Raw genomic sequence first — 72,089 nt, forward strand, 5'->3', positions numbered from 1 at the left:
CCTTGGCATGTCAGACAGACTATCTGCCAGTCTGACTGTCAGACTAACTGGCAGACTGACCTGCAGGCTGACCAGGTTGACCAAACCGGTTGAACCGCCCCTGACACCTCTAGCGACCTGTTTGCCAGTCTGGCTGGCAGACTGTTGGTCAGAGGTCAGAGGGGTAAGAGACTAGCTGAACTGCCCCTCAGGACCAGTTCAACTGTTCTTCACCAGAGAGTTTGGGAGAAAAAACCCCAGCTCAACTGCCCGGAGACAAGTTCAGCTGGTGTATGGTCAAAGAGGTTCACAGTTGAAGTTGAGTTCAGCTGGAGTTGAGAAAGATCAACTGTAGTTGAGACAGCTCAGCTCAGCTGAAGTTCAGCTCAGCTGAAAAGCCCAACTGTAGTTGAAAAAGCTCAACTCAGCTGAAGTTCAGTTCAGCTGAAAAGCTCAACTGCAGTTGAAGAAGTTCCTAAGGGGATGCAGAGCTTAAAAGACTCAATAGTCGTTCCTAAGGGGATGCAGAGTCTGGGTGTGGTTTCGTGTGTGTGATTGGGACATTCATTTGCACATTACATTACATCATTCATTGCATTCATACACATTCATGTAGACATTCGTAGGATCATCATCATCATAACATGAAGCACGAACAGAAATACTTCAGCTTTGACAACAATGCTTCGATGAGTACGAAGAAGCAAGGACATGCTTCATTGTGTACGAAAAGAAGGGAAGGTGTTTTTCGCCTTCGGCTCAAAAAATACAAGTTTCGTCCACAACAAAGCAATTTATACATGGATGGAAAGGTAAAAATATATAACAAGGTATGGACAAAGTATACAGAGTAATGTTCAATTCTCGATTACAATATCTTTTACAAAAATAATACAAATGCTTCTAAGCTCTATGCAGGCAGGCCTAAAAATAGCTTCAGCAGCCTTCGCAATGTGCTTCGGACTATCAATCTTCGGCACCACCATCCTGCACACAAACAAGCAGTATAAGGTAAAAAGTAATTACAAGAGATGGCAAGCAACAAGTATAAGTTTCATACCGGCTTAATTAAGCTTCGGGCCTCGTCACTAGCCAAATCCCGCCTAACCTTCGACCAAATCTGTGTTATAAATATATTTCTAATACTATCAACCAAGTCTGTTGGAGACAGACTGAACATTGGTTTGTTTACCGTTTTTCCGTGTGTGCAACCAGCCTTCATGAATGCTACAGCCGTGCCGCGAGAAGCCAACAGGGCACAGATTTTAATATCGCATCTGTTTCATTTGTCGTGAGTTCGACATCATTTTTATTTATCCGGGTTCTTCCTAAATTTTTATGGTGTTCGGAACATATTTGTTCTGAAAATCGGTGCGTCGGTGATTATTTAAAATACCTCGCTCGCGTGAATACAAATTTGGAAGCCTGACCCATTCTGATGATTTTTAACCCGAGTAAATTAATTTGAACTCGGCGACAAAAGTGTTAATACAAAATTAAATCGGACTACACCCGGAATCCAAAGAAAAACCAGGCGTAGAATTATAAACTGAGCTGTTTCCTAGTCAAATCCGATATCGTTTAGCTTGATCCGTTAACATCAGGCTAAAACTCGAACCTTGATAATTTAATTTATTCTTTACCAGATAAATTTTTGTCTGACTTCTACGTAAACCAAAGCTGACTACAATATCAAAGTTGAAATCAGTTCAATTTGAATTTTCGTTTCTCGCCGGATTCAAAACTTCGGATATAAATAATTTGGTTCGCTAAATTCAGAGAATGAAATGTGTATTCGTATAGCGTGTCGGCCAGTGTACCGTGCTAAAAGTCAGGATTCAAAAATATCTGCGAAATTCTTTAAAGAAATAAAAAAATATCCCAGGGGCTTATCCCCACGCCGCTCTTCCCCTGATTTTTTTTATTCAGCCGTCGCTGCTCTCTCTCGTCTCTATCCTTCAGCCACCGCTGGGATTTTTTTTGCCATCTTCCAGCCGTTGTTATCTCGATTCTCTAGTGCTGAGCTCATCCTCTGCTCCTCCCACTTCTCTTCCCCAGACGCTCGGCCACCTCTAGTCTTCAGTAGCCGAGCTCCCTTGACTCACTACAGTAAACGGAACAACGTCCGACGGTCAAAACCGTCGGACATAAGGATTAAACCGTCAGAAATAGGTTATCTCCGACGGTAATGCCTTATCTCCGACGGCTTTAAGCCGTCGGAGATAATTCGTCGAAAATAGTGCAATGTCCGACGGCAGCCGTCGGACATAAGCTATCTCCGACGGCTGTGTGAGCCCGTCGGAAATAGCAAATCCCAACCGTTTTACCGGTCCGCCTGTGGGCCCCACAATCTTAAGTCCGACGGCCCAGCGCTAAGCCGTCGGATATAACACATGGTTATGTCCGACGGTATAGAATGCCGTCGGACATAAGGCATGGTTATGTCCGACGGCTACCACTAGGCCGTCGGACATAACAAATTACAGAATTTACACAAAATTCTGTTTTTTAAAAAATCTGACATTTACAAAACAAAAACAGATTCATGCACATATACACATTCACATTCACAATCACAAATATACACATTCTAATAAGTATTCACAATCACAAATATTCTCACATAAATATTAACATTCACAAATTTAACATCAACATATAGGTTCGACGGTTGTTGCAAACTGAAATTGTGTCTCACAAACAAGTGTTGCAAAGTGTTTCATAAATAAACATCACGACACATCAATCATATCCATCGTCTGGATGGTTCGAGTAGCCACCTCCTCCGGCTAGACTTTGCGTGTTGAAAAGGTTGTTGACCCACGAATGTGTTGTGTCGTCTTGACCAGACCCATCTCCAGGTGTGGCAACTGAAGCGGGTGGTGTCTGAAATCCCTATAACACAAGCACATGAAATAGTAACCACTCAGTTGTTCATTTAAACACATAAGACATCTATGAACATGTCACACACGCATATGTGTACATACCATAGGGAATTGTGACGGATGCGGAGGCGGAGGTGGAGGCGCCAACATTGGCATTGGCAGTGCAAAGTCCGGAGGCGGCATCCCATATGTCGGCATCGGGACGCCCGCTTGTTGGGCTAGTTGCTACAAATTATATACAAGTCATTGTTGGACAAACAAGATACACATCAAGTGTTTTGCAAAATAAGCTACAAAATGTTACTTCAACTTACCGAGAGAAGAGCTTGATTTTGGGCCTGGAGGCTTGCATAATACTCGTCCCTCTTCTTCTGGTACTCGGCTTGTTGTCTCTGGTATTCAGATTGTTGCCTCTGGTACTCCAATTGTTCCCTCAAGACTGATTGATGGTACTCTGCCTGTTGACGCAACACTGCAAGCTCTATCTCATGGGCTGCTGATCGTGAACGGGACGACTGTGAAGACGACGATGTGGATTGTCGTCCACGGCGTCTCAGCTCTCTGGAATCAATCGTAGAATCAAAAATACCCAACCTACAAGAGTGAACCATGCACTTAGTATAGTAACTCATGGCTCAGTTGAATCGCAAGCATATGATGACAATTTTGAAAACCAAATCAAATAATCTCACCGTCCATGGGCTTGTCCTCCTGCGCTAGCATATGCTGCCTGAGGGTCGATTGGCTGGCTCCTCCAATCGTACTCCTCCCCATGGCGTTGAACCATCTCCTGCCCATACGAAGCCTGGAGGCAAACAATATCAAATATAAGTGCATAACCCCTATGCCCTTGCAAACAATATCAACACACATAATAGAGTATCAAAAACTCACTAGACGGTCGGTGGCCGTCTGAGTGCATAACACATCAGGATTCTGAGGATCAGAACCCCTATGCCCTTGCATATACACCTCCACATCCGTGGGCGTACGACCGGATTTGACTTCCTGTACATAAAAGTTATAATGACACATTTCTATGTGATTCAAAGTTACGACAAACTGTGACTTACCATTCGCTTAGCCAAGCGCACATGACCATCACCGCCGTAGTTGTGGAACAACTCAGTCCCACGGTTTCCCCTGTTCCTTTCGGAAATGGCACGAAACTCAGGGGAAGCCCACCATCTGCACAATGCCCGATAACCGTCTGATCGGGTGGCCATCCACGGCACCGACACCTACATGAAATTTTTTAAATAAAGCAAGCAAATACATGGCTTTATGCGATATGAGAGGCAACAACCTGTTTACCTCTAGGTATTGCTCCTCCGTCAAGTAAATTGATGACCACTCGGCCTTTGTATTTGGCATCGGTCGATCATCAGCATTTGCTCTGTACCATGCCTTTATAGCCTGAATTCGTGCATAATACATTGCATCTGCAACGACATCGTTCTCGTTAAACTCAAACACGTAACGAGCGTTCATATCATATGATCCATCGTCCGACAACTTGTACCGTTTCTGCAAAAACCATAGTGTTATCATAAAAGCAAACATATATGGAATAACTAAAATAGTATAAACAAGTCATACCCAGAATGCATCCCAAACTAGTGCCTGTGTGTTGCCAAACGTTCTACAGACACCATAGCGATAATGCTCCCAAGTGGTGGCGGGGACAGACTCGCCAGTAGGCAAAGTCACAAGACCAGGCCAGTGCAGACGAACAAGATTACCAAGAACCATGTTCACCTGCCTGTAGTGTCCTGTGCCTGTGAACGAGTCGTCGATCCAAGTCCTGCAAACAGAAATCAATGTAGAAATTAAAACATAACTTTCAATAACATTTAAGCAAAGATATGTCACTCACTTTCCACTAGGCTTTATCACAACCCGAGATTCGGGTGGAAGCTCTGGAGGTGGTCCAACAAAATGCAGCTTCCTCGTTCTCTTAACTCGAGAAGTTCCAGACCCAGCTGCAGAATCTCCACCAGCCCCAGAATCCCCAGCCCCAGAATCCCCACCAGCGTCGTCTCCAGCATCATCTCCCACATTATCTCCACCATCATCTTCAACATCATCTCTTGCATGATCCTCTACCACTGGTTCCTCAATTTCAGCATCCTATGAAACAAATAACTTACATCATACAATATTAAGTAACTCAAATAATGTAATTTAACAACTAACTTACATCTTGTGGAGGCAAATGTTCTGCCAGCGCTCTCCGTCTGCTCATGGTAGAACCTGTGCCCTGAAAAACTGAATCCTCACCCCTCGAGCTGCTCCTCGAGCTACTCCTCGACCCAAGCAAACTACGAGCTAAAGACTTCATTTTCTTTGACATCCTATTTTAACAAAAACAAGTTAGTACATAAATCGACAATAAAATAATAAAATATGCAATAAAATCATAAAATATGCAATAAAATCATGATCCATACTCGTCAATCGTAATCGTAATCAAAATCAGGATCTAGTTGCTTTCGTCGATTTAATGGACGCCAAGTAGCTTTCTTCTTTCTCGTCACTCATTTTCTTTTTGGAGGAACCTCTACATCATTTTGATCGCCTAATAAAGATTCTTCCAACATTTTAGTTTGTACATTAAACGTGCTTGTAAGTTCTTCGTCTTGGAAAATCTCAGCAGCCCCCACTTCCTGCTCGATTTGACTTTCAACATAACCAGCATCACCAGGAGCATATAGTCGTTCACACGGATTAACTTTGTACACTACCCTCCAATCAACCAAACCGTTTTTCTTAGATGGATATGTCATATAATACACCTGCTCGCATTGGTGGGCAAGGATTATAGTGTCGTGGCCTTTTAATCTATCGTTGTGTTTGACTTCCACCATGCCATATTGATTTTCTCGCGTTGTATTTGGAGAAAACCAATCACAATCGAAGAACACCACTTTGAGTTGTTTATCTCCAAAAAACTTGTACTCGATTATATCATTAATGACTCCATAATAATTAGTCACCTTCCCTTCATCATCGACAGCTCTAGTTACAACTCCGGAGTTTGTCGTGGCTGCTAGAGGATGATCATCTTCGAACCTTGTGGAACGGAATCTAAAACCATTGACATCATACCGACCATAACGTCTGCCAGTTACTGCTCCTAGGGATAATTGTCGAAGGTCCGGGTGTATATTGTCATTTTTATCTACATAATCTCGAAACCAACACAAGAAATTAAGTCCCCCATATTTTCCCTCTCGACGAATCTGGTCACGTTCACAGCCAGAGATGCAATTTTGAGAATCAAATTCCCTGTTAGTACAAGGAAACAAACCTTTTAGTATCACAACAAAAATTCTAGCGGCAATGACTAAAATAAAGTTTACACTTACAGGAGAAACTGACTCATCTCTTCCATGTTGTTATACATGTAGAGTAAAGCAGTCTTCCATTCGTCGTTGGTGAAACAGTATGTTGTGCTGGGTCCTACAGTTTTGCCCCTCCATTGAAAAATTTCAATATCACTAATAGGGGGCTCGTCGACATGATACCGCAACGTATGGGCATTGACATTGTGTTCCTCTGCAAAGTACAGGCCCGTGAACGATGCTATCTCTTTGTATTTGAATTCTTCAGCGATGCACCCTTCAACTCGTCTCTTATTACCAACCATTGCACGTAGCTTCTTTAGTGTCCTTTCGATGTGATACATCCATCTATATTGCACAGGACCTCCTACCTTAGCTTCGTATGGTAGGTGAACAAGTAGATGTTGCATCGGATTGAAGAAACCTGGTGGAAATATTTTTTCAAGTTTGCATACCAAAATCGGTATTTCTTGCTCAAGCTTCTCCATCATCTCTTTCTTTATTTCTTTGGCACAAAGATGTCTATAAAAGTAGCTTAGCTCCGCTAATGCTTTCCAGACATCATTTTTTACAAAACCACGAAACATAACATGAAGAAGTCTTTCCATTATTATGTGGTAGTCATGACTCTTCAACCCAGAAAACTTGCCCGTCTTCAAATTCACAGACCTTCTAAAGCCCGCGGCGTAACCATCTGGGAACTTTAAGTTTTTCAACCATTTCATCAATTGTTTCTTCCTTTTAGGTTTAATACTGAAAGGAGCACGTGGCTTCTTCTGATTCTCTCCTATCTCCATAGTTGGTCTTCTACAGATTAAGGCCAAGTCTTTCCTTGCCTTAGGGTTGTCTTTTGTTTTATCGGTGATATTCATGCAAGTGCAGATAATGCTTTCACCCATATTTCGTTCCTGGTGCATGACATCAATGTTATGCATTAGAATCAAGGCTTTCATATAAGGGAGTTCCCATAGACCACATTTGTGAGTCCAATTATGCTCGGTTCCATAACCTTCAAAACGATTTCCATGTTCGTTTAGTTTCAAATCATTAAGTCTCGCGAGAATCTCTGGACCACTTAGACGCTTGGGTGGTCCCCTCGTCACAATCGTGTCCTTTTTAAAAGCGTTCCTATCGAACCTGAACGGGTGATCCTCTGGCAAAAAACATCTATGGCAATCGAAGTAACATATCTTTCCACCAAACTTTAGTCGAAAGCATAAAGTGTCTTCAACGCATATAGGACATGTCAAAATCCCATGACAACTCCATCCAGCAAAGATACCATAAGCCATAAAATCATGAATAGACCATAAAAACGCGGCTCTCAGGTTGAACTTCTGTTTCTTGTAACAATCGTACGCCTCGACTCCTTCCCACAAAATTTTCAATTCTTCAATCAGGGGTCTCATCATCACATCGATCTTTGTTCCAGGATGATCCGGACCAGGTATTATAAGACACAAGAAAATAAATTCATATTTCATGCAAAGAGCTGGTGGAAGGTTGTATGGAACAGCAAAGACGGGCCAACATGAGTACGATGTTGCAGTTAGATTGAATGGTGAGAAACCATCTGTTGCCAAACCGAAGCGGACATTCCGCACTTCATCAGCAAAGCTGGAATCAAAAGCATCTAGTGCCTTCCATGCATCTGTATCAGCTGGGTGCACCATGACATTTGGATTCTCACGTACCCCTTCTTTGTGCCACCTCATGTGTCTGGCTGTATTCTTGGAGATGAACAAACGTTTCAACCGAGGTATGAGAGGCATGTAACGAAGCTGCTTACGTGCAATCTTCGTAGTCACGGTCAAACCATCGTCGTTTTCAACCTCAACGAATCTACGCTCACCACATACAGTACACTTCTTCTCACCTGCGGTCTCCTTCCAGAAAAGCATACAATTATTTTCACAGACATCAATTTTTTCGTAGTCCATACCGAGGCCAGATAACAGCTTTTTAGACTGATACATGTCCTTTGGCATCTTGTGATTCTCCGGAAGTACATCACTGATCAAGTTCAAAAGTTCCTTGTAACAGTTGTTTGAGAATGCAAACTTAGACTTAATAGCCATAAGTCGAGTCACAAATACAAGGACGGTCACTTTTGTGTGCTCATGCAACGGCTCTTCGGCAGCTTTAAGGAGCTCGAAGAACTTCTGAACCTCAGGTGTAGCTGGATCCTCAAACTCGATGGGTTGACCGGGGTTCTCCGAATCGACGGTTAGAAACTCATGGCGTACATCGTCAAGCATCTCTTCCATCCTATCGTAGTCCTCCTCTTCATGTGACTGAACTTCCGATACAATACGAGGAGGTGGGTCCTCACCGTGGTGCACCCACACCTCATAGCCTGGCATATAACCGTTCTTGCAAATATGTATCGACATAGTCCTCCTATCAAGGAAATTAATGTTCCGACACTTGCTACAAGGGCACCTAACATCGGTTCCAGTCTCTGACCGAGCAAAAGCATGGTCGAGAAAAGCATCAGTCTTGGCCACCCACTCACTTGATAGAGCACCTCTTTTCTTCCAACCTTCATACATCCATCGACGATTCTCCTCCATACTAGATACAAGACGTTAACTTAATTAGATAAGTAATGCACGGGCCATCCGTTTTTACGAAGAAATCACGCCCCTACATCTGTAGGAAAGGATAGGTCCTAAACCCACCCAGGAGTGACCGACGAGGCCGTGTTTATGACAAGACATGTGGTCGTGCGAAATTTCGGCAGCATAACCCCGTTGTTCTCCAATCGCACGCCTAAAAATGGTGCAATTGGAGAACAGAGAGGTTATGCTGCCGAAACTAAGCAGGAGCACATGCCTTTGTCATAAACACGGACTCTGTCGGTCATCCCGAGGCTGTCCAATAAAGGGACAATTCTGGCCCAACATACCTCACATGCGTCGCTTGTAAGGTGTGTTGGGCCGAAACGGGTGACGCCTAGGTTTAGTTAACTTAATTAGTTATGATTACTAATTAACCACACTAATACAATAGTCACTAATTAACCAAACTAATACAATAGCACTACAAAAAATCATTTCACGGGACAATAAATCAAATAAAACAACCTTATTTCCGAGGGCTTAATAATTACCCTCGGAAATTAAAAGTTTAAATTATATAGCCACTAATAAATAAATTAAAACAAGCTAATTTAATTGCATAATTAAATTAAGCCGTCGGACATAACAAAACTAAACATTGCTAGCAAACAATATATGCATATACAAAATTATACTAAACATTATAAAATTCCTTACTTTGCCGGACGATTAGCGGACGCCGGCGGGGTCGGGGCGGGCGCCGGTGGCGTCGGGGACGGGGGCAGAGGCTCCGGCGGCCGTGGGCAGCGTCGGGGCGGCTCCGGTGTCGCTTGGGCGGCGGTGGAGTTGCCGGTCGACGTGGACAGAGGATTGGGTGCGGGCTGGGCGTCGGAACGGGGCTGGAGGTCCCCGGGAGAGGCTTGGGCGGTGCTGGTCGACGGTGGCGGCTCCTCGGCGATGGTGGCGGCGGCGTGGGCTAGGCGGCGACGGCGGCGGCTACGCATGCGAGCGGGAGAGACAGAGGGAAATGAAACCGACGCGGGCGCGGGGGTCGGTTAAAATCCATTAGTTCCGATGGCCACCTAGGAAACCGTCGGACATAAGCTTATGTCCGACGGCTGTCCGACAAGCCGTCGGACATAAGCTTATGTCCGACGGTCCGCCTCCCAGCCCTCGGATATTCCCCCTTATATCCGACGGCTGCTAGCGGCCGTCGAACATAAGCTTATGTCCGACGGTCTCCTAGGCAGCCGTCGGACATAAGGGAGCCGTCGGACTTGTATCGTTTTACTGTAGTGACTCCTATGGCGCGCGCCCCTGGTTCCTGCCTCAGCTCGCCGCGTTCCTGCTCGGCGTCCATTTCCCTGTGCTTTGTGCGCGCCGTCCCTGCTCGCCATGGCCATCACGCCATGTTTCTCTCTCCCCTGCGCTCAGCTCGCCGAGCTCTCCCTCTCCCTGGTTCCGCGCGAGTGCGTCCCTGGCTCGGACCCAACTCGGCGCCCTCCCATCTCCCTTCGTCTCTCTCTTCTTGAACTCCCTGTGCGCACACTCGGTCTCCAGCTCCGGCACCGAGCTCCGCCCCGCGCGTGCAGCCGTCGTTCTCCCTCAGCTCGCCGACGAAGCTCCGTTTTCCTGCTCGGTTCCCTGCTCTCATCTCCCTGGCTGCATCGCTGGCCCCTCGTACCCAGCCATCGTTTGCCGCTGAACCACTGTAGGATTAATTTTCAGCTTCCCTCGCGCGGCTCTCTAGAGATAAGCTCCTCACCGGCTATCGCTCCCAATCTTCAGTTCGCCGACTGACCATCGTGTTCCTTGTTTTCTCTCGTCAGTCGATCTTGCCGCGACTTAGTTCGTCCGTCGTGCTGGTCGCTGTCCCACCGTTGCGTCGTTCGTCGTCAACCTCGCTTGGCCCTATATCGTTAGGCTAGTCGACCATAGTCGCTGCCGCACGCGCTTGTCCCTTATGCCCATCGTGCGGTATTTGGGTCTCGCCGATTGGCCGCTCTTGCCCGCCGTTAATTCCGCTTCGCAGCTCACCTGCTGTTGTGGTGCTGCTATCCCACGACACTCGTGTCGGTGCATTGTCACCTTGCCGGGAGTTGTCGCCCCTAGTTCGCTTTGGTCCAAATCGCCACCGCGGATGCTTGGGTCTCTGGTCGCGCGTCTTTCTATCTCGCGCTCATCTCGTCTGATGCCTGAGCAACACCATGGTCGTCCTTCCTCGCGGTGTTGTTATTTACCCTGCTATTGTAATCGTGCCTCATGCGCTGCTCGTCTGAAATACCCAAGCCAAGTGAACATCCTGCGCGACTCAAGTTCAGTTCGTCCAAATTATTCAGTCGAGGAGAGATTCCTAGAGTTATGGATTGAAGAGAAAAGTGGAGCTCCGTTCTATACTCGCCAGCTGTTTGATCGAAGACCTCAATCGAAGACTTTCGTCGTTCTCGCAAATATTGAATCGAGTTGATAATGGTGAGCCAAATCACTATTTTTACTATTGATTTTATGATCGTGAAATAAGACGCTTAGCTTGCATATGAAGTTTAAGTTAGAAATACCAGTGATGCGAGGTGTGCTTCGAGGAGTTTAGTTGTCGAGTATATTCAAACTAGTTCTATTTTACACAATATAGTATTTCGGTGACGCGTAGGTTAAATTTAGTATTTTATGCAATTATCTATAAATATGTCGATGCTAGTTGTGTTCAGTGCGCGTAAGATAAAGTCGATGTCCTGCGCTAGTAGTTAGTATCATCTATGTTTGTGATCGATAATGTTGGGGTAAGATATGATCGACGATTTTCTTATCTAGTGATTGGTGTGATATTGTATTGTATAAAATATGCTTGTAAAATATATGTAGTGATATGATTCTATTAATAAATCATAAAAGAAAGAAGAGCGTGAATATATATATATATATATATATATATATATATATATATATATATATATATATATATATATATATATATATATTATTGTTTTGTGATATATGAGATACCTTTGAATAGGCTAGAAAAACATAATTATTATAATCAGTTGTACATCGCTAGCTAGTATTTGCTTAATGTTCTGTTATAAGTGTTTCATTCTCTTCGGTGTAGATATCTATCTTATACTCTTTATACTCGTGCTCATACATGTGCATCGTGCATCTCATGAGGTATGATAAATAATCGCGTGATGCGGAAGACGACCCAAGTCGACCCAAGCGCGGGCTACTCCGCATGGTGGTGCTGATAGATGAACCTGCCTCAACAAATGCCAAGACAAAAGGATGGTCGTCAAGTGATCACGACCTAACAAACACTAACGTAGTGTTTATTGCAGGTAAGCTCCGGTGCATGCAACCCCTTCCTTGTGTTTTTAAATAATTTTTACACACTTTAAGTCTAGCGAAATGTGCATTAGGTTTATAGGAGTTGCTTGGAAACCCTTTGATGCATTGCCTACCTTAAAATCCATCCCTTTATAGATACTTCTGATGAAGTATCAAAATATGATTTACAAAAATGCTTAGCCTAGCCTAGAGGTAAATCTTGCGGATAGAGGTTGTCCTTTGCGTTAATGCCTAGCTCAGGGGTTATCCTGAGGAAGGATGGCTTCTGCCTACAAGAATATTTTCATTAGGAGCAGTGGTGGGATCTTACTGCAAAGTTCCCTATAATGCTCTTTTCATCCTAAGGAACACAAACAATCCTAAGGGTGGAAGTACTTAAATCGAGACTTGGGCTAGGAACAGGTGGGTGGAAGTACATTCTCTGATTAAGGATTATAGAGAATGTAGGCCTGCTGACCGAGGACCTTTTAACTAGTCACATGCCTCATCATGGGTAAGCTTTACCTCGGGTAGACTAATACCAGAATAAGATAACACACAATGGGAGTGGAGAGATGGCGAGAGTAGTGTGTACCCTCCGTGGCAAGAGGCTGGACGGTGGTGTATCTGTGCTCTCGGTTGGCGTGAACCTGATCTGGTCTTAAGAACCCCGGCGGCGAGTTGACATATGCAAGGGTTAAGTGCTACATATGTCGTGTGATTGGAGATCCCTAGCTGGGTATTAATCGATTCAGGATCGCCGTTACTTCTCGGATATAAAGACTTGGTCACTGACTTGCAATCTAAGTCATGGATGGAATCATAATGAGGAAAAATCATGTTGTATGGATTAATGTGATGATGAAATTAGACTATATGCAAACAAGGTCTATTAATACTTAATCTAGCATTAAAATGTTGAAAGTAAGGATCCACTCATAGTAAGCTTTTCTGCAAACAGAGTCCTTGATTCTTGATAAGCCTTTCCTTGAATCCTTTTAAAACCAGCATACCCTTGAGAGTATTTTCTTTAGTCGGGTAAGTCTTGCTGAGTACTTTCGTACTTAGGGTTTTACCCATTGTTGCTGCAGGTTACGAGTCACTTGATTGTGATTGGTGTTAAGCGCCGGTGGGCATGACCTTCTATAAGTCTAAGTACTTCTTCTATACTTCTTATTAAGGATGGTCACTTAAGCTAGCATATATTTCAAACTTATAAACAATTTATAACAATTCAAAGTTATTTCTTTGAATCACTTTTGTAATCACTCCGACCATGTACATTGTAAAACTTGATGTAACATGTAAAATTTGGTAATAAGATTTTCGCTGCAAAATTGCTGGTGTGTGATTTGTGTTTACTTAATCCCGCAGTTCTGGTTGTAAGTGGGTTATCTGAGGTCCTTGGGGCAATCGAACAGATCCTGTTAAGTTATCTGGTGCACATTCATAGTCGTCTGAGGTCTTTGAGACAAGGGCAGGTGCATGTGGGCCCAATAACTTGGGAGGTTCTGCCACACCGTGCCCGGCTATCACTTCATCAAGCGTCTCGACTTCGCCTTCAATGTGTTCGAAGGTGTTTGGAATATCTTCAGCTGAGGGGGTAAACTCTTCGGAGCTGGCTCCAACCAAGTTGAAGACCCTTTTCAATCGTTGTATGCAGCAGTCGCCAAAGTTCAAACATATGTTCTGAAGCTCTTTTAAAGTTTGTTGCAGTTATGTATTTTTGTCAGCTTCAGCTTCGTATTTTGTCTGCAGATCTTTTCTCTCTTGTTTGAAGCTCTCTGATTTTTGGAGAAGTTCCTCGTTTAATCTAGCGTTTTCGGCTTGGGCTTCTGCTAGTGAACCCTCCATTGCCTGAAGCAGGAAATCTTTCTTCTTAAGAGAATCTTCGTAGTCTTTAATTTTGTTTTCTAAACCCTCGATTATAATTTTGTTCTTTTTGTCTTCGAGGTCTTGCTGCACTCTCAGCGCCTTGCTTAGCAACATACTCTGTAGAAATAAACCTTCATCAGAAAACTTTGCTTCATCACAAAAATAAAAAGAAAATTTTGCTTCATCTTAAAAAAGAATTTTACCTTGAAGTTGGAATAAAACAAACTGCCGACGATATGTTGTCGCCTATAGCCGCTAATATCAGCTTCGAGCTTCGGGAAGCCAACACTCTTCGATAGAGTGCCGATTATCTTCGCCCCGGTGCGGTCGCGAATGCATCCTAAGGCCCCTTCATCGATCCCACCAAAGAGCATGGCTTCTAGCTAGTAGCCACAGGATATACCATACTCCTGTAGCTCCTTCTTTTCGGCCTTGGATAATTCTTGCCCGACCAGGTTCCGAAGGTCGAAGTCTTTTTCCTCCGAAGCATCATCGACAATCTTCTTTCCTTTGTCAGGCACTGTGGCCATGACCTCCTCTGCAGCCGCAGCTATCTCTTCCGCAGCCATATCCAAGAGCAGTTTATCAACTTTAGAAAGTGTACTCTCAAGGTTGGCGGCTTTGGCAGCAACTGCAGTTTCGGCAGAGACATTTGCTTTGGCAGTGGCCTCGGCGCTTGCAATAGGTGTTAGTTTAGATGCCGAGGCTGATGGTGGTGTCTGTTCAATGGCTTGCATTATGGTAACGATTCTTCGCTTTTTCTGCCCATCTGCCTTCTTTGTAGCCGAAGGCTCGTCCTTCTTCTGTAAAAGCTTTGTCAGTTTCGGTCCCAGAGGACTTAGCAGCTTGATAGGTAGAGATTCAGTCATTACCTTTAAAATTTCTGCCACTTTGGTAGTAGGAGGTGTTGAAGGAGTCTCCTCTTCTACCTCAGTCACCTTCGGCTCTAGAATTTCAGCCTTTCTTTTCTTCGAAGCTGCCACCTTCGGCTCAGGAGTGGATTTTCTCTTTTTTGAAACCTTCTCATCCTCCTTCATCATTCTGGCAGCTTGTTTGTTCAGAATGCTGACAATTCTTTTCCCTTTTACCCCTTCAACACCCTTGCTAAGCCGCTCATAATTAGGGTATTCAAATTTCAGAGCATCCATCACCCGGTTTAACCTTCGTTTTGGCCGGGTGCCGAAGGCTGCTGTCATCAATTGGTCTTCTTTCTTGGTATAGTATCCCAATATTTCATTAGACATAGTTTCAATCATTTCTAGCCATTCTTGGCAAGGGTTCTTGAACTGTTTTTCAAATTTGAAACAATAAGATAATCGAACAAGTTCATGTTTCTTCTTTGTTTCCTTCATCTTCGGCATCCCCCAGCCGCGTGACGTTGGATACGTCCGGTTGGCCAGGTATTCCTGCACCAAGTCCCTAGTGCTGATTTGCTCAGCCACCACCCTGAATTCTACTTCGGCCAGCTGGCATGGCGACCCTAGTTGCATGTTACATAGGGGCCTGGTCATTCCAAAGTTTAAGGACAGCGGGCACATGACCATCGTTATCAGTTTCCCCATCTTCTTCTCATCAGCCTTAATATAAAACCATTCACCTTTCCAGCCGGTTGGCCATTTTGTGCGATAACTGAGAACTGGAGCCTTCATATCCTTGCGATACGCAAAATTGTAGCAACCAAAATTTTCATGAAGACCGTCTGCCCTGGCCTTTGTCTGGTAGTGCAACTAGTGCACTCGACAGAATGCTTCGGCATCTAGGCTCATCCCTTAGCTTCGGAGGGCCCAGATGAAGACGCTAAGCCTAACAATGGCGTTAGGGGTCAGCTGATGAAGATATATTTTGAAATTTTTCAAGACCTCCCCTATCATCTCGTTCAGAGGAAATCGCAATCCTGCTATGAAGAAGCTCTATATAACAAAGAGGGACAGAAGCCACTAAACTAGGGTCGTGCACGAGATTTTTGTGGTTCTGGACGAATGTTTATATATATATATATATATATGTATGTATATACATAGGGAGGAGGTAATGGAAGCCCTGGGCTTCCATTAGTATGGGAAGCCCCAGTCAGGTATATCCACGCACGCCCGAACGTGTGCTAGTTCTGGCTCGGACGGATTCTAGCGTAAAACGTGAACTAAAACAGCGTAAATGAGTACGAAATTTAGCGTAAATCCTATATCTGTTTTGTAACAGCAAATGGGGCCCAATATTACGGCGTGAAAATCGCGTGCCGCCGATCGTGCACGGGTTCTGGCTCGAATGATTGCAGAGTAAAACGTGAGCTAAAACAGCGTAAATGAGTACGAAATTTAGCGTAAATCCTAAATCTGTTTTGTAACAGCAAACGGGGCCCAAAATTACGGCGTGAAAATCGTGTGCAGCCGATCGTGCGCGGGTTCTGGCTCGAATGTTTTCAGCGTAAAACGTGAGCTAAAACAATGTAAATGAGTACGAAATTTAGCGAAAACACACACACAATCTCACTTCGCAAGAAATTGCTATAAAACACATTGAAAAGTGTCATAAATTTGGTGTAAAATGCAGTAAGACTGTTTTTAATGGAAGCATAAAACACAAGATGTGTCGTAAAATTTAGTTTGAAAATGCATAAATCGCGATGGTCTCAGAGGGCACTTGTTTTGTTCACAGTATATCAAAATATAAATTACAACGATATTTGCCAATATTGTTGCAATCATACACGATTTTTTTGACATGACAAAAAATGAGGAGCTAGCCCTGTCTTCGGTACTTTAGACACTTGGAACCATTAGCCTTTAGCTAGGTCGTGGTCCGAAATGGAAGCATCGCTACTCGGCTCTTGTCAAAACAGGTCTGTGTAAGCCTGTATAAAGCATAAAGACACGTCAGAACAAGCATAAGTATATCAAACAGAAACCTAAATGATTCACCAGTTAAAAGACATGGATTGAGAGGAATGATATAATATAAGAGTAGAGTTATGCATTCACTTAGATCATGCTGCTCTCCTACAACGTGTCACATCATTTATTCATTTTCAGATTCTAGTACCTCCCATCATTTATTCTTATTCCTTCGTTACTTATGGTGAGAGTGTTTATCAACCAAAGGTTGGAGCCTAGACTGCAATAAAAAACTGTTTATGTGCAAACCTCTTGCAGAAACCAGAGCACAAACTACAATTTTTTATTTAGAATTTGCATAGATGACATACAATATATGTCAGTAAACAGGTAGATTGAGCATCTGTGCAAGAAAGAGAGAATATATTTTGTGGTCTAGCGGATTTTATTGTTTATCCCATGTGTTTTTATAGAAATTGTAATTCCAGGAATTCGTTGACTATTTAAAAGTTGTAAGCCAGCACGACTGTTGATAACTGATACAAGGTGCTAAAATCATCAACATAAGTATATCTTTGGCAGCGAAATTCTTATATAATGCAAACCATTACGCAATATGTTATATAATGCATGATGAGCAACGAAGAAGGCTATTCCATCTAGAACACAAGCTTCAATTGCTTGTAGATAGATGATGCCAACAACATAAATCATATCTAACAAGTGTTTGTTAACCAACAAAGTTGCATATCACCCATTCGCAGGTATCGGTTCTCAATCAAAATCAAATCAAATTTCTTACACAACATAATCTAAAGGACCTCATCCCACAACACCATCCAGCACCCACAAAACCCCCATACCCATTCAACAAAGAATTAGAATTAACAAATTTACCACTTCGGATAGCAAGAAAAATCTCAGCGCACATTCTTAGTTAGTTCTTACTGTTGTTAATAAGGGCCATCAGGCGGAGGTAATGCTCAATTGATCATAAAGCAACACACTATACAAACCGGAAGGATCCAAGACGAGCAGTCTGTGTACGTTGCTTGCCTTAGCAAACCAGCGGACAAACCTTGCCAACAAAAAGTGTAGGAAACATCAAGATATATTTAATCCAAAATACCAATAATTGCAAATGCCATATGAACACTATTATGCAGGCTTAATGTCCTGAAATGTGAAAGATAAGAGTAAAATCACCATATCTAAGAAGAAAAAAAGGCATTCACAAACCTTGTAGAATGAACAGACACCCTAATTTGCATCATGTTCCTGAACTGACCAGCAGAGCCCTCACCCCATCTGGGTCATCACCTGGAACCAACACAATAATAAGAATTGTTCAGTTATGGCATAAGGTGCATCTGGAATGATATCATCTAACCATTTCATAGCACGAACCATTATCATTCTATATTATCAGAACAAAAAAATCATCATATTTTATACTCCCTAGCATAAAGAAGCAGAGACAAAAATCTTTGTACAACCATGTCACACGTGAAGGAATACCACAATATAAAAGTTGATATGAAATTAAGAAAAATGATCATTTAAGAATTATTCGCATAAATATGCAGAAAGTGTAAAAACATATAACAAGCCTCCTTCATGATAGCGACAACATAAACACTAGTGCTATTACCCTTAAAGCCTTAACAACATTAGCAAGCACATAATTTAAATAGATTTGCATAGTAGAATAGAATCATACTGTTGTATTTCGACTCATGGCCAACCACATTGTCGTGCTCATCCACAAAAATGCATTTGTGAAAAAATCAAGCAAGAATTGTCGTGAAGAATTATCAGTGAATGACTTGAATATGATAAAACGATCATGTACAATATCACAAGAAAAATGGAAGGAATTGATCCACAAATACTACAAGTTTCTCTTTAATCCATGTTCAGCCACACGAATTTCCAATCTCCACTCAAAACTGTGTACTATAATAATTTGCTAAAAGTGCACTTTGTAAGCATAATATTGCCCTGACTTTCGAACACCATCCAAGATTTACAAAAATAAAATTTGCATAAATTATACACTAAAATACTTAATTGATTCATAAAGAATTACTCATCTATCATCATCAATTATACAGACAGTACATCCATATCCAAATCATTCTTTTTTCAATTACATACTGAACTTGAATTTCGGATGCAAAAACAACTTAGTTACAGTACATAACTCCTTACTCATGTTCAGATGGTAGTATAACTTTGGCACCTTGTTGAGGCAAAAGATACAATAAAAATAAGAAATAGATTCGAGTAATTCTAGTGGATTCATATTTCTTGGCTTAACTAGTAATCACAATTTCAGAGAACACATATAGCACATATTCTAAAGCAGACAAGAAGTAGCGTAGGCCACATGGCAATCCAAAACTAACGCAACACCGTGCAAGCCAAGCCAAATTCACCGTGGCACTGCGTGGCATGAGAGATGGATGGTTCGTGGTAGTGACTTACGCGAATGGGAGGTCAGGCGCGGATCAGAGGCTGGGGCAAGATCTACCCCAATGGGACCAATGGGAAGGGGTCAGGAGAAGGAAGATAAGATAAAGCATGTTACGTACATTCTGAGGCGTGGATAGAGTGCGTAGAGGTGTTGTTAAGGAGAGCGAAGGAAACATGGAGGACATGCATCGGGCGACGGGCGCAGAACCGACGGGCGAGGCAGAAGTACTTCAGGCGCCGCCGCCACCATCTTCTGCCATGTGTCGTCAGCTCAGCTATGAAGAAGTGAGCAACTAGCGCACGTAGACGATGGTGTGGCAGGGGTGGGGGCGCTTGGAGATGGCAATTGTGGGAGCACGCAGAGGCGAGAGCGACGAGGAAATCAATTAGGGTTGCTAGATGTTCGGGCGAGTGGTTAGGTTTGGGGCATGCGGTGGGGTCTGCCCAGGAAGCAGACACGGTTGATCGACTGGTGGGCCATGGTGTGCGGACGGGGGGGGGGGGGGGGGGGGGGGCGGAAACGTGGGCGTGGAGCCATGGACCATACGTCGCGCTGAGTTGTGTTAGTTTGCGTAAAACGGGAATGTAACCATCATAAACGTAAATGGTCTGACGATTGTTTGGGTGGTCCCGTTTAACTACGCTTGACTCACCTGGTCGTCTGATCGTGTGGGTGGTTGGGGCTTTCTCTACCTACACAAACCCCAAGGCTCTAAATACATAAACTATATATATATATGCTGATGGTAATGGGAGCCCTGGCTTCCGATAGGTGCAGGGGAGCCCCGGCCAGGTTATGTAAACGAGCCGGATCGGAATGGGCCGAGCCGAACACTCGAATGGTTGGATGCTTTTATGCATGTATAAATGTTGGATAAATATTGCGTAACAGAGCGTGGGCCGTCATTCTGAACGTGGCCCGGTGACGTGTCACCCGCATATCATGGAATTGGCTCGAAAAAGTGTTTACGATAGCATACGACCTAAGTCGAACTTGCATAAATTGCTGTTATGCCCACGATCAGCGCACCCACGATCCTATAATGTAGTAGATACACACGCAAACACGCCATGAATAGCGCCCCCACGATGATGGATATGTGCATGGGAAAAGGAAAGAATCCAACGTTTCTAGAAAAGTTAGACAACAAGAATTGTGCGTTAGGGTGCGACTGGCAGAAGGAAGTAACCGGAGCTAGAAAATGGCGGCGCCATGGGGTAAAGAGCCCATCAGAGAGTACACAACGCCGGCAAGTGTTCATCGATCAAATCCATGCTTGGAGATCGTATCAATGGTGCAAGAAGATCAACAAGGAGGAAACCAGTTTGGCTCGTATGTAGATGCACATGGGCAAACAGAAACTACCGGAGGGGCAATTACTCCACCAGCAGCATTGAGGACGCCGGGGGTTGATGATCACAGCACACCAGATGCGTCGAGGATGGCCATAAATCAAGGAGGACAGAAGCTGACTACTATGCAAACTATTGGTGAGCATGAACAGGACACACCAGTGATTCTGCAGAGACATGTAAATACTTTATAACTATTTTGGATTTTCATTAATGTAGATTAGATTGTATACGATAGAAAAATTGAATTGAGGGTAATATCACCACACTCCTAATCCATTTGTTTCATAAATCTTAAAAAAGATGTATATAATACAACAAAAACTTGCCTCGGATTGGCGATCGAGCTGAGGTACAACTGAATAGCATGTCTCGGTCGAGCTTCGAAACTAAAAAAAATGTAAGTGAAAATTGAACTGGACCATGAGTTTGTATTGCAAACAATGGTACTCAAAACTAAGCACATATATTTGACATAAATTTGTCATAAAATACACTTGTTTAAATATGAATAACTTACTTCACAATATCCGAAAGGTTCAACCCCATGGCGTGTCTTCCTCTTGTCAGCTTTAGTCAATGCTTTTATGATATTCTTATCAAAGAATTTTATGCGAGGTGTACTAAATTTATTTTGAGGGGCAGTGGCTGCATGCAGGTGATCCAGGTAATACAACTACAGAACAAATTTCAATGTGCAAGGGCTATGTAAGTAAACATAACAAACATCATAAAATATGATATATCATGCCCCACAAAAAAACAATGAGCTAGCTAAAAAAATTGCAATATATGTACATAAGACAAACTCTATACTTACAAGGACAACAATTGAGCATCCGTATATCGTCATGGAGACGTTTGTGGTGCTTCGGTTATGCCACTTCTTTGCCGCCTCACAAAGGTCATTAAATATAAGCTGGCACCAATCAGTCTCGTGGAAACGGTGCATTTCTTCTGTCAGGAGCACTTCATGGTTTTTATGCCCCAGCTAGCAGTTGGAAACAACAGGCGATTGAATAAGATAAGGAAGAAACATCTGATTATAAGGTCATCATCCTCCCCTTTCCTTAAATGATCATGTAGCAATGTCACATTGAACTCGTCTTTAGCCAAACCAAGCTCTGACCTCAAGTTACTTGCTGCAACTGCTTCATCAATCCCCAATGGTTTTCCACAGCCATGATTTGGTACACCAAGGATAAGATGCACAATGTCCTTTGTGATTTTTAATTCCTTACCTGGACCAGGACGAACTGTCATGTCCTTGTGGTCAAGCTTATCCATCAACCAGCGAAGGTGGGATCTACTACACATCGTATCTACTATCATATCAAGAATGTTAGAGAACCCTTTATGTCTTATGGCCTGACGTTGTCTGTCATTCAATATCTGAATGTTTGCAATTACATCTTGTGGGTTGCACCTGACATTGAGCCTCTCTTATAAAATATAGAACCAAAAACAATTGTGTTATTTTAAAAAAATATCCAGAATCTTAAGAATATGATATTGTTTGTTGAGTATGCATAAAACTAACCTGTCAGGGAAGATCCTCCGCTTTTATCCTCTTTGTCACAACCTTTCTGAGAACTCTTGTATGGCTTCCAGAAACATTACGCTTCTTAACAGCTGGCATAAAGTCATCGTCATCAGAATCCAGTTCTACTGTTTCATTGATCAAAGTTTGACTGTCAACATTTGAACGATTTCCCACAATTTGACTTGGATTGGACTGTTCTGCGCACGAAATGTCAACGCTGGAACACCCCTGGCTTGACTGAATTATTATACGTTTGGGATTATTCGGAGGACGATCCACGTGCTTCATGTTTTTAGTCAAATCTGCATGCATAATACACAAAACTATAAACATAAATCTATTGGATATGCGGATGTATTGATTGTGAGGTATGATTGAATAAATTCAGTTCATGCATTCTTAAATTAACCTAAATGTTTTCAATAGCAAGCATAAAGCAATCTGGAATTTTTGCATAATACTTATAATAGTGGTAATAAACCTCATTAAACATTTCATCTAGTTACACTTGCATACTTAGTCTGTCCTGTTTTATAATCATAAAAATCTGAATATGTTTGAATAAAAAAAACATGCTGTAAACAGTAATGTATTAAATATAAACTAATGGAATAAATATATGTATGCATATCACTAATCATATCAAAATTTTGAATAAATCATATACTCTACCAAAAACAACTAATTGACTGCTCCTTTACCAAAAACACTTGCATACATATTCTGTCCTGTTGTATAATCATAAAAATCTGAATATGTTTTGAATAAAACTAAACTTGCTGTAAACAGTAATGTATTAACTACAAACTAATGGAATAAATAAATGTATGCATATCACTAAACCTATATGAAATTTTGAATAAATCATATACTCTACCAAAAACAACTACTTGACTGCTCCTTTACCACTCGAACATCATCTATGTAAAAAAACTATAACTGAGATGCATAAAAATGTATTATAATTTGCATAACCATATATGTAAATGTGCGTAATTGTATTAATACAACTGCATAAATATTTGTAACCGGCCGTAATCCTTAGAATGCAGTATGAACAAAAAAGCAGCACATGTGTACATCAGGTGGTCGATTTACCTTTTTAGGGTTTGCTACCTTTGTTCACGGTCGACGACGATCCCGGGTAATGCGGCTCGCTAGGGTTTGGAAGAACCTCGCGGAGGTTGGTTGGGGGAGGGCGATGATGAAGCCACCGTAGATGGTTGGGGGAGGGCTACCATCCAACTGGTGCTGGAGCGGCACCCGTTGACAGCGGGTTGGACCAGGCTTCTGCCGCAGAAATGTGGAACGATGTCGGAGAATGGGGAAGTAGTCGCGTCGGCGGAGAAAATGGGGTTTTCTCCGGTCTGGAGTCCCATCTCCTGTTGCAGCAGCGGCGATAGTGGACCGCGGATTGGGGTCAACAAGGGGGCGCCGCTCTACTGCCGATTCCGACTGGATCGATAGCGAGCGACGGATGGTGCGGAGTCGTCAGGGAGGGCGGAGTCGGCGGAAAGGGTTGGGGTTTTGCGGTGGTGAGGCGGTTATGGAAACTGAGACCGGGAGAAGAAAGAGGAGCTAATGACGGCTGCACGTTATTATATATGGTATGTGAAAAGTCTGGTCGGATGTCAGTCCACGTGCGTTCAGATTTGGCTAGGGCTTCCTGTAGCTAAATAGAACCCAGGGCTCGATATACTATATATATATATATATATATATATAAGCTTTCTTCCGGAAATTAGAAAGCACTGGACTTTCATAGAATACAGGAAGCCCCAGTCAACCATGCACCACCGTAGCCTGGCCGCTAGGCCATCTCTCGTATGCGTTCATTTCTTGCATGCGCGCAGTTTGTTTCCAGTTGTACATGCAGGAAATTAGAAAATGTATCCGTTAACTACTTCATGCATGGAAACAAAAAAAATTAGCTTTGAATGCTTTATTCCATTCATAAATATAGAATCTCTATAAAGAGTCATATAGCTAGATTCGTTAGAAACATTTTATGAAATATACTACTACTAACTATGCTACACATTGTAGTTATTTATGCAATACGATACGCTGCGTAAAAAATCAGTTTACTGCTGCATATGTGCATAAATTTAGGATGACAATAATATGCGTTCAGAGGAAAATGGATTGACATGCATGGAAAAAATCTGATTTTAATGTTTTATTTCGTCCATAAAATAGGATCTTCACACCAGCAATGCAGCAAGGCTCATTGGAACCAGTTTATGATATATACTGATACTAGTTATGCTACACTATGTAGATAATTATGCAATATGGTACACCATGTAAAAAATATGTTTCCTGTTGTATGCACACAAATTTAGGATGACAATAATGTGCGTTGAAAGAAAATGGATTGACATGCATGGAAACAAAAGATCTGATTTAAATGCTTTATTTTGTTCATAAAAGTAGGATCTTAACAACAGCCATGCAGGTAGAATCGTTGGAAATAGTTTATGACATATACTGATACTAATTATGCTACACGGTTTAGATATTTATGCACTGTGGTACAAATTTAGGATGACAAGAATGTGAGTTAAAAGGAAATTGATTGACATGCATGGAAACAAAAAATCTAATTTTAATACTTAATTTCTCCACAAATATAGGATCTCTTAAAGAGCCATGCATCTGGGCTAGTTAGAACCAGTTTATGATATACACTGAAACTAATTATGCTACACGTCGAAGGTATTTATGCACTGCGGTATACTGTGTATAAAATATGTTTCTGTCGGGTACCATAATTAGGGGTACCCCCAACACTCCTAAACTCGGCTGGTAATCACCATCAGCGCAAACTGCAGAGGCTGATGGGCGCAATTCAGGTCAAGGCTTCGTCTACTCAAGGGACACAATCTCGCCTTGCCCGAGCCCAGCCTCGGGCGGGAACAGTAGTCCCAGACGGATTCACGCCTCGCCCGAGGGCCTCCTCAAGCAACGGGCGCTCCCTCGACTCGCCCGAGGCCCAGCTCGGGCAGGCTTCACGGTGAAGCAACCTTGGCCAGATCGCCTCGCCAACCGACCGTATCGCAGGAGCATTCAATGCGAGGATTGCCTGACACCTTATCCTGACGTGCGGTCCTCAATCAACAGGGCCGAAGTCACCGCAGTCACTTTGCCCTTCCACTGACCGACCTGACAGGAAAGCAGCGCCACCTGCCCCGCTACGACTGTTGTGCCACCCGCCAGGGCGAGATTGACAGCAGCTGAGTCTAGCCTCAGGCGCCACAGGAAGCTCCGCCTCGCCCGACCTTAGGCCTCGGCCTCAGGAGAAGTCTCCGCCTCGGCCGACCCTAGGGCTCGGCCCCCGCCTCGGCCTCGGAAGATGGACTCCGCCTCGTCCAACCCTAGGGCCCGGCCTCAACCTCGACCTCGGGAGGAATCGCGTCCTCGCCCGACCCCGGCCTCGGCCTCAGGAGGAGTCTCCGCCTCGCCCGACCTTGGGCTCAGACCGACCACGCCGCAGGGAGTACATCATTACCCTACCCCTAGCAAGCTCAGGCTACGGGGGAACAAGACCGGTGTCCCCTCCAGGCTCGCCCCGGTAACAAGTAATGATGGATCCCCGCGTGCGTCTATGACGATGGTGGCTCTCAGCCCCTTACAAAAGCAAGGAGACGTCAGCAAGGTCCCGACAGCCCCGACAGTTGTGCTTCTACAGGGCTCAAACGCTCCTCCGACGGCCACGATACCATGTACACAGGGCCCTAGCACCTCTCCGACAGCCACGTTGGTATGTACATAGGGCTTCGGCTCGTCTCTGCCGGACACGTTAGCATAACTGCTACACCCCCATTGCACACCTGGACCCTCTCCTTGCAACTATAAAAGGAAGGGCCAGGGCCCTCATACGGGAGGGTGGTCGCGCGGGACTCTCTCTCTCTTCCCCGCGAACGCTTGTAACCCCTACTGCAAGCGCACCCACTCTGGCGCAGGATAACACGAAGCCGCGGTTTTCCCCCTTTGTGTTCCGTCTCGCGCCAACCCATCTAGGTTGGGGCACACGGCGATAATTTACTCGTCGGTCCAGGGACCCCCCAGGGTCGAAACGCCGACAGTTGGCACGCCAGGTAGGGGCCTGCTGCGTGTTGACGAACAACTTCCCGTCAAGTTCCATATGGGTAGTCTCCAGCAACCTCTTCAACCCGGACACTGCTCCGTTTCGGGAGTCTCGAGTTCATGTCCCTCGACGGCAGCTATGACATGGTACTCCTTCCCCCGCAGCGCGACAGCAACAACGACGGCCATCAGCCCGCCCGGCAGCGGCGGACTCGGCGACGTCTTCCATCCATCGCGGAAGAGCAACATCCGGGTTTGTCCCGTCGCCTTCCTCGCCGTAGGAGGAGGAGGCGGGGCAACCGTGGCCAAGCAGGAGGCGGCACCCTGTCGGCTGTCAAGCGAGTCGACGACACCTGCACCCCAGTGGGGGACATGTCGGGCGTTGACCTCGCGCCTGAGACGACGACGAGCGTCGTTTTCCCGCAACACGCCAACCCCAAGCGAACAGATGACGCCAGCGCGCTCGCGAAGGGCTTGCTGGCGTTAGCCTCGTACCGGTGATAACGGTGCAGTCCGTCACCGACGCGACTTCGTCACCATCCATCGATCGAGAGGTACCATCCGTTTTCCACCCTGTGCCTTTTAGATTCAGCTTCGATCCACCAAGCGATCCCGCTTCGGTCAGCGCTTTCATAAAGGCATATCCTAACCTTTCGGGGTACCATATGTGGTCGACCTGGGACCGACTGACCGACGTCTCGACCTACGGGCCCCCGGGCTCCGAGGAAGACGACGAGCCCGACTCTGGTTGGGATTTCTCCAGGCTCGGTAATCCTAGCGCCATGCGAGACTTCATGACCGCATGTGACTACTGCCTCTCCAATTGCTCTGATGATGGCCACAGCCTTGACGACGAAGGTTGTGGCCCAAGTCACGAATGTTTCCACGTTGATCTAGGGGGTCACGACGAAGGCAACCACCTTGGTATGCCGGAGGACGATGATCCCCCTAGGCCTGCGCCTCGCGTTGACATCCTACGGGAGCTAGCTGTGGTCCCAGTCCCTGCGGGGGGTCAGGACACACAGCTCGAGCAAATCCGCGAGATGCACGCCAAGCTCGACGAGGAAGCAGGACAACTTGTGCAGCTCCGGCAAAACATCAAGCAGGAGTGGGCAGACCGAGCACTAGCTGGAGAAGCGTGTCGTCAGGCCTAGGACGTCCAGCGCCGTATCAATGACGATGCCAAGGCAAGGCTGCCCCCGGCTTCCATTGGGGTCGGCCAGAACCTGGCTGCAGTGACAATACTACTCCGAGCGATGCCGGAGCCATCCACCACCGAGGGGCGGCGTATCCAGGGAGAGCTCAAGAATCTCCTGGAGGATGCCGCGGTCCGACGGGCCGAGAGCTCTGCCTCCCGAAGGCAAGGGTACCCCCCGGAGCATCGCACCGCGACTTCCCGATTCATGCGGGAAGCCTCGGTCCACACCGGGCGTAACGCCTGCGGCCCCGGGTTGCCTCGGCAACGAGCACCGCCGCCACGACCGTCGAGCCCGCCTCAACGAAAAGGTGCGCCGAGGCTACCACCCCAGGCGTGGGGGACACTACGATAGTGGGGAGGATCGGAGCCCCTCACCCGAACCACCTGGTCTGCAAGCCTTCAGCCGGGCCATACGACGGGCGCCGTTCCCGACCCGGTTCCAAGCCCCAACTACCATCACCAAGTACTCGGGGGAAACAAGGCCGAAACTGTGGCTTGCGGACTACCGACTAGCCTGCCAGCTAGGTGGAACGGATGATGACAACCTCATCATCCGCAACCTCCCCCTGTTCCTCTCCGACGCCGCCCGAGCCTGGCTGGAGCATCTGCCTCCTGCGCAGATCTCCAACTGGGACGATTTGGTCAAAGCCTTCGCTGGAAACTTCCAGGGCACATACGTGTGCCCTGGGAACTCCTGGGATCTCCGAAGCTACCGCCAGCAGCCAGGGGAATCCCTGCGGGACTACATCCGGCGGTTTTCAAAGCAGCGCACCGAGCTGCCCAACATCACCGACTCGGATGTCATTGGCGCGTTCCTCGCCGGCACCACTTGCCACGACCTAGTGAGCAAGCTGGGTCGCAAGACTCCCACCAGGGCGAGCGAGTTGATGGACATCGCCACCAAGTTCGCCTCTGGTCAGGAGGCGGTCGAGGCCATATTCCGGAAGGACAAGCAACCTTAGGGACGCTAGCAGGTAGACGTCCCCGAGGCGTCCGCCTAGCGCGGCGTGAAGAAGAAAGGCAAGAAGAGCTCGCAAGCGAAACACGACGCCGCCGACGCAGATCTTGTCGCTGCCGCCGAGCACAGGAACCTTCGGAAGCCTCTCGGAGGGGCCAACCTGTTCGACAAGATGCTCAAGGAGTCATGCCCCTATCATCAGGGTCCTGTCAAGCACACCCTTGAGGAATGCGTCATGCTTCGGCGCTACTTCCATAAAGCTAGGCCCCCGGCGGAAGGTGGCAGAGGCCATGACAATGACAAGAAGGAGAGCAACAAGGCAGAGGAGTTCCCCGAGGTCCACGACTACTTCATGATCTATGGTGGGCAAGTGGCGAACGCCTCGGCTCGGCACCGCAAGCAGGAGCGCCGAGAGGTCTACTCGGTGAAGGTGGTGGCGCCAGTCTACCTAGACTGGTCCGACAAGCCCATCACCTTCGACCAAGGCGACCACCTCGACCACGTGCCAAGCCCAGGAAAGTACCCGCTCGTTGTCGACCCCATCATCGGCAACGTCAGGCTCACCAAGGTCCTCATGGACGGAGGCAGCAGCCTCAACATCATCTACGCCGAGACCCTCGGTCTCTTGTAGATCGATCTATCCACAATCCGGGCCGGTGCGGCGCCCTTTCACGGGATCATCCCCAGGAAGCGCGTCCGGCCCCTTGGACAACTCGATATGCCCATCTGCTTCGGGACTCCCTCCAACTTCCGAAAGGAAACCCTCACGTTCGAGGTGGTCGGGTTCCGAGGAACCTACCACGCGGTGTTGGGGAGACCGTGCTACGCCAAGTTCATGGCCGTCCCCAACTATACCTACCTCAAGCTCAAGATGTCGGGCCCCAACGGGGTCATCACCGTCGGATCCACATACCGACACGCGTACGAATGCGACGTGGAGTGTGTGGAGTACGCTGAGGCTCTCGCCGAGTCCGAGGCCCTCATCGCCGACCTGGAGTGCCTCTCCAAGGAGGTGCCAGATGCAAAGCGCCACGCCGGCAACTTCGAGCCAGCAGAGGCGGTTAAGTCCGTTCCTCTCGACCCCAGCAATGACGCCTCCAAGCAAGTCCGGATCGGCTCTGAGCTTGACCCCGAATAGGAAGCAGTGCTCGCCGACTTTCTCCACGCGAACGCCGAGGTTTTTGCGTGGAGTCGTTCGGACATGCCTGGCATACCGAGGGATGTCGCCGAGCACTCGCTGGATATCCGAGCTGGAGCCCGACCTGTGAAGCAGCCTCTGCGCCGTTTCGACGAAGAAAAGCGCTGAGCCATAGGCGAGGAGATCCACAAGCTGATGGCTGCGGGGTTCATCAAAGAGGTATTCCATCCCGAGTGGTTAGCCAACCCTATGCTTGTGAAAAAGAAAGGTGGGAAATGGAGGATGTGTGTAGACTACACTGGTCTAAACAAAGCATGTCCGAAGGTTCCCTACCCTCTGCCTCGCATCGATCAAATCGTGGATTCCACTGCTGGGTGCGAAACTCTGTCATTCCTCGACGCCTACTCAGGGTATCACCAAATCAAGATGAAAGAGTCCGACCAGCTCGCGACTTCTTTCATCACACCTTTTGGCATGTACTGCTATATTACTATGCCATTTGGTTTGAGGAATGCAGGTGTGACATACCAAAGGTGCATGAACCACGTGTTCGGAGAGCACATCGACCGAACGGTCGAGGCCTACGTCGATGACATCATGGTCAAGACGAGAAAAGCCTCCGACCTCCTCTCTAACCTGGAAACGACATTCAAGTGTCTGAGGGCGAAGGGCATGAAACTCAACCCCAATAAATGTGTTTTTGGAGTCCCCCGAGGCATGCTCCTGGGGTTCATCGTCTCCGAGCGGGGCATCGAGGCCAACCCGGAGAAAATCACGGCCATCACCAACATGGGGCCTATCAAAGACTTGAAAGGAGTACAAAGGGTCATGGGATGCCTTGCGGCTCTGAGCCGCTTCATCTCGCGCCTCGGCGAAAGAGGCCTACCCTTGTATCGCCTCTTAAGGAAGACCGAGCGCTTCTCTTGGACCCCCGAGGCCGAGGAAGCCCTCAGAAACCTAAAGGCACTCCTTACAAGTACGCCCATCTTGGTGCCCCCCTCTGCAGGAGAAGCCCTCTTGATCTACTTAGCTGCAACCACTCAGGTGGTCAGCGCCGCGATCGTAGTCGAGAGACGAGAAGAAGGGCATGCACTGCTCGTCCAGAGGCCGGTCTACTTCATCAGCGAAGTGCTATCCGAGACCAAGATCCGCTACCCGCAAATTCAGAAGCTACTGTACGCAGTAATTCTGACGCGGCGAAAGTTGCGACACTACTTCGAGTCTCATCCGGTGACTGTGGTGTCATCCTTCCCCTTGGGAGAGATCATCCAGTGCCGAGAGGCCTCGGGTAGGATAGCAAAGTGGGCGGTGGAGATCATGGGTGAGACAATCTCGTTCGCACCTCGGAAGGCCATCAAGTCCCAAGTCTTGGCAGACTTCGTGGCTGAATGGGTCGACACCCAGCTACCAACAGCTCCGATCCAACCGGAACTCTGGACCATGTACTTCGATGGGTCGCTGATGAAAACAGGAGCAGGTGCGGGCCTGCTCTTCTTCCCATCCCTCGGGAAGCACCTCCGCTACGTGCTGCGCCTCCATTTCCTGGCGTCAAACAACGTGGCCGAGTACGAGGCTCTGGTTAACGGGTTGCACATCGCCATCGAGCTAGGGGTTCAGCGCCTCGACGCTCGAGGTGACTCGCAGCTCGTCATCGACCAAGTCATGAAGAACTCTAACTACCGCGATCGAAAGATGGAGGCCTACTGCGACGAGGTTCGGCGCCTGGAAGACAAGTTCTACGGACTCGAGCTCAACCACGTCGCCCGACGGTACAACGAGACTACGGATGAGCTGGCTAAGATAGCCTCGGGGCGGACAACGGTTCCCCCGGATGTCTTCTCCAGAGACATACATCAACCCTCCGTCAAGACCGACGACACGCCCGAGCTCGAGGAAGCCTCGGCCCAGCCCGAGGAGGCCTCGGCCTAGCCCGAGGCACCCTCGGCCGCCGAGGGTGAGGCACTGCGTATCGAGGGAGAGCGGGATGGGGTCACGCCTAATCGAAACTGGCAGACCCCGTACCTGCAATATCTCCACCGAGAAGAGCTCCCCCTCGACAAAGCCAAAGCTCGGCGACTGGCGCGACGTGCCAAGTCGTTCGTCTTACTGGGCGATGAAAAGGAGCTCTACCACCGCAGCCCCTCAGGCATTCTCCAACGATGCATATCCATCACCAAAGGGCAGGAGCTATTTCAAGAGATACACTCGGGGGCTTACGGTCACCACACAGCACCTCGAGCCCTCGTTGGGAACGCCTTCCGACAAGGCTTCTACTGGCCCACCACGGTGGCCGACGCCACTAGGATTGTACGCTCCTGCCAGGGGTGTCAATTCTACGTGAGACAGACGCACCTGCCCGCTCAGGCCCTGCAGACAATACCCATCACTTGGCCATTTGCTGTGTGGGGTCTGGACCTCATCGATCCCTTGCAGAAGGCACCCGGGGGCTTCTCACACCTGCTGGTCGCCATCGACAAATTCTCCAAGTGGATCGAGGTCCGACCCCTAACCAGCATCAGGTCCAAGCAGGCGGTGGCGTTCTTCACCAACATCATCCATCGCTTCGGGGTCTCGAACTCCATCATCACCGACAATGGCACCTAGTTCACTAGCAAGAAGTTCCTGGACTTCTGCGAGGACCACCACATCCGGGTGGACTAGGCCGCCGTGGCTCACCCCATGACAAATGGGCAGGTGGAGCGTGCCAACGACATGATTCCGTAGGGACTTAAGCCGAGGATCTACAACGACCTCAACAAGTTCGGCAGGCGGTGGATGAAGGAACTACCCTCGGTGGTCTGGAGTCTGAGGACGACGCCAAGCCAAGCCACGGGTTTCTCACCGTTTTTTCTAGTCTATGGGGCCGAGACTATCTTGCCCATAGACTTAGAATACGGTTCCCCGAGGACAAGGGCGTACGACGACCAAAGCAACCATACCAGCCAAGAAAGACTCGCTGGACCAGCTGGAAGAAGCTCGGGACGTGGCCTTGCTACACTCGACGCGATATCAGCAGTCTCTACGATGCTACCACGCCCGAGGGGTTCGGCCCCGAGACCTCCAAGTGGGAGACTTGGTGCTTCGGCTGCGGCAAGACGCCCGAGGGCGCCACAAGCTTACTCCTCCCTGGGAGGGGCCCTTCATCATCGCCAAGAGTTTGAAGCCCAGAACATACAAGCTGGCCAACAATCAAGGCGAGGTCTACAGCAACGCTTGGAACATCTGACAGCTACGTTGCATTTACCCTTAAGATGTTTTCAAGTCATTCATATACCTCGTTTTCTATACATACACAAATAAAGTCTAACCGTCAAGGAAGGGTCAGCCTTGCCTCGGCAAAGCCCGACCCTCCCTTGGGGGCTAGAAGGGGGCGACCCCCTCTGCGTCAAAATTTTCCTCGGAAAGAGTCTTTCTGCCAGAACATCTTTCGCGCTTTTCGACTGCTTCGATAGCGGGATCCTAAAAATGACGGAGTACACGTAAGCGGCAAGGCCGACCGAGCCGAGGAACTCCTACGCCTTCGGGATACGGATGCCTCACTCATCGCCTTCCGCGATAAGTAACTCACGCTTGGATAAGCAATTCTGCTGACCGAACAAGTCTTAACGCTCGAAAAATTTTCTGCCAGAACGGTTTTCGTGCTTTCTCGACTATATCGATAACAGAATCCTACGAACGAGTAAGAGTACACGTAAGCGGCGAGGTCGACCGAGCCGAGGGACTCCTACGCCTCCGGGATACGGATACCTCACTCGTCACCTTCCGTGAAAAGTAACTTTCGCTCGAATAAACGATTCTGTTACCGACAAACAAGTCCTGATACTCGAAACAAGAGGAAAGGAAACGCAGCTTTGCAACACGACAATAATATGTTCGGGCCTCGGCGGCCACGAAAAACATACGCACACTACAGACAAACTCTCCCTGCAGGTTCGGACCTCAATAGAGGGAGCAGCAGTACCCTCGGCGTCGTCCCCACCTTCGGAGGAATCTGGCCCGGCCTCGGACGGCGACGCGGGCGAAAGGATCTCCACCTCGAAGGAGGAGGCCAGCACCAAGCTCGGGCCATCATAGCCAAGGTCTTCGTAAGGGTCCCGGCCCGGGCAAACGCCTCGACCGACCGCTCCGTAGCCTCAGCCAGCTGTCCCCCGAGGACATCAGCCCGGCTCACGGCCTCGGCAGCGCGACTCCAGGGTCGGTCCCGCTAGTGGACAACCTGGCCAAGCTCCAGCTGTCGTTGCTGCACCTCCTCGGCCAGGGAGGCCATGTGCTCCCAGGCCAACAAAGCTTCTTCTCGAGCCGACTCCGCCTTTGTCCACGCTTACACCGCTGCCTCCAGCTCCGGCTCATCGTAGAGCAGCCGAGGGTTCTTTAACTAAGCAAGAGAAGCCTTAGGTGGCAGGGCCGACCGAGCCGAGGGACTTCTACGCCTCCGGGATACGGATACCTCACTCGTCACCTTCCGCACAGGGCAACTCACACTTGGTTAAGCGGTTCAGCTAGCCGACAGGCGAGTCCTAGTGCTCGAAATGAGGAAGAAACACGGTATTGCACTCAAATACCTAGATGTTCAGGCCTCGACAGCCACAATGAACAAACACCGGCACTCAAGGTGCCATTACAAACGGAGCTCCGGTTCCAGTCCCGCGGGTATGAACAGCCTTCACATCGGAGGGCCCACGGGACGACAAACTCCGGGTGGCTCGCCGCCGACCGCTCCATCAGCAGCGACAACGACCTCCGCTCCGGGCGGCTAAACAGCAGCAGCGATGACCTCAGCGCAGACACTACTGCGACAAGGCCCTCGCCCACGTCCCCACTCGAGGGGCGAGGACAAGCTATCAAACCAAAGAGCCGGAGGTCAGTCCGCGTGTGGCACCGACGGTCTCGTCGGCGGAGAAACCTTCTCCGGCTGCCACCACCTCAACACCGACGATGGCAGCCACCTGCCCGCCAGCACCGCCCCAAAGTGCACTAGCAGGTCCCCACTCATGTCCTCCCGGATGGGCTAGCACCGACCTCCGCACAGAGGCGTCGTGCCAGAGTGGGGACAGGACAATCCAAGAACACGAACGCCGCCCTAGCGGCGTGCGACGTCTTGGGCGGTCCTCCGGTGCGCACGACGCAACAGACGCCCCACGGTGGGCGGACAGCCCCGCCCCGCCCAGGCGGTGGGAGGTGGCACCGGAAGCAGCGCCAGAGCCAGCTGAGCCAGCTAGCCAGGCATGCTAGAGCTGACGACGGTTGCAGCCGGATGGCCCCGCGTTGCCAAAGTCCACCCCCTCTGCCAGGCCGGTGAGCGCCCTCTCCTGTGAATGCTGAAGGAGGAGGTGGCCCGCCGGCCCATGCGGGAGGTGGAACCCCGGCTCGCCTCGCCCTCCGCCATAACAAGGATGATGAAGATCCTTGAAGCTGAGGGCGGGGCAAAGGCCGCAGCCCGGCTTGCTTCTCCCCACCATCGAACCTGTTGGTGACCATCGGTGAGGGAATGTAGTCGGGCTGCCTGATGAAAATCCTTGAAGCCGAGCGATAGCTGAAGGGTGCCCACCTCCGTAAGGTTGCGCTCCTCCAACAACAAGAGAAGGCAACGCGGGCGCTCCCCATCTGGGGGCTCGGAAGGTGGAAGGATGCGATGCATGAGGGAAGTGCGAAGACATGGCTACCACCCGGAGGGTCGATCCCTTTTTAAAGGCGGCTCTCCCCACTCGCGTCCTCAGGCATCACGGACTAAGTCTTCACTGACGTGCCCCATGGTCATCCCCCTACGACACGGGGGCTGGGTCCCACGCGTCATGCAAGTTGGCCCGGGACAGAAGAAGCCAAACCGCCGCGCGCGGAGCGTGTAACCGCCCCGCGGTTACAAGCACTCCTCCACCCTCGCCGAAACCGACGGTTGAAAGGGCGGACCGCCATGCAGGTGGCATGCAACCGCACCACGGAGACGCACCTCTTCGATTTCGACGCATCCAGCATGGAGGCCCAGGCCCACACGTCATGTAACCGGTGCGCCGGTTACTACGTGCGAAAAACTGCACCACCACTTGCGCCAATGTCGCGCCTTCTCGACTGCGGAACCGGTGCCGCGACTCGAGACAACCCTGCGCATGGCCCAACAGTGCCAACCGAGCACATCAGTCACGGGTCAGTCAGCCGCGGGAGGAGGCGCGACGGTCGATATGGCCAAAAGTGGGCCGACAGTAATGGCGGCAGCAGGCAAGCGGAAGCAGCAATCAAATCGTCTACAGGCTCACGTCCCCTCCTGGAGCAACAGGGGAGCCCTCTCCCACGGCGTGAAGACGACGCGCCCGTGTTCTCTCCCTCGAACGGCTCGGGCAACGGCTGCCCCGCGAACCACCCGTCCCGTCACATTAACTTCGCGGCAGGGCAGGCGACACCTTTGGCAGGCGAAGCGGGCGACGTTTCACCTCCGCCATGATGACCGCATCAAAAAAGATGCGCCACATCGTTTAAATCCATATCCTTTTCTTCTTCCCCTTTCTCTCTCTTGTTACAGGGACCGGGAAAGGGGATATTTCGAAAGGGATCCTTCTCCGCGAAGGAAGCGGGCCTCGAGCCCTCCTACTGATCAGGGGTTTGAAGGCTGGCCCCTCGGAAGGGTTCGACAGCCGCCCCAGAGCACTCAGGCTTTAGGCTCATTACTGATCAGAGGTTCGAAGGCTGGCCCCTTGGAAGGGTTCGACAGCCGCCTCAGAGCACTCGGGCTCCGCGCCCAATACTGATCAGGGGTTCGAAGGCTGGCCCCTCGAAGGGTTCGACAGCCGCCCCAGAGCACGCAGAGTGAGGGATGACTCTGGGTACGTCCGATACATGGCTGAGGCTCGAGCTATGCTTCCGAGGTACCCTAGGACATTTCCGAGACCAGCAGGAGCGATTTTGTAACAGAGTCCCATCAGAGGGAGGCATCGAACCCTCAGACCCTATCGAACGGGACCAGGTCCGACAAATCACCTGTAGATACTTTTGGAGCGCGCCTCTGGGCCACTAGCCGACCCTTATCGAATGGGGCACGGGCGTCCACTCGGATCACCCATTAGCAACTCACTGGAAACACCATGTTCGGCGCCCTTCGAGGGCAACATGGCGCTTCCCCCCCTCCTCCTTGCGGAAAGGCGACGAAGGGGCGTATGATAAAAGCCGAGTTAGTCCTTGATCGTCCTTTCGCTCTGTGCGGAGGCTCGGGGGCTGCTCCCGCAAATCCGGCTCCGATCAAACCGTTGACAGCGTCAACAAACCAGCCTGAAAACTCGGAACCTGACCATGCACCCGGACCACGATCAGATCGCATGAGAGAACAACCAGACCGGCCAAGGCATCACGGAAGGCATTAAGACCTCGGAGGAGTCAAACCACTCCTCCGAGGCCTTGGGGGCTACACCCGTCGGAACGAAATGTAACCGAAAAAGGCTGGTCCCCTTGCTAAAAAGTGCGACAAAGCCTCCAAGCGAGTACCAACACTCCCTTTGAGGCTCGGGGGCTACTGTCGGGTACCATAATTAGGGGTACCCCCAACACTCGTAAACTCGGCTGGTAATCACCATCAGCGCAAACTGCAGAGGCTGATGGGCGCAATTCAGGTCAAGGCTTCGTCAACTCAAGGGACGCAATCTCGCCTCGCCCGAGCCCAGCCTCGGGCGGGAACAGTAGCCCCAAACGGATTCATGCCTCGCCCGAGGGCCTCCTCAAGCAACGGGCGCTCCCTCGACTCGCCCGAGGCCCAGCTCGGGCAGGCTTCGCGGTGAAGCAACCTTGGCCAGATTGCCTCGCCAACCGACCGTATCGCAGGAGCATTCAATGTGAGGATCGCCTGACACCTTATCCTGACGTGCGGTCCTCAGTCAACAGGGCCGAAGTGACCGCAGTCACTTCGCCCTTCCACTGACTGACCTGACAGGAAAGCAGCGCCGCCTGCCCCGCTACGACTGCTGTGCCACCCGCCAGGGTGAGATTGACATCAGCTGAGTCCAGCCTCAGGCGCCACAAGAAGCTCCGCCTCGCCCGACCTTGGGCCTCGGCCTCAGGAGAAGTCTCCGCCTCGCCCGACCCCAGGGCTCGGCCCCCGCCTCGGCCTCGGAAGATGGACTCCGCCTCGTCCGACCCCAGGGCCCGGCCTCAACCTTGACCTCGGGAGGAATCGCGTCCTCGCCCGACCCCGGCCTCAGGAGGAGTCTCCGCCTCGCCCGACCTTGGGCTCGGACCGACCACGCCGCAAGGAGTACATCATTACCCTACCCCTAGCCAGCTCAGGCTACGGGGGAACAAGACCGGCGTCCCATCCAGGCTCGCCCCGGTAACAAGTAATGATGGCTCCCCGCATGCGTCTATGACGACGGTGGCTCTCAGCCCCTTACGGAAGCAAGGAGACGTCAGCAAGGTCCCGACAGCACCGACAGCTGTGCTTCTACAGGGCTCAAACGCTCCTCCGACGGCCACGACACCATGTACACAGGGCCCTAGCACCTCTCCGATAGCCACATTGGCATGTACATAGGGCTCCGGCTTCTCTCTGCCGGACACGTTAGCATAACTACTACACCCCCATTGTATACCTGGACCCTCTCCTTGCAACTATAAAAGAAAGGGCCAGGGTCCTCATACGGGAGGGTGGTCGCGCGGGACTCTCTCTCTCTCCCCCGCGAATGCTTGTAACCCCTACTGCAAGCGCACCCACTCTGGCGCAGGATAACACGAAGCCGCGGTTTTCCCCCTTTGTGTTCCGTCTCGCGCCAACCCATCTGGGCTGGGGCACGCGGCGACAATTTACTCGTCGGTCCAGGGACCCCCAGGGTCGAAACGCCGACAGTTTCCTATTGCATGCGCACAAATTTAGGATGACAAGAATGTGAGTTGAAAGGAAATGGATTGGCATTCATGGAAACAAAAATATGATTTTTAAATGCTTTATTTCGTCCATAAAAATATAATCTCTCCAACAGCCATGCAGTTAGGCTCATCAGAACCAGTTTATGATATATACTAATACTAATTATGCTATATGTCGAAGGTATTTATACATTGTGGTACACTACGTAAAAATCAACAAACGTTTACATAAAATGTGAATAGAAATATCATAAACATACAAAAGATGAAAGGAGCCATGAACTGATAATGTATCATAAAAACCTATTGATGTTGGCATAAATATGTAAACAAAATCGCATAAAAACATAGCAGTCGATCCGCCACCGCTCGCCGCCTAGGGAAGTCCGTCGTCGTCGTTCACGCCTAGGGAAGGTCAGCGTCGTTGCGGGAGGTGTTACGCCAGTGGGCGCCACTCCAGGGGGCGTGCCTCCGGGGAGCCGCCATCGTGTGTGCGCCTCTAGGATCCGCCACCGCGTGCGCTCCTCCATGATCTGTCGACGACGCGCTCCCTCAGGGCCACCATCGGTGCTGTCGAAGCCTACCGCGGCTTGCATAACCGCCGACACCACCGGGCCTAGGGTGCGCCACCGTCGCTCGTCTGGTTAGGGAGGACCATTAGCGCTTTCCAGCCTGCCTCAGGAGCATCACCGTCGCTCGATCCTGGGGAGCGCCAGCGCAGGTCGCCAGCCTCGGCGCGCCACTACCGCTGGCTCCCCTCCCCCCGGATCACCGCTGCTTGCACGCTCGAGGAAACCACCGTCACCGCTCGCTCGCCCGAGGGAACCGCCACCCCCGCTAAAACCTAATCCCTAGTGGCCTGGGGGTGTTTTTATAGCCGCCCGAACCTGGTGTGGCTGAACCGGATGGCACCATTGAGCCAGTGCTTCCTCTAATAATTGGAAGCACAGGGCTCCTAATATACAAACACACACACACACAATATATATATATATGGATCAACGACAAATACAATTAGCTAGCTCTTGCCTATAGTATACACATACGTGTAAGTGTGAAGGTCGATCGTTGACGACGTGTCCCGACATTTACAGTCCTGTCCAGACTGTCTAGTACTTTGATGACGTGATGGTGTCACCACGATAGGAATTAGGTTTTCTGTATGTATTCTATTTTGAGTCTTGATTTGGAACAAACTTATATAAGTAGGCCAGTAGTTGCTTTGGGTTTATATTATGTGAGTAGGGTAGGAGAGGTTAGGCTGCTTGCTTACATGAGCATAATAGCAACACGTAGTATTATACAGTTAGGTCAACCAAACGAATACTATTTAGACTGATTAAATAACTAAGTACTATACTTAAGTATATATTTGAGGTCTAACCGTGTTGTCATCGTGTCATCTCAACATCCCTGCGCGCCACAAAAGCAGAGGCGCGATATATAGATTTATAGTATTACTAGGTGAGTGTTCGTGCATTGCAACATGAACATATAATACCACGATAACTTATATACAAAATGTGTGTTATACCATTATGAGAAAATGTTTCTTAATCCATTTGTGATCCTGGCCATACATAATTGTTTTTGTTATTTTAATCTAGTTGTTTCACCACTACATTGCAACCATCAGTATCATGCAAACTTCTATATATGCCATGATTTGCATGGCCTCGTCGTTGGAGAGCACGTCCCACACCTGCCGGAAGAAGTTCACTCGTACATCATCAGTCATCAGACACGCACCACTGTACGCTCTTGCTTAAACAAAAAGGCAAGTGTGTGTGTGTTTGCAAAGAGAATTAAAGGCAGCCAGGCACAAAAGCTACCCCGACGGCGGTGAGGATGACAAACTGGTCATTGTTGTCGGTCCTCCTCTGTGTCACCTCCGGCGCCGAGATGAAGCTACAGTCCTTGATACAGTAGTCATCGAACGCGTGCGACATGGCAAGCCCTGATGACTCTTGGCTGGGCTGCCAGATGAAATGCACCCCAGGCTCATCAACGAGGTAGTACACCTGACCGTTGCACCACCGAATGCGCTCCTCCTCTGCATACATCATGTTCTAGAACACTCACACAATGTCAGCAATAGCCGACGTCCTAGCGCATAAGAATTCATGGCCGGTCAGTAGCGACTTACGTGGTAGGTTGGGCTTCAGGTGGACGATGAGTTGGACGACCGTGATGGTGCCGTCACCGGATGCGGTGCCCAGAATAACCCATGAGTTGCCGACATTAGCGATGACCATGAGGTCCCCTGCTTGACGATGGACAACACTTTGCAGCCGCTCTAGACCGCATCCAAGCGGCGACTGTGCTAGAGCTTATCATCCACAGTGGCGCATGTGGCCATGTAGGACTGCTTCTAGAGGTCGAACTGGCAGCCGCTAAGCTTCTTCTCGCCGTCGATGAGTGACACCAACGCGAGCGCCTCCTGCTAGTGATGTTTGTTTGGGGTTTCCAAGTAAGAAACATGGATTCATCCTTGGAGTTGGTTTAAGAAAATGACTCACAAGTTAGATCCATGGAAAAAATATTAGGGAGAATAAATGCCACACATGCAAAAATGGAATTTAAGCTGAAACATTATTCAAACAAAAGAAATTGCATTCAAGGCTCTTCTTTAAATAGTACTCGCTCCATCCAAAAATATAATTCAAGAATCTCAGTGATACTTATCTACTACTATTTGAAGTATTGGAAATATAATATCACATATGCAAAACCGAGAGCTATTTACCAAATGCACTGAATCAAGTGCAGAAACATAAGAGCTATGTAATTTCTATGTAACTTTATAGATAATTTAGTAAAAGAAAAATAAGACAGTGTCAAACATGCCTGAGTTATCAGATTTGGGAGCTTGAAAAATGGAACCTTTAAGAGTGCAAATAATCAAAAAATAATGACGGTGGCTGCACCCACAAATTAAAGCCCCACATGCTAAAATGTTTTGGTAGTGCAATAAGCACCCAAAACAGAGGACGCATATCACATCACATCATGATTCATGGGAATCTCATCACCAAGGTTGGAAAATCCAATCCCTAATCCCCATGAAAGTTATTCAACGGAAGAAAGTAAGAAAACGCGGTAGTAGGATGGTTGCTCGCATGCTCCTGCCTTGGATTGTGCCAACGGATCCGCTACACTTGGTGTCCTATAAGATGACGCTGAGGTTGGTGCCCCTCAACACGGCGGGGTTACGGTTAACATAGTCACAACACACACACAAATCGACCTGATGAGCGAGCGTCCGTTATATACCTGGTACTGCTTGGCCTATACAAGTAGGGCCTTGGCGCCATGGCCAGCAAGGGCTAGTCACGAGCACGCTTAGGCATCACCTCATGCCTGTCGGGAATCTTGGCACGCTACAGCGACGCGAAGCTGCTGCTCTCAATCTTCTCCACCTCCAAGAAGCCTTCGATGATGCGCGATAGGCCCTGGATCGTGAACTCCTCACATTTGAGCGACGGGACCAGCGACGTCGGCAAGGCCATGGCCTCCACATCACGACACATCCATCGCGACAAATCCCTAAGACATAGTGTCAGCGTCGTCTTGTTGTGTCAGAGGTAGAGCGCCACTGCAGTCGCCCACGCCGACCACAACAGCCAGGATCTTGACCTTCTTCTTCTCATTGTCCTCGTCTCCTGCTGCCAATCGCTCCCTATTGTTGGAGATGAGGATCCTAGAAGCGTCCAGCAGCGTCGCGCAACCTGGCAGACCACGAGCTCCTCGCCTCTGGTGACATAGAGCGCGCAGGAGCTGGAGCTGATGTCGCAGGGTCGTAAGGACCGTGAGCTCCTCACCTTCGATGCCATAGAGTACGCTGAAGCCAAAGATGATGTCGCAGGGCCACTCCTCTTACACGCGCAAGCGCCGTACATGATGCTTGCAGTGGCCTCTAAAGAAGGAGATGATGTCATGGAGCTGCCAGAGAAGGGACGATTCTCCCCTCGTTGCTGCTTGCGGTGGCACGCTGATGGAGGAAGTGAGCAGGGGAGGTTGTGGACTGCGAGGTCCTTTGGCTCCTGCTCGCTACGCTCGACTGCTGCCCGCTCAACTGCTCCTTCTCATCTGAGGCTCGACCGAGATAGCCCATTTGTGAAGTCGCCGACGTCGCGCCGATGTTGGAAGGGAGGAGGGGAAGCTGTGGACTACGAGGTCTTCCAGCTCTCGATGAAGGAAGGAGGAAGGGTGAGGGTAGTTTTTGGATGGCTCTAGCGTCCGAAAAGTGCGGGTGAGGAACCGAGACGCGCATCGATTTATCTTCATCCTGCACGCTGAACCGAGAGAAGTGGAGGTCGTGGGGAGGGAGCTTGTGGAGTGGAGTTGAGCGGTTGAGGGAAGGGGATCTGTGGAGACGGAGGTTGCCACCGCGGAGAGGAAGGCTTGCTGTATCCTGTGGAAGACGCTGCTCTGCGCATTGTGCAAGGGTAGCAGGTGAGCTTACGGAGAGAAGTAGTAGATGTTTTTCCTATCGTAGATGTAGACATAAACACACATGTGGTATAGTGGTAGCTACTGCTCGCATTGACTTGAGGGTTGTGGGTTTAAATCCCCTTGTGACCATGTGTTTTTTATTTTAGCTAGGTGTGAGCTGTGCAGGGAATGGGAATGGGTATGGGCTATGCAAGGAGGGGGATTGTGAAAGGCAGCTAGGCGTGGGCTGGGCGAGGGAATGGGAATGAGTGTGGGCTGTGCAGGGAGGGGAGAATGGGAAAGACAGAATAAGGAATGAGAATGACAAGCTACCTTCCTGCATTAATAAGTAGTAGAGATTTCATGTTGACCGACATTCTGTTCTGTGAAATAATAGTTGTTTATATCTCAAAACAGATAGTAGAATCGTACTCAGTCAAACAATTTAAATTGATAAAGCTAACTAAAAGTATATTAATATCCATCAATTACTAAATAACTATTACCATGTTTCTTATAAGATATTGTTTAAGTTTATTTGAAGTCACACGTATTGCTAATATTTCTTTAGATTCAATAGACCTTAATGTGGTTTTTTAATCAGATCTAGAATTACGACCACTTCTTTTGGAATGGAGTTTTAGTATAGGTGGGGTTAGGTCGAACAACTCCAATAATTCTCTAAACAATTCTCTAAATCTTAAATTTAAAAAATAAACAGAAAAATACCTCTCCAATAATTCTTTAAATAGACTTGCTGAATTTATTTAGTTGCTATCAACTCTATTTACTCTTCACATTTAGCAACTCTATAGGAACTCCCTAAATGCAATTGATTTCAATTTCTTCACATTGGCGTTATTATTTTTTTCCTTTCCCACAAGGTGAGGTAGCAAGGTATGACACACTCTTTTTTCCACTTTCTACCACAGTGAGGTAGCTAGGTCAAACATGTTACACAAGTTTTTTCTTCACCGTCGAACCCTACTGCACCATAGGTTGCGCCACTGGACCACCACTCCTTCATAGATCATGCCGGCCAGCCTTTTCTCTTGTACGCTCGAGATCCTCTACTCTCAACTCTGCCATAAGCCAGATATCATGGGAGCCCTAAAGCTAGATTCAAAATCAAAATACTTTTTAAATATAAGCAACTAGTGGAGACTAAGTTATTTTTTTACTTCCGATAACTATTTAGCAATTTGGTAAATATAATTTTAGCAAGCTCTTTTTAGAGAACTATTGGAGTTGCTGAGCGAGACTATATGACAGTACTTTATTCACCATCATTACTTCGAACCAAACCCGACTTACCCTGCTAATTTGTTTAGGAGAAGGTAAAATACGAGTAAAGTATGTTGACGATCAGGAAGAAAAAGAGTACGTGCAATAATTAACATTGAAATAATCATATGGTATATATAGATCTTCTTGCATATACACCTACTGTTGCGCAATGTGCCTCGCTCACCTAGGGGCGGAAGGATTTGTGCTAAAAAAGATATTACAACCGCGCTTCTAGCTTCCATCAAGCCCTCCAGGGTGGCACTCGTCTCGCCTTGGCTATGACTCGGTGTTAAAATATAATATAAGATAATTATTCACCTCTGCATATCAGTTGAAGCTTTTAGGTTGGACTAGTGGTACATACAATTTAATATGATATCAAAGTCAAAGGTCTCGAGTTTAAATCATCGTTAGCGCAATTAAATAAAATAGTTGTTGCTCGTTTCTATATTCCACGTCAGACATCTAAAAGAGGCTCGACGTGAGGGAGAGTGTTAGAATATGATATAAGTGAATTGTTCAACTCCTCATATCAACTTAAGTTTTTAGGTTCTACTGGTTGATACATGTAACTTAATACTCAGCTCCCTGAACACCCCTAACAAGAGACGCCAAAACAACCTATCTATGCCTCCCTTCACAAGTTAGGGTGCTTACCATGTCGGCCTCCCTTCACAAGTTAGGGTGCTTACCATGTCGTCCATGCAGGCAACGTTAACCTGTTGGGACCAAGGACGGACTTAAGGAGGGACTGCTAGGACTATAGCCCTAGCTGTGGACTAAAATTTATAGGCACAGGTCTTGAGACCAACCTAAATATCCTTCTCTGTAACCCACAATACACCAGCCACGTTCGCATTCGACACACACGCACCATGGCACCGGTCTTGTCTCTGGCTGCGTCATAACCTTAGCTACCCAATGTCTAGCGCTCACGCTCTTCTCAGTCGCTGGCTCGTCGCTGTCTATCTAGCGGTCATCCTTCTTCTCCTTCATATATATCATAGCCATTTTTGGGGTGGCAGTGGCTAGTCGACCAGGTTGTGTAGTTCAAGGTACGAGCTGCCTGCCGCCAAGCCATCGGCATCATGGTTGGCTAGTTGCGAGGTACCGTTTCCTCTCCTCTTATCTTTAAGATCATCAATATTCAAGAATGAAAGAAGAAATAAAATGGATGATGAGTGGATGAACAATAGCATGCTATGTTGTCCCGAGCATGATATATTTGCAGACATTGAACACGAAAGGATTTTGAAGCGTTTTCAAGGCATAAGAACCCAGAAGATAAATTTGCCTTTCAACCGTAACTCATGCACGGTATCTATTGAGTATTGTATTTATTTGGTTTACATGCTTTTTGAGGTTTTAAATTATATCTTATTGCTTTGTCATACTTTCGTACCAAAATATTAGTCGTTTTAGATCTTGATTTTTATGTCTATGTTAAAATAGATGATAACGAATCTAGACACGTATATAAAACAACTACATTAATTATTGTATGAATCAACTAAAAAGGTAAAATAAATTAAATTTTAGGACGGAGGGAGTAATAAACATTGATTATAGCATTTAGTTCGGACTATTTTTGTGTCCTTATCTTGGTAGCCCCTTCTTTGATGTATTTCTGGATTTGCCACCGACGACACAAACTGATACGTAGGTATAGGCTACCTGGGTAGATCAAGTTCTTCGCTTGGCTTGTCCATTTTGACACGATGAACGCTCTCGAAAAATGTCTACGGGAAGAACCATCAAGCCCCTCAAAGAATCATCTTGCAGCGCCTGCAATGGCACCTTGGAAACAGGCGACTACAACTTTGCCTCTTGCTCGAGAGCTAGCGTGCCATATTTGGAGTTCGTTGCCTTCATACCCACCATCTTGGAGGGGCTAAGGGTCAGGTTAGACGTCGTGCGTATCACACTCTCCGGCAGATTTGGGAACTCCCGAATGCGATGACTTTCAATGCGGAGCGAGGACGCCTGAACAGCCGACGCGTAGGTACGTGCTACACGTGTGATTTTTCAATGCGGATGAGGCCTCAACGGCCGACGTGCTACACATGATCACATCAAAGAACTGGACAGGTGGACTTGCCGCTACAAAGAAAAGAAATACATACCCGGTTGTGGTGTGGTCGAGAAAATCTTTTGTCTAGGAATATAAGGTCTAAACTCTCTGTAACTGCTCTGTACCTACTAGCTCCGATTCTGCACCCTCCAGCTACCATATCGTCCAATAATTGGAAGCTTATCACGATAGTCGTACTCCTGTATGTCTATGTCAAAAGAGGACAGAGAATTGTCATAGATAAGATCTTTTCATCCATCTCTATACTATCCCAAAACGCTTGCTTAATTAACTTAGGACAACTATATACTAATATTACAAGTTACAACACATGTTGCCCCGCCCCAACCACGTTTTCTTAGCCCCCGGTTGGCAATGTGGCAGGGCATATGGAGCACAAGAATGCACGATGACAGGAGCTAGCTGTGGCAGCACCTTGTTAGGTGCTGATGACCCTAGCTTATAAATCTTACTATACAACAGAGGGCTATACGTTCGGAATTTTGGGACAAGGATGTCCATGACGACGAGGATGTTGGCTGTTGGAGCGAAGACGAGACACTACCATCGACTGTCTCCAAGCTATTGAAACGGAGGGAAAAAAGGTGAAGACCAAAGGGACTACCAAGGACGCGGGAATAACCATTTCACGGTCATGGCGAAGTCTACCAAACACGCCAGGCCGCGAAGGGGGATAACTTCTGCCGATGGCTTGAAGATTTGGAAAGCAGCAGAGATGACCCACGACGCCTACATTGGTAGACTTCGCTACAAGATGCGTCTATGTAACAGAGATTACCATCAGCATGGCCCACCTGTAAGTGTGGCTCGGGAGTGTATCAATTGCAGTGTAACCGAGAAATCTGTACTTGGTCATGTAATTACCCTGTTGTACAATGCATGGCAGGAATATAGTTGGTAGCCCAGGGCATTACGTTACTTATTATACTAACCCACGACTACCTTATAAATACTCCGGGCCTGTAACTGTCCGGACACGCTTGGTAATACAATCTCGCCAACAATTTGTCGCTTGATTGTGCTACTCGCTCCCCCTGTACCCGAGAGTTGGGTTACGGATTCCCGTGTCAACATTTGGCGCCCATCATTCGTGCTCCGAACAGCTGCCATGATGGTCGTAAGAAAGTGACCACCGGAACAACGTCCTCTCTGTACGACGCCTCCAGGGCAGCCCTCGCAGGCAAGAAAGGCAAGGCAGTCCTAGCAGACAACACCCTGCCAGCTGCAGTTGAGACTGACAAAATCGGTCCAGCAAACAACGAACACCATCGCAACGAAGACCCCCCACACACACCTGAGGACAACATCCACACATACACCGAAGAGATCCCCCTTGGAGACACACCACCACGTTTCCCACCCATGGGACCCACCCAGTTCAAAAGGACCAAGACGACTTCCAAGTCGGCGAGGACTAGGGTATCTCGTCAGAGGATCAACTTAAACTTCATAGCCTCCGCATCAAGGACAACCATCTCCAGAAGCAGAGGGAAGTCCTCATAGCCAAAAGGCAGCGAACAATCATGCAAGTCCAAATCAGGCAGCTAATCATGGAAGAGGAAGAAAGAGCGAAGGCGCTTGAACAAGAAATTGCCGAAATGCAGTACGAAGCCCCCCTCATCGTTAGCTTTTTGACGTGACCTACAATCGAAATAACTTTCAATACCAAAGGCCAACACAGGCGCATGTCGCATTCTAGGGGCTCAAGTACCTTGACGAGAGAAGTCCCCTCTCCGCGCAGCTTCAGGCTACTCCATGGCCAGTCAACTATAGAGCAGGGAAGTATCCCAAATAAAGCGGCAATTTAGATCCTAATAAATACACCATGATCTATCAAGTGGTCGTCGCATCTTCGGGAGGTGATAACTGCACGATGACCAAATCATTCATCATTACTCTTGAAGCTAAGGCTCAGCCCTCATGTGGTATTCAAGGCTACCACCCCTATTCATTGACTCCTGGAAAACTCTTTGTGACAAATTCTTGCTCAGTTTTTAGGGTTACAGACCCGAGACGGATGCCTTAGCCGAGCTCTCCCTCTGCAGGCAGCTGGAGAAAGAGACCCTGTGGGACTACTACAAGAAGTTCATATCGCTCAAATCACAGTTGCCTTCGGTCGATGATTAGATCATGATCCATTACGCGATAAACGGTCTTCACACAAGGTAGCTATATAGCCATTGCACAAGAGACCCTTCGCCAACTCTTCAGGAACTGTATTAATGCTTCGAGAAATATGCTCGCTCCGAACAGCTGTATCACGACAAGGTAGAGTTACAACGCAAACCAAAGGCAGGCTCACAGTCAAGCAAATCATGGACCCGGGACCAACAACAGGAATACCCCCATCAAGACCACGGTCAGCTGCAGCCCCAGGTCCACAGCATAGCTAACCAACAACAGGGCAGTGCCCCCTCCGCAACGTTACCCTTAGGAGAAAAGCCGCGGTGGAGGCGGGCCAAGAGGTAGAGGCCGAGGTCCGCATAAGCCCAAGAAATTTTTACTGCTTCTTCCACGACGAAGACTTAGACCATCCCACCAGGGACTGCCCGGATACCAAAGAAACTAAAGAGCGTATGGCCAGGGCTACCCCTGCAAACAACCAACGAGCCATCGCACATACTTATCAACCCCGCCAATACCATAATCCTCGCTATGGAAACGAACACCAATACCACACTTAGCATCAAAATTACAATCAGAGGGCTCCACAACACCCATAGCTCCAGTACCAAGAAAGATCGACACTTCCACTTCCACCCCCACCACCTCCCCCAACAAACCAACAAGTCCGCCAACCACCCCCACCACCCCCAAAGTAAGAAGACAACTACATCAACCCTCCATCTAGAGGAGTAATTCACATGATCACCGGAGGGTCAAGCTCAAACTTCAAAAAATAATCACCAAAAAGAGATCATTTTCGAAGAGTCAACCACGTCGCTGTCACAGGATCCGTCATTCAAACGAAGTGGTCCCACGTTCCACTTACCTTCGATGCAAGAGACGTAGATCTCCGTAGTGCGCCCCATGCAGACGCCCTTGTCATTAGTTACAATGTGGAAGGCTGGGAATTACATAACGGCTCATCAGTAATGGGATTCAAGCTAACATCATCTTCCTGCATGCCTAGGTGACAATGTGCATCAACCACAACCTACTTCAGCCAGCCGACACCCCACTGTACGGCTTCAGGGGTAAAGGAACATTCCCACTTAACAAAATTGAGCTGCCACTCTCCCTCGGTGCAAATCCCAATGCAAGAGCAGAATAGGTGACCTTCGACATAGTCGATATGGTGTACCCATACAACGCCATAATGGGAAGGTGTCGGCGTTTCGACCCCGGGGGATCCCTGGACCGACGAGTAAATTGTCGTCGCGTGTCCCAGCCCAGATGGGTCGGCGCGAGACGGAACACGAAGGGGGGAAGAGACAGGCAAAAGGGGAATCCCGCGGCCTCCGTGTTGTCCTGCGCCCAGGTCGGGTGCGCTTGCAGTAGGGGGGTTACAAGCGTCCGCGAGGGAGAGAGAGACCGTCCGCCAGCCCGTTCTCCCGCGTGGCCAACCTTCTCGTACGAGAGCCCTGGACCTTCCTTTTATAGGCGTAAGGAGAGGGCCCAGGTGTACAATGGGGGGTGTAGCAGTGTGCTAACATGTCTAGCAGAGAGGAGCTAGAGCCCTAAGTACATGCCATCGTGGCAGCTGGAGAGGGTTTGGCGCCCTGTTCATGTGATGTCGTGGTCGTCGGAGGAGCGCTTGGGCCCTATGGAAGGACAGCTGTCGGGGCTGTCGGATCCTTGCTGACGTCTCCTTGCTTCCGTAAGGGGCTGATAGCTGCCGTCGTCATGGAGCACGCGGGGCGGCATCATTACTTGTTTACCGGGGCGAGCCAAATGGGACGCCTGTCTTGTTCCCCGTAGCCTGAGCTAGCTAGGGGTAGGGTAATGATGGCCTTCCCTGTGACGTGGCGGGTCCGAGCCTGAGGTCGGGCGAGGTGAAGGCTCCTCCGATGTCGAGGTTGAGTCCGAGCCCTGGGTCGGGCGAGGCGGAGTTCGTCTTCCGGGGTCGAGGCTGAGTCCGAGCCCTCGGTCGGGCGAGGCGGAGACCGTCTTCCGAGGTCGAGGCTGAGTCTGAGCCCTGGGGTCGGGCGAGGCGGAGTCCGTCTTCCGAGGCCGAGGCTGAGTCCGAGCCCTGGGGTCAGGCGAGGCGGAGTCCGTCTTCCGGGGTCGAGGCTGAATCCGAGCCCTAGGTCGGGCGAGGCGGGAGCTTCCTGTTGGAACTTGCTATCAGCCTCAAGAAAGCAAACAGGGGTGAACAGTGTGGACAGTAGGGTTACGCGTGAGATGGCAAATAGCTCTATTAACCAGGCCTCTCACGGGCACTGTGCGGGGGTATTTATAGGTACCTGAACGCCCAGCGCCCTGTGTTAAGGACGCATGTGCCCTCAGCTACCTAGGTTATCCCCAGAATATTCCCATAAAGCAGGGTTACAGACTGTAATTACAGGGATGCCTTTACAAATTAGGCCCGTAACACGCGGCGGCCACGCAGGGCCCGTTACAATGGGCCGGATCGCACGTGGGCCTCTGAGCTGGATGAGGCCGCACTATGGGATGCCTTCGTCGCCGGTCTTCGTCTGGTGGCGATCGAAGCGAAGGGTGTCCCTGCCTGCTTTGTCTCTGTCAGAGCAGCGGCTAAGCAGCGGAGACTTCGAGCGAAGGGTGGCGTTTCTGCCTTCGCTCCAACATCTGCCCTCCGAGGGACCAGTTCGACAAAGTCACCTGGTGCCGAAGACGTCGCTAGATGGCGGAGACGCTGCCCTCGCTCGAAGTGGTTCCGCGGGGGTTTTTGATGTGACCGTTGATTGACCGCGTACTGTTGGATTGCGGGTTTCCCGAAGCGCCGCGCTCTGTTGGATTGCGGGTTTCCCGAAGAGCCGCGCCCTGCCTATAAAAGGGGGCGGGGGCCGGCGCTTTTTGAAGTTTACTTTCCGCGCTCCGCGAAAACCCTAGCCGCCCGCCGTCTTGCTGCTCGTCTGCCCGCCATGCTCTTGTTCGCCGGAGATCTGACGCGAGTGAAGCAGACTGCCCGCCGCCACCGATGGTACGTAGCGATGCTGTCTTCCTCTTCTTCCGCTGCTGCTACGCCGCCGGCCGGTTCCTCGTCGCCGGCCGCCGCCTCGTCGGAGGAGACGCTGAGCAGTTTGATGCCGGAGGAGTTGCACGCCGGCGATTCTGTTGATTTCGGCGTGTCGCGAATGTCGTCGACCCGCGTGGAGGATATGCAGCGGTTGGGCTACTTCGGCGGCGGAGTTGCCCGTGCCCCGGGGACGGAGAAAGTCCCCGAGCCGGAGGGCGAGTTGGTTGTTTTCGAGGCGTTTTTCGCCGCCGACCTCCGCTTGCCTGCGCATCGGTTTGTTGGCGAAGTCCTGCGCAGGTTCAACGTGCAAATACATCAGCTGACGCCGAATGCCGTGGTGGCCCTGTCGAAGTATGTCTGGGCGACGACTTCGTACGGCGGACAGCCATCGGTCGAAGTTTTTGCGAAGCATTATTGTTTACACTGGCAGAAGAGGATGATCGGGGACGAAGTTGCTCAGTTTGGGTCCTGCACATTCACGCCGAAGACCGGGAAGACCACGATGCCAGTAGTCGAGTTGGTCCCTTGCGCCCGCAACAAGTGGGGCAACTGGAATGAATTTTGGTTTTACGTTGCTGAGGGTACCGTCGAAGGCCACGAGGGACTTCCCGTGTCCGAGATGTGCTCTCATTTTTACTCGGCGTACCCGCCCTTTGAAGTGGCAGAGGATGATGTGGACGAAGGGGCCCTTCGGTGTGCCGCCGGCCAGAGCAGTGGGCGCGACTTGGTTGAAGAGTTTGTGGCGTACGGGGTATGGCCCATGGCGCATGGTTGGGCGTTGGGCGAAGTATGCCCTCGCCAGATGCCTTTCCGTGGTGGAGAGATGGTGCGGAGTCCCGCCTTCGCGCTAAATCTGCGAAACTGTGATCTGGCCGCCTTTATGCGTGAAGCTGAGGATGAGGCGGTGCGGCTTGTTGGGCGTTATGTGCCGAGGACCGAGGGCCAGCGCAGCTGGGAGATCCGCGGGTCGAATGACCGTTTGAATAGGGTCTTCGAATTGAACCAACTGCCATATGACGGCTATCCTGGTCAAGACGACGCGGACCGCCGGGGGAAGAAACCGGTGGTGGAGACTAAAGACGACCCTGCGCCGGCGGCCGCCCCATCCTCTAAGAAGAGGAAACTAGGTACTGCCATGGGAGGACTTGGGGTTTCCGATGGGTTTGCTAGAGAGTTGATGAGGACATGCGCGGCCTCGGGGGAAAGGATGTCTTCGCCCGAGCTCCGGGAGTCTTCGGCTCGGATGCTGAAGGTTACCGGGGGTTGCTGGCCTAGGAATGTTCCTATCCCCCGCGCGGCCAGCGGGGACGTTTTTACATCTCGCATGGTTCGCAAATGGAGAGTTTTTCCTTACGGGCGGAATATTGCTGCTGTTGTGTCGGCAGTGATGGACAAGGATCGCCAGGGGGCTGCACAAAAGCGGCAGGCGGCTATCAGGATTGTTGAAGCCAGGCCAAAGAGGCAAAAGCGGGGGTCAGCGAAGGCTGCGGCCCCCGGTGGAGGCAAGCCGCCGCTGGCGGCGAAGTCAGGCGTCCCTGCATCTAGCAACGCGCCAGAGGCAGCGGCGGGCGCCGGAGGCTCCAAACCGGCGAAGGCTGTGCCGCCGCTCAGCAGGGTGGCGGAGGCCGCGAAGGCGGCCCGAGCGTTGCCGTCGGCAGGCAAGCGTGTCGCCGACTTCGCCACCGACATTTGTGTGGAGGACTATCTTGGTGGTAAGTCGCTGGCTTTTTTTTTTAAATTTCGTTGGTGTGTTGCAGGGTCGGACGAGGGCCAGCTTGCTACAGTTGCGCCTGCCGCGGCGATCGCGACGACAGCCATAGTGCCGAAGGCGAGGGGCGAGGCTCTTGGCTCCGGAGGCGAGGTGTCGGCCCTCGCGGTTGTCAGGGACGAGGCGGACGCAGCGACCCACCGGCTGAAGGAGGTGACGGAGGAGCTGAGTCAGGTCCGCTGAGCTATACTCTCTCCCCCCCTTTCTTTTGGGGCAACGACCTTATGTGTGCTCTGCAGGTGGCTGACTTCGCCAGCCGTACTGCGTCGGGGGCCCTTACGGCAGCTGTGTCTGCCGAAGTCGAGAGACTTCGGACGCAACATGCTGACGCTGTCCGTGAGAAATCAGCCTCCGACAGCAAGTGTCGTAAACTGACGGACAAGGTGGCCGCGTTGGAGAGGGAGAAGGCTGACCTCCGGCGCCAACTGGCGGCGGAGAGGAGGGAGGCCAACGAGGCCATCGCCAAGGAGCAGGCTGCGCAGGCGGAGGCCAAGCTGGCACGGGCGGAGGGCAATCTTGCCAAGGAGCTCGCCGAACATCTGCAAGAGCGGCTCACCGCCGTGGAGAGCCGCGCGAAGGGGGCCGAGGCCGCGATGCGTGCGGAGGCCGAACGGACGCGCACGCAGCTTATGGATACATATCGTGAGCTGGGTGCGCGGACCGGTGACTTCGAGGTGCCGGACCGAGAGCCCGGGCTTCGTTGTCTGCAATGGGTGCAGGAGGAGCTGCTGGAACTCCCCGCCGTCGTGGGGGGGCTTATGTCGTACGCCTCCCTGGTCACCTGCGAGGGGGCGATGAACGCGCTCTCCCGCGAAGGGTGCCGGCACTTCGAGGTCTTCGACCAGGCGGATGAAGATTTTGATCGAGATATCTATAATGTTGAAGACCTCGTGGTGAAGGATTCTGCCGGGGCCCTCTACGACCGGATGTGGGGTCTGCACGGTCACGAGGTGGTCAGGGAGCGGGCGGAGACGGCGATGGCTCAGGTAACATTTTTGTTTGTTTGGCGTTTGTTGGATGTGGGGGGCGCGTGTGTTTGCTGAATTTTGCGTGTTTTGGCTTAGGCGTTGCGTGGCGAGCGGGTGGACGACTTCGGGGCGTTGAACAGCGCGCTGCCTGGCCCGGAGCCGACCCCTGCGAAGTCCGGGGTCGCCCTGGAGCCAACCCCGGAGACCGCGGAAGACGCACCAGATGCCCCCACATCCGCAGCGGTCGGCGAAGACCTGCCCCCGAAGGTGGCCGAAGGCGCACCTGATGCCCCCGCGGCGGCTGTGCCGAGTACTGAAGATCCCGCGGCGGTGGCGGCGGAAACGACAGCGGAAGCAGCGGCGGAGCCAAAGGCGGAGGCTTCCGCGGCGCCAGGGCCTTCGCAGGTGGCATAGTGGGTGTAATAGGGTTGGGGAATTTTGGATATGTTACTTAATTTTGGTTGCTGCGCAGGTTCAAGATTTTGGGCCTGCGCACGCAACCGCTACTGCTAAATTTTTGGCGGCTTCGACCGCAGAAGGTGGTAATGAATGTGGTGGATCTGGATCTGAATTTTCTGAGTTTTTTGATGTTGCTGATTCTGGGAGCTCGGTTGAGTGGACTGAGGAGTCGTCGGAGGAGGATTTGGACTATTTCGCGGCTCTGGATGTGGCTACGGCGGAGACCTCGCCGCACGCTGCGGACGCGCAAGATGTGCCAGGTCCTAGCACCGGGCGCCGACGGCGAAGGGCGGTTGCAAAGCGTAGAGTTAGCACGGAGGAAAGGTCTCGGCTTCGTGTGAGTAGGGCTGGTCGGCAGGAACTGTTGTCTTTGCCGGCCGCCGCGAGTACAGGGGAAGGGGAACTGCGAAGTTTTTTTGCGGGTGAGGAGCTTAGGATAATGTTATTTAATTATAGGGAGATGGGAATTATTCCTAAGGTTGAGCCGATGTAGAGTGTGGCGCCCTCGCGGGTATATGTGTAAAGGCTTGTACGATGAAGTTGCGTGCCCTCGCTTGCCTGTGCCTGCGGAGGCGTTATGTACTTTGTCTGTTTTGTTATGTTGTGCTGGTGTGATTATAGTCGGTCTTAGCGCGGACGGTTTGATGCTGTCGTTTCTGCTTTTGTTGTACTAGTTTGGCTGCGCCTTTAAGCGGCTTCTGCGTGGATAGTCTTCGTGGTAGACTTCGGGTTTTTTCGCACTTGTTGTGCTAGTCCGGCTGCACCCTTAGGCGACTTCTGCGCGGATAGTCTTCGTGATAGACTTCGTGTTTGTTCGCACTTGTTGTGCTAGTCCGGCTGCACCCTTAGGCGACTTCTGCGCGGATAGTCTTCGCGATAGACTTCGTGTTTTTTCGCACTTGTTGTGCTAGTCCGGCTGCACCCTTAGGCGACTTCTGCGCGGATAGTCTTCGCGATAGACTTCGTGTTTTTTCGCACTTGTTGTGCTAGTCCGGCTGCACCCTTAGGCGACTTCTGCGCGGATAGTCTTCGCGATAGACTTCGTGTTTTTTCGCACTTGTTGTGCTAGTCCGGCTGCACCCTTAGGCGACTTCTGCGCGGATAGTCTTCGCGATAGACTTCGTGTCTTTTCGCACTTGTTGTGCTAGTCCGGCTGCACCCTTAGGCGACTTCTGCGCGGATAGTCTTCGCGATAGACTTCGTGTTTTTTCGCACTTGTTGTGCTAGTCCGGCTGCACCCTTAGGTGACTTCTGCGCGGATAGTCTTCGCGATAGACTTCGTGTTTTTTCGCACTTGTTGTGCTAGTCCGGCTGCACCCTTAGGCGACTTCTGCGCGGATTTGTCGCACGCGAGGGTGGCTAGCGCTTAGCCTCGCGGTGACCTCGAATTGGTCGAATGTCGAAGACCGTCGTCGCGGTCTTTTTTCGACGCATGTTTTTGCGGGGGATTTTTCACACATATATTACATGGCTCCGCCTCGTTAAAAACCTCACCCCCCGGGAGGAAAAGAGTGCGGGCCGGTACAAGATTGTTTTTGGCAAATTACAAGGGCCGAATCAGCCCCGATGAGTCAAACAAAAAATTTGCGAAGGTTGTCGATGTTCCAGGAGTGCTCCAGGTCCTCGCCGTTCGGCGTTGTGAGCCTGTAGGCGCTGGGGGAAGCTTTTGTCTTGACTATAAAGGGGCCCTCCCACTTGGGCTCCAGCTTGCCCCTGGACTCCGTCCGAGCTGTTCGGACGAGTACGAGGTCCCCTTCGCTGAACTCCCTCGGGATGACTGCGTGGTCGCGCCATGCTTTGGTCTGGGCTTGGTATTTGTTTAGGGCCTATAGGGCGAAGACCCGGTCTCCGTCAATGAGATCTTTTGAAGTTGGCTCGTCCACGTCGGGGACGGCTGACGGAACTGTACGCGGGGACCCATGCTTTATTTCTTGTGGGGTCATGGCCTCCGATCCGTATAGAAGGCGGAAAGGAGTGAACCCAGTCGCCCTGCACTCGGTTGTGTTTAGCGCCCAGACTGCCTCCGGTAACAAATCGGTCCATCTGCCTTTTTTTCATCGAGGAGCATTTTCTTGACAGCTGTGAAGATTTTCCCATTGGCGCGCTCTACGACCCCGTTGGACTGCGGGTGATAGACTGAAGCGAAGGCAAGCTTGGTGCCGATGGAAAAACAAAAATCCTTGAAATCTTGGCTGTCAAACTGCTTGTCGTTGTCAACTGTTAGCTCGGACGGTACTCCGAAGCGGCAAACGATGTTTTGCCAGAAGAATTTTTGGGCAGTCTTTGATGTTATTGTAGAAACAGCCCTCGCTTCGATCCATTTGGTGAAGTATTCGACGGCTACGAAGGCGAACTTGAGGTTCCCCTGAGCGGTGGGCAGGGGCCCGACAATGTCCAGGCCCCAGCGCTGGAGAGGCCATGTATGGGCAATCAGCTTTGTATACTGCGAGGGCCTGCCTGACCGAGGAGAAAACTTCTGGCAGGCTTCGCAGGACCTTGCGACCCGATTTGCGGCGCAGATCATTGCGGGCCAGTAAAACCCTTGCCGGATCACCTTGGCAGCTAGGGCCATGGCCCTGCGTGCGAGCCGCACGTGCCACTGTGGACTTCACGTAGGATCTGCATGCCTTCGGTTTCGGTGACGCACTTAAGCATTGGCTGACTGATCCCTTTCTTGTAGAGTTGGCCCTCAATCAGTGCGAAGTCCCGGCTTCGATGTCTGAGGCGCTTGGCCTCACTGACGTCGGTTGGATGATAGTACCCCTGTAGGAACAGGGTTATTGGTGCCCGCCAGTCCTCGGTCATGATTAGGTTGACTATGCGGTGGCCCTCGCTATCATTAGTTATTTGGAGCCCTTCGGGGCTCCGGACGGCTGGCGTGCCGATGGTGTGAAAGAACATGTCGGAGGGCAAGGGCTCGCCCCTGGCGGCAGCCTTGGCCAATGCATCGGCCTCCTCGTTCTTGGCCCTATCCACATGCTGCAAGGTGAATCCCTTGAACTGTCTCTCGAGACTTCGGATGGCCGCGAGGTATTGCATGAGCGCGGGGTCTTTTGCTGCATAGTCTTTCTCGACCTGGCCGGCAACTATCTTGGAGTCTGTTTTGATGATACATGTGGTGACTCCGAGGGCCCTTAACTTGCGGAGGCCGAGGATAACCGCTTCATACTCTGCTATATTGTTTGTGCATCTGTCGGATTCCAGAGCGAAGCTGAGGCGTGCTGCATATCTGTGTTTGACTCCGGCTGGTGAGGTGACGACTGCAGCGACGCCTGCCCCCGCATGGCACCATGCGCCGTCGCAATGGATAGTCCAAACCTTCTCTGTGGACGGGTCTAGCTGCGTTATTGGCCCAGTCCAGTCGACGACGAAGTCTGCCAGGACCTGTGACTTGATGGCTGTCCTGGGCTCGAAGCTGATGTGGTAGCCGGATAGTTCGGCTGCCCACTTGGCAATCCTCACCGATGCCTCCGGGTTTCTAAATAGTTCGCCGAGTCCCCTGTCTGAGGTGACTCAGACCTTGAATGCTTCAAAGTAATGGCGCAGCTTGCGCGAAGACATAACGACTGCGTAGGCGATCTTTTCCAGCTCTGTCATGTTGCACTTGGACGGTGTCAGTACTTCGGAGACATAGTAAACAGGGCACTGTCTGACCGCACCCTCAACCGTCTGCTCTTGCACTAGTGCCGCGCTGACCGCGTGCGGCGAAGCCGCGACATAGAGCAATAGGGGGAGCGAGGAGTCGGGGCTCGTGAGGATTGCCAGCTCCGACAGATACTGTTTCAGTGAGGCGAAGGCCGCTGCCTGCTCCGGTCCCCAGGCGAAGTCTTTTGCACCGCGGAGTGTTTTGAGGAAGGGGAGACTTCGCTCGGTGGACCTGGAGATGAACCTGTTGAGAGCGGCCAATCTGCCTGTCAGACGCTGAACGTCCCTGGCGGACTGCGGGGGCGTCATGTTTATGATGGCCTGGATCTTGGTTGGGTTGGCCTCAATGCCGCGATGCGATACCAGGTAGCCCAATATCTTGCCCTGGCGAACACCGAAGACGCACTTTTCCGGGTTTAGGCGGAGTCGTGCGTCTCGCATGTTCGCGAATGTCTCGGCGAGGTCGGCGAGATGGTCCTCCTTATTCTTGCTGGCGACGACGATGTCGTCCACATATGTAAATATATTTCTGCCAACCTGCCCTTCGAGTACTGTTTTGGTGAGTCTGGAGAAGGTGGACCCGGCATTCTTGAGTCCCTCCGGCATTCTGATGAAGCAATAAGTGCCGAAGGGTGTTATAAAGCTGGTGCTGGCCTTGTCTTCCTCCTTCATGTATATCTGGTGATAGCCGGAGAAGCAGTCAAGGAGTGACATGACCTCGCATCCGGCCGCGCTATCGACTATTTTGTCGATCCGTGGCAACGGGAAATTGTCCTTTGGGCAGGCCTTATTGAGACTGGTGAAGTCTATGCACATTCGCCATTTCCCGCTTTTTTTCTGCACCATTACAACATTGGAGAGCCACGTGGGGTAAGCCACTAGCTCGATGAATTTAGCCTCTAGGAGGCGGTGCACCTCCGCCTTGGCGGCCTCTGTCTTTTCGTCGGACATTTTGCGAAGCCTTTGCTTTTTCGGTCGCACCGAAGGGTCGATTCCCAAACCGTGCTCAATTATGGATCGGCTGACTCCGACCAGGTCGAGGGCGGACCAGGCGAAGACATCTTTATTCTTGGCCAGGCAGCAGAGAAGCTTCTCTTCTTCATGTGAGGTAAGGTCTTCGCTGATAGTGACTGTCTGCTTGGGCGTGGCCTGATCGAGGGGGACAGTCTTGGTCCCGTCCTGGCTCTGCAGCTGTGCCTTGTTGTGGTGTTTATCGGTTGGGCTGGCGGGCGCAGGGACCTCGCGCTGGGTCGTGAGACAGTGCACGTTCCTCTGACCAGGCACGAAGTCCCGCTCTACGTTGCGCGCCGTCTGCTGGTTGCCGTAGACCGTAATAGCGCCTAGCGGTCCTGGTATCTTCATACATAGGTACAACCCGTGGATGGCAGCTTCGAACTTATTGATGGAGCCCCGGCCCATGATGGCGTTGTATGGATATACCATGTCCACGATATCAAAGGTTACTTGCTCACTTCGGGCATTGGGTGCTACACCGAAGGAGAGGGGCAACTCTATCTTGCCAACGGGAAAGGTGCCCTTGCCGCCGAAGCCATACAACGGGTTGTCCGAAGGCTTGAGCAGGCTGTGGCTTATACCCATGCGGTCGAAGGCGTGGAGGAAGATGATGTCCGCCTGACTGCCGTTGTCGACTAGGACTTTGTGTAGGTCCCAGCCTGCCACGCTGCAATTGATGACCATGGCGTCGATGTGGGGGGCGCTACGCAGGTCGACGTCTCGTGCGTCGAAGGTTAGCGGTATGTGGGACCACTTTGTCTGCACTACTGGGCCAGTGACGGCGACATGGTTGATGCTGCGGTAGTGGTCCCGCTTCTGCCGCTTGGTGTCGAAGTCAGTGCTTGACCCCCCTGTTATCATGTGAATGACTCCGCGATATGGTTGATCGGCGAAGTCTTCCTGCTTTGGGGCATGGGGGATGTTTTGATGTTGCTGGTGTGGAGGTGGGGGTGGAGGAGGTACGATTTGTACTTTCTGATGGTGTTGGTAAGCGTGGTGCGGTGGATGCGGAGCGGGGGCGTGGATATATGGTGGAGGGGGTTGCTGATAATTGTGCGCGACAATTCTGGGGTTGTCGGCTGGCTGCGCCCGTGCCATTCTTTCTCTGGTGGCCTTCGTTTCAGGGCAGTCTTTGGTTTGGTGGGTGCAGTCTTCGCCGTGAAAAAGGCAGTAGAATCGGTGCGGCGGCTGTGCGCGCCCTCGGCCCCTGCCACGAGTTCCATTTCCGCGGCCTTGGGGGGATATTCCTGGCGGCGAGGGGGGTCAGCAGCGGGATGCTGGTTGGCGATGTTGTGCACTTGCTGCTGACTGCGGCCGTCTCGACCAGAGTCTAGCTGCGGAGTCCTCGTCCATGTGCGGCTGGACTGCGGGGCATCTTTGGGCTTCCGCTGTGACTCAACCTTGCGCTGGTGGAGCTCTTCGGATTTGGCATATTTTTCAAAGAGCTGATATAGCTCCTGGAGGTTCTTGGGTGGATCTCTGATACAATGACTGTAGAGGACGCCGGCACGAAGGCCACTGATGGCGTAGTGAATAGCGATCTGATCATCGACGGAGGGCAGCTGTGACTTGAGTGTTAAGAATTTGCGGTAATACTCCCGCAGAGTCTCCTTTTCCAGCTGCTTGCAAAGCGAGAGCTCGGCCAAGGCGTCAGTGTTTGGGCGGTACCCTTGGAAGTTGAGCAGGAACTTGTCCCTGAGACTTCTCCATGAATCAATGGACAGTGGAGGCAACCTGGTGAACCAGGTGAGTGCTGGGCCCTCTAGGGCGATGATGAAAGACTTCGCCATTGTGGCGTCGTCCCCTCCGGCGGATGCAACGGCGACCTGATAACTCATTATGTATTGCGCCGGGTCGGTGCTGCCGTTGTACTTGGGATAGGTCCCTGCTCGGAAGTTAGTTGGCCAAGGCGTCACTTGCAGGTGTGGCGCCAGGGGACTTCGCTCGTCGAGGTAGTTGACCCCTTGGAATGGCGCGCCGTGCTGGAAGGTGTAGTCATGCTGGGGGAAACGCGGGTTCTCCGGCTGCGCTCGGTGTTGCAGGGGTGGGCCATGCTGCAGGCCGAGGTGGCCTTCGCGCGTGTCTTCCGGTTGTGCGCGCTGCTGGAGGGGTGGCTCTTGCTGTAGACCGAGGTGGCCTTCGCGCTGCATCAGCGCGATCTCGCGCTCGAGGTCTTGGGCCTTCTGCTCCTCGTCGCGTATCATTTGCCGCACCTTGGCTAGTGCGGACACGCGCTGGCGCTTGGCCTCCAGTATCTCTTTCTGCCTCTGGAGATTGCGGTTCTTGAGGCGCAGGGCGCGCAGCTGTAGCTGTTCTTCTGTTGAGACGCCGAGGACCTCGCCGTCCTCGGTGAGATCCGCGCCTTCCAGTGGGGCGAAGCCTGGGGGCGGCTGCGATTGTCCTTCGGGCCCGCAGGTGCGGAAGGTGTCGTCCTCGCAGGTGTGTGGAACATTGTCTTCAGTGGGCTCTTGGTGGGTGGATTGGGTGAGGACGAGGGCCTTGCCCTTTCTTGCGGCAAGCAGTGCTGCCTTCGCAGCCTCGTCAGCCTTCGGGTTAGCTCTCTTGGGCGCCATCGCGGGTGATTTTGTCGTAGCACGAACGGTGGGCGCCAAATGTTGGAACTTGCTATCAGCCTCAAGAAAGCCAACAGGGGTGAACAGTGTGGACAGTAGGGTTACGCATGAGATGGCAAATAGCTCTATTAACCAGGCCTCTCACGGGCACTGTGCGGGGGTATTTATAGGTACCTGAACGCCCAGCGCCCTGTGTTAAGGACGCATGTGCCCTCAGCTACCTAGGTTATCCCCAGAATATTCCCATAAAGCAGGGTTACAGACTGTAATTACAGGGATGCCTTTACAAATTAGGCCCGTAACACGCGGCGGCCACGCAGGGCCCGTTACAATGGGCCGGATCGCACGTGGGCCTCTGAGCTGGACGAGGCCGCACTGTGGGATGCCTTCGTCGTCGGTCTTCGTCTGGTGCCGATCGAAGCGAAGGGTGTCCCTGCCTGCTTTGTCTCTGTCAGAGCAGCGGCTAAGCAGCGGAGACTTCGAGCGAAGGGTGGCGTTTCTGCCTTCGCTCCAACACTTCCCATGGTGCCCGAGGCTAGACTTAGCTGCTGTCAGCCTCACTCTGTCGAGTGGCATAGCAGTCGGAGCGGGGCAGGCGGCGTTGTTTTCCTGACAGGTCGGTCAGTGGAGCGGCGAAGTGACTGCGGTCACTTCGGCTCTGTTGACCGAGGAGCGCGCGTCAGGATAAGGTGTCAGTCGATCCTTGCATTAAATGCTCCTGCGATGCGGTCGGTTGGCATGGCAATCTGGCCAAGGTTGCTTCTCCGCGAAGACTGGGCCTCGGGCGAGCCGAAGTTGTGTTCGTCGCTTGAGGGGGCCCTCGGGCGAGACGTGAATCCTCCGGGGTCGGCTGCCTTTGCCCGAGGCTAGGCTCGGGCGAGGCGAGAACGTGTCACTTGAGTGGACTGAGCCTTGACCTTATTCGCGCCCATCAGGCCTTTGCAGCTTTGTGCTGATGGGGGTTACCAGCTGAGATTAGGAGTCTTGGGGGTACCCCTAATTATGGTCCCCGACAGTAGCCCCCGAGCCTCGAAGGGAGTGTTGATACTCGCTTGGAGGCTTTTGTCGCACTTTTTTGCAAGGGGACCGGCCTTTCTCGGCTGCGTTTCGTTCTGGTGGGTGCGTGCGAGCGCACCCGCCGGGTGTAGCCCCCGAGGCCTCGAAGGAGTGGTTTGACTCCTTCGAGGTCTTAGCGCGTTTCGTGATGCTTCGACCGGTCTGGTTGTTCCTTCATGCAAACTGGCCGTAGCCCGGGTGCATAGTCGAGTTCCAAGTTCTCGGGCTGGTATGTTGACGCTGTCAACGGTTTGGCCGGAGCCAGGTTTGCGAGAGTAGCCCCCGCGCCTCCGCACAGAGCAAGAGGACGGTCAAGGACAGACTCGGCTTTTTTCATACGCCCCTGCGTCGCCTTTCCGCAAGGAGGAGGGGGGAAAGCGCCATGTTGCCCTCGGAGGGCGCCGAACATGGTGTCTCCAGTGAGTTGCTAGCGGGTGATCCGAGTGGATGCACGTGCCCCGTTCGATAAGGGTCAGCTAGTGGCCCAGAGGTGCGCTCCAAAAGTACATGCAGGTGATTTGCCGGACCCGGTCCCGTTCGGTAGGGTCCGAGGGCTCGATGCCTCCCTCTGATGGGATTCCGTTACAAAATCGCTCCCGCTGGTCTCAGAAATGTCCTAGGGTACCTCGGGAGCGTAGCCTGAGCCTTGGTTGTGTATCGAACGTACCCAGAGTCATCCCTCACTCTGCGTGCTTTGAGGCGGCTGTCGAACCCTTCGGGGGCCAGCCTACGAACCCCTGATCAGTAGTGGGCGCGGAGCCCGAGTGGCTTGAGGCGGCTGTCGAACCCCTCCGAGGGGCCAGCCTTCGAACCTCTAACCAGTGGTGGGCGCGGAGCCCAAGTGCTCTGAGGCGGCTGTCGAACCCTTCGAGGGGCCAGCCTTCGAACCTCTGATCAGTAGGGGGCTCGGAGCCCGAGTGCTCTGAGGCGACTGTTGAACCCTTCCAAGGGGCCAGCCTTCGAACCTCTGATCAGTAGGGGGCTTGGGGCCCGCTCCCTTCGCGGAGAAGGATCCCTTTCGGAGTATCCCCTTTCCCGATCCCTGTAGTAAGAGAGAGAAAGAGGAAGAGGAAAAGGATACGAATTTGAACGACGTGGCGCACCTTTTCTAACGCGGTCATTATGGCGGAGGTGAAGCGTCGCCTGCATCGCCTGCCAAAGGTGCCGCCTGTCTTGCCGCAGAGTTAATGCGACAGGACGAGTGGTTCGCGGGGCAGCCGTTGTGCGTGCGCGAGCTGTTCGAGGAACGGAACACGGGCGCGTCGTCTTCACGCCGTGGGAGAGGGCTCTCTCGCTGTTCCAGGAGGGGACGTGAGCCTGCAGACGACTTGACCGCTGCTTCCGCCCGCCTGCCGCCGCCATTATTGTCGGCCCACTTTTGGCCATATTGACCATCGCGCCTTCTCCCACGGCTGGCTGACCCATGATCGATGTGCTCGGTTGGCACTGTTGGGTCATGCGCAGGGTTGCCTCGAGTCACGGCACTGGTTCCGCAGTCGAGAAGGCGCGGTACTGGCGCAAGTGGCGGTGCAGCTTCTCGCACATAGTAACCGGCGCGCCGGTTACATGACGTGTGGGCCTGGGCCCCCATGCTGGACGCGTCGGAGTCGAAAGGGTGCGCCCCCTTGGTACGGTTGCATGCCGCCTGCATGGTGGTCCGCCCTTTCACCCGCTGGTCTAGGCAAAAGTGGAGGAGTGCTTGTAACTGCTGGGCAGTTGTACGCTCCGCACGCGGCGGTTTGGCTCCTTCTGTCCTGGGCCAGCTTGCATGACGCGTGGGACCCAGCCCCCATGTCGTAGGGGGAGGACCTTGGAGCGTGTTGGTGAAGACTCAGCCCGCGACGGCTGAGGACGCAAGTGGGGAGAGTTGCCTTTAAAAGGAGGGTGACCCCCTTGGATGGCAACCATGTCTTCGTACTCCCTTCATGCATCGCGTCCTTCCACCTTCCGAGCCCCCGGATGGGGAGCGCCCGCGGTTCTTCTGTCTTGCCATCGTTGGAGGAACTCAACTTCGCGGAAGTTGGTACCTTTCAGCCATCGCTCGGCTTCAAGGATTTTCATCAGGCAGCCCGGCTGCATCCCCTCGCCGGTGGTCACCCAAGACGGTGACCACCAGCTTGATGGTGGGGAGAAGCGAGCCGGGCTGCGGCCTCCACCCCTCCCTCAGCCTCAAGGATGTTCATCATCAGTGTTGGGGAGGGGAGTGCGCCGAGTTGGGGCCTGTCTCCACGCGGGCAGTGGCCCGCTCCTTCCCTCAGTGATCGGGGGGAAGGGCGTTCGCCGTTCGTGGCGCTGGCAGCTGCCGCGTGTCTGGCTCTCCGGCCTGAGCGGCTTTGGCGCTGCTTCCGGTGCCGCCTCTCACCGAGGCAGCCAGAAGAGGTTTCTCCGCCGACGAGATAGCCGGAGCCACCCGCGGACTGACCTCCGACTCCACGGCCTTGGTAGCTTGTCCTCGCCCCTCGAGTGGGGTCGTGGGCGAGGGCCTTGTCGCAGCAGCGTCTACCCTGAGGTCATCGCTGCTGCTGTTTGGCCGCCCGGGGCGGAGGTCGTTGTCGTTGCTACCGGAACGGGCGGCGGTGAGCCACCTGTCGGTGTTTCATCGCCCCGCAGGCCCTCCAATGTGGGGGGTTGTTCGTACCTGCGGGGGTGGAACCGGAGTTCCGTTTGTAATGGCACCTTGAGTGCCGGTGTCTGTTCATTGTGGCTGTCGGGGCCTGAACATGTATGTATTTTGGCGTGAAGCCGTGTTTTTTCCTCATTTCGAGCACTAGGACTCGCCTGTCGGCTAGCTGAACCGCTTAACCAAGTGTGAGTTGCCTCGTGCGAAGGTGACGAGTGAGGTATCCATATCCCGGAGGCGTAGGAGTCCCTCGGCTCGGTCGGCCTTGCCGCCCGAGGCTTCTCTTGCTTAGTTAAAGAAACCCCCGGCCGCTCTACGATGAGCTAGAGCCGGAGGCAGCGGTGCCAGCATGAACAGAGGCAGAGATGGCTCGAAAAGAATCTTCATCGGCCGGAGCCTGCCCGGGCCGTCCACTAGCGGGACCGACGCCGGAGTCGGGTTGCCGAGGCCACGAGCCGGGCTGATGTCCTCGGGGGACAGCTGGCTGAGGCTACGGAGCGGCCGGTCGAGCCGTCTGCTCGGGCCGGGTTCCCGGAGGAGACCCCGGCGACGATGGCCCAGGCGTGGTGCCAACAGGTTCCTTCGAGGTGGATATCCTCCGACCGTGTTGCCGTTCGAGGCCGGGTCGGATTCCGCCGAAGGTGGAGTCAACGCCGAGGGTGCTGCTGCTCCCCCACTGATGTCTGACCCTGCAGGAACAGTTTATCTTGTAGTGTGCGTATGTTTTTTATGGCCGCCGAGGCCCAAACATATCGTCGTTGTGTTGTAAAGCTGCTTCTCTTTTCCCCCTTCGAGTATTTGGACTTATTTGTCGGTAACAGAATTGTTTGTCTGAGCGAGAGTTACTTTTCGCGGAAGGTGATGAGTGAGGTATCCGTATCCCGGAGGCGGAGGAGTCCCTCGGCTCGGTCGGCCTTGCCACTTACGTGTGCTCTTACTCGTCCGTAGGATTCTGTTATCGATATAGTCGAGAAGGCACGAAAAATCGTTTTGGCAGAAAAGTTTTCGAGCATTAAGACTTGTTCGGTCAGCGGAATCGCTTATCCGAGCGTGAGTTACTTATGGCAGAAGGTGATGAGTGAGGTATCCGTATCCCGGAGGCGTAGGAGTCCCTCGGCTCGGTCGGCCTTGGCTGCTTACGTGTACTCCGTCGTTTTCAGGATCCCACTTTCGAAGTAGTCAAAAAGCACGAAAGACGTTCTGGCAGAAAGACTTTTTCCGAGGAAAATTTTGACGCAGAGGGGGTTTGCCCCTTCTAGCCCCCGAGGGAGGGTCGGGCTTTGCCGAGGCAAGGCTGACCCTTCCTTGATGGTTAGACTTTATTGGCGTATGTAAACAAGGTGTATGAACGACTTGAAAGCATCTTAAGGGTAGAAGTGACGTAGCTGTCAGATGTTCCAAGCATTGCTGTAGACCTCGCCTTGACTGTTGGCCAGCTTGTATGTTCTAGGCTTCAAAATCTTGGCGATGATGAATGGCCCTTCCCAGGGAGGCGTGAGCTTGTGACGCCCTCGGGCGTCTTGTCGCAGCCGAAGCACCAAGTCGCCCACCTGGAGGTCTCGGGACCGAACCCCTCGGGCGTGGTAGCGTCACAGGGACTGCTGATACCACGCCGAGTGTAGTAAGGCCATGTCCCGAGCCTCTTCCAGCTGGTCCAGTGAGTCTTCTTGGTTGGTTCGATTGCTTTGGTCGTCGTACGCTCTCGTCCTCGGGGAACTGTATTCTAAGTCTGTGGGCAAGATGGCCTCGGCCCCATAGACTAGAAAGAACGGCGTGAAGCCCGTGGCTCGGCTCGGCGTTGTCCTCAGACTCTAGACCACCGAGGGGTGCTCCTTAATCCATCGCCTGCCGAACTTGTTGAGGTCGTTGTAGATCTGTGGCTTGAGCCCTTGCAGAATCATGTCGTTGGCACGCTCTACCTGCCCTTTCGTCATGGGGTGAGCTACGGTGGCCCAGTCCACCCGGATGTGGTGATCCTCGCAGAAGTCCAGGAACTTTCTGTCGGTGAACTGGGTGCCATTGTCGGTGATGATGGAGTTCGGGACCCCGAAGCGATGGATGATGTTGGTGAAGAACGCCACCGCCTGTTCGGACCTGATGCTGTTTAGGGGTCGGACCTCGATCCACTTGGAGAATTTGTCGATGGCGACCACCAGGTGCATGTAGTCCCCGGGTGCCTTCTGCAAGGGACCGATGAGGTCCAGACCCCACACAGCAAACGGCCAAGTGATGGGTATTGTCTGCAGAGCCTGAGCGGGGCAGGTGGGTCTGCTTCGCGTAGAATTGACACCCTTGGCAGGTGCGTACAATCCTAGTGGCGTCGGCCACCGCGGTTGGACAGTAAAAACCCTATCGGAAGGCATTCCCAACGAGGGCTCGAGGTGCTGCGTGGTGACCGCAAGCCCCCGAGTGTATTTCTTGTAATAACTCCTGACCTTCGGCGATGGATATGCATCGCTGGAGGATGCCTGAGGGGCTGCGGTGGTAGAGCTCCTTCCCGTCCCCCAGCAAGACGAACGACTTGGCGCGCCACGCCAGTCGTCGAGCTTCGGCTCGGTCGAGGGGCAGCTCTCCTCGGTGGAGATATTGCAGGTACGGGGTCTGCCAGTCTCGATTAGGCGGGACCCCATTCTGCTCTTCCTCGACGCGTAGTGCCTCACCCTCGGGGGCCGAGGGTGCCTCGGGCTGAGCCGAGGGCGCCTAAGGCAGAGCCAAGACCTTCTTGGGCTCGGGCGTGTCATCGGTCTTGACTGAGGGTTGATGTAGGTCTCGGGAGAAGACGTTCGGGCGAACCGTTGTTCGCCCTGAGGCTATCTTAGCCAGCTCGTCCGCAGTCTCGTTGTATCATCGGGCGATGTGGTTGAGCTCGAGCCCATAGAACTTGTCCTCCAAGCGTCGAACCTCATCACAGTAGGCTTCCATCTTCGGGTCGCGGCAATGGGAGTTCTTCATGACTTAGTCGATGACAAGCTGCGAGTCGCCACGAGCGTCGAGGCGTTGGACCCCTAGCTCGATGGCGATGTGCAACCTGTTAACGGGAGCCTCGTACTCGGCCACATTGTTGGACGCCGGGAAATGGAGGCACAACACGTAGCGGAGGTGCTTCCCGAGGGGTGAGATGAAGAGCAGGCCCGCGCCCGCTCTTGTTTTCATCAGCGACCCGTCGAAAAACAGGGTCCAGAGTTCCGGCTGGATCGGAGCTGCTGGAAGCTGGGTGTCGACCCATTCAGCCACAAAGTCCGCCAAGACTTGGGACTTGATGGCCTTCCGAGGGGAGAACGAGATTGTCTCGCCCATGATCTCCACCGCCCATTTTGCAATCCTACCCGAGGCCTCTCGGCACTGGATGATCTCCCCCAGGGGGAAGGATGACACCACAGTCACCGGATGAGACTCGAAGTAGTGTCACAACTTTCGCCGCGTCAGAATTACCGTGTATAGTAGCTTCTGGATTTGCGGGTAGCGGATTTTGGTCTCAGACAGTACTTCACTGATGAGGTAGACCGGCCTCTGGACGGGTAATGCATGCCCCTCTTCTCGTCTCTCGACCACGATCGCGGCGCTGACCACCTGAGTGGTAGCGGCGACATAGATCAAGAGGGCTTCTCCGGCAACGGGGGGCACCAAGATGGGCGCGCTGGTAAGGAGCGCCTTTAGGTTCCCGAGGGCTTCCTCGGCCTCGGGGGTCCAAGTGAAGCGCTCGGCCTTCCTCAAGAGGCGGTAGAGAGGCAGGCCTCTTTCGCCGAGGCGCGAGATGAAATGGCTCAGGGCCGCAAGACATCCCATGACCCTCAGTACTCCTTTCAAGTCCTTGATGGGGCCCATGTTGGTGATGGCCGCGATTTTCTCCAGGTTGGCCTCGATGCCCCGCTCGGAGACGATGAACCCCAGGAGCATGCCTCGGGGGACTCCGAAGACACACTTCTCGGGATTGAGTTTTACGCCTTTCTCCTTGAGACACCGGAATGTCGTTTCAAGGTCGGAGAGGAGGTCGGAGGCTTTTCTCGTCTTGACTACGATGTCATCGACGTAAGCCTCGACCGTTCGACCAATGTGCTCTCCGAACACGTGGTTCATGCACCTTTGGTATGTCGCACCCGCATTCCTCAAACCGAATGGCATAGTAACGTAGCAGTACATGCCAAAGGGTGTGATGAAAGAAGTCGCGAGCTGGTCGGACTCTTACATCCTGATTTGGTGATACCCTGAGTAGGCATCGAGGAAAGACAGGGTTTCGCACCCAGCAGTGGAATCCATGATTTGATCGATGCGAGGCGGAGGGTAGGGAACCTTCGGACATGCTTTGTTTAGACCAGTGTAGTCTACACACATCCGCCATTTCCATCTTTTCTTTCTCACAAGCACAGGGTTGGCAAGCCATTCGGGATGGAATACCTCTTTGATGAACCCTGCGGCCATCAGCTTGTGGATCTCCTCGCCTATGGCTCTGCGCTTTTCTTCGTCGAATCGGCGCAGAGGCTGCTTCACGGGTCGGGCTCCAGCTCGGATATCCAGCGAGTGCTCGGCAACATCCCTCGGTATGCCAGGCATGTCCACGGGACTCCACGCAAAAACTTCAGCGTTCGCGCGGAGAAAGTCGACGAGCACTGCTTCCTATTTGGGGTCGAGCTCGGAGCCGATCCATATCTGCTTGGAGGCGTCGTTGCTGGGGTCGAGAGGGACGGATTTGACCGTCTCAGCTGGCTCGAAGTTGCCAGTGTGGCGCTTCGCATCTGGCGCCTCCTTGGAGAGGCTCTCTAGGTCGGCGATGAGGGCCTCGGATTCGGCAAGGGCCTCGGCGTACTCCACGCACTCCACGTCGCATTCGTACGCGTGTCGGTACGTGGAGCCGACGGTGATGACCCCGTTGGGCCCCGACATCTTGAGCTTGAGGTAGGTGTAGTTGGGGACGGCCATGAACTTGGCGTAGCATGGCCTCCCCAGCACTGCGTGGTAGGTTCCTCGGAACCCGACCACCTCGAACGTGAGGGTTTCCTTTCGGAAGTTGGAGGGAGTCCCAAAGAAGACGGGCAGATCGAGTTGCCCAAGGGGTTGGACGCATTTGCCAGGGATGATACCATGAAAAGGCGCCGCGCCGGCCCAGATCGAGGATAGATCGATCTGCAGGAGCCCGAGGGTCTCGGCGTAGATGATGTTGAGGCTGCTGCCTCTGTCCATGAGGACCTTGGTGAGCCTGACGTTGCCGATGACGGGGTCGACAACGAGCGGGTACTTCCCTGGGCTCGGCACGCGGTCGGGGTGGTCGCCCTGGTCGAAGGTGATGGGCTTGTCGGACCAGTCTAGGTAGACTGGCGGCGCCACCTTTACCGAGCAGACCTCCCGGTGCTCTCGCTTGCGGTGTCGAGCCGAGGCATTCGCCACATGCCCACCGTAGATCATGAAGCAGTCGTGGACCTCGGGGAACTCCTCTGCCTTGTGATCCTCCTTCTTGTCATTGTTGTGGGCTCGGCCACCTTCTGCCGGTGGCCCAGCCCTGTGGAAGTAGCGCCGAAGCATGGCGCATTCCTCAAGGGTGTGCTTGACGGGACCCTGATGATAGGGGCACGACTCCTTGAGCATCTTGTCGAACAGGTTGGCGCCTCTGGGAGGCTTCCGAGGGTTCCTGTGCTCGGCGGCGGCGACAAGGTCCGCGTCGGCGGTGTCGCATTTCGCTTGCGACTTCTTGCCCTTCTTCCTCGCGCCGCGCTGAGCAGACACCTCGGGGACGTCTTCCGGCTCGCGCCCCTGAGGCTGCTTGTCCTTCCGGAAGATGGCCTCGAATGCCTCCTGCCCAGAGGCGAACTTGGTGGCGATGTCCATCAGCTCGCTCGCCCTGGTGGGAGTCTTGCGACCCAGCTTGCTCACCAGGTCGCGACAAGTGGTGTCGGCGAGGAACGCGCCGATGACGTCCGAGTCGGTGATGTTGGGCAGCTCGGTGCGCTGCTTCGAAAATCGCCGGATGTAGTCCCGGAGGGATTCTCCCGGCTGCTGGCGGCAGCTTCGGAGATCCCAGGAGTTCCTAGGGCGCACGTATGTGCCCTGGAAGTTGCCGGCGAAGACTTTGACCAGGTCGTCCCAGTTGGAGATCTGCGCAGGAGGCAGATGCTCTAGCCAGGCTCGGGCAGCATCGGAGAGGAACAGGGGAAGGTTGCGGATGATGAGGTTGTCATCGTCCGTTCCACCCAGCTGACAGGCCAGCCGGTAGTCCGCGAGCCACAGTTCCAGCTTTGACTCCCCTGAGTACTTGGTGATAGTAGTCGGGGTTCGGAACCGGGTCGGGAACGGCGCCCGTTGTATGGCCCGGCTGAAAGCCCATGGACCGGGTGGTTCGGGTGAGGGGCTCTGATCCTCCCCGCTGTCGTAGCGTCCCCCACGCCTAGGGTGGTAGCCTCGGTGCACCTTCTCATCGAGGTGGGCTCGACGGTCGCGGCGGTGGTGCTCGTTGCCGAGGCGACCCGGGGCCGCAGGCGCGGTGTTCCGCGTGTGCCCGGTGTGGACCGAGGCTTCCCGCATGAACCGGGAAGTCGCGGCACGATGCTCCGGGGGGTACCCCTGCCTTCGGGAGGCAGAGCTTTCGGCCCGTCGGACCGCGGCATCTTCCAGGAGATTCTTGAGCTCTCCCTGGATACGCCGCCCCTC

The 72,089-nt window shown here is 51.7% G+C and overlaps 1 pseudogene; it reads right to left on the reverse strand.

The window, feature by feature from the left end:
* Positions 1-9,501: 9,501 nt before the first annotated feature.
* On the reverse strand, positions 9,502-41,708 carry LOC103655385 (probable protein phosphatase 2C 48; annotated as a pseudogene).
* Between the last annotated feature and the right edge of the window lie 30,381 nt (positions 41,709-72,089).

Source organism: Zea mays, chromosome 4, assembly GCF_902167145.1.
Source record: "Zea mays cultivar B73 chromosome 4, Zm-B73-REFERENCE-NAM-5.0, whole genome shotgun sequence".
Lineage (NCBI taxonomy): Eukaryota > Viridiplantae > Streptophyta > Magnoliopsida > Poales > Poaceae > Zea > Zea mays.